Raw genomic sequence first — 72,089 nt, 5'->3', positions numbered from 1 at the left:
CTTATTCTTCCCATAATAGGAAACTCAGATCTGAAGACATATAGTTTGTACAAGAGTATGCAAGAGTATAGAAGAATTCCTTCACTTCAATAGAGGGATACTGTCCTTCTTTTAATTTGTCTCTTATAATAAGATAGTACTCTGTTAAGTGATTTCTAAAAAACTTGAAATTAGATATTATCAAATCTCTTCCCTTTATGAAAAAAAAAGTTAATTCTTCTTTAGCTTCCTTAAAATCAATGGATATTTTATTTTATTAAATGGATTTTTGATTGGATGCTTTCTAAATTTATTTATTTCACTGTTATTAAAATATGTTGATTGCTTTAAAATTATTCTTATCATTGAGCCAAGGTGCATACCAGACCATTGCCATTTATTTTGTCTTTTGTCTTCCCAATGGACTTTGTTGATTCTGGAGTAATAATTGAGGTTGAGAAATTTGTAGTTCTGCCATGTGTAGATGTGAATGAAATGATAAAATGAAAATGAGAAAAGGCAAGAGAACATCATATGTAATTATAGCAATATTTTTGTAAGAACAACTTTGAACAACTAAATTATGCTGACTATTAAAATACTCTAACTACAAAGGTCATGTATAGGATGGTGCTGTCCTTACCCAGAGTAAGAACTGGTAAATAGAATATTTCTAAAATGATTTATATAAATATTTGTTTATACATATATTGGTATGTATACATTTGTGCAAATATGCAAATACACAGACATAAATTTATAATACATGCATCTAATGATAGACATCTCTTGGTTGAAGGCAATGAGGGGAAAGGAGGGAAAGTATTAATTTACCTGTTTCATAAAAATAATTAACATTTTAATGTTATAATTTCAATAATAATAATTTAGAGTCAGAGTGAGATAACTCTTTGAATTATATTTGATAGCTAGAATTGATAGAATCTGATTCATAGAATCTTTGATTCTATAGTTATAAGGAACTACAGGTATGTAAACTATCACCATTGATAAACTTGAGACAATCTTGCAATGCTTAGCTTCAGATGATAGTTTGCTTTTCCCATTTTCAGCTAGAATGTTTCACAAGTAGAGTATAAAGACAGATTCTCCTTATTCCTAATCAACTATTTTATATTCTATATTGGGATCCTTCTCTATCATTCTTTTTCAATTCCAACATGCATGTTTCTTTTTACTTTTGCCACATATATATTCTGGTTTATCTCCCAACAATTTTCCTTCATGAAGACACAGTTGCTAGTAACTTGCTCTCCTCAATAATCTCTGAAGATAATACGTATTTCTTTCATGCTTTTGTACATACATTACCCTAAAAGGGTAGTTTTCTCTTGTTCGCTACTAAGTAAGTATAGAATTTCATTCATAGTTTGCTCAAATTAAACTTTTTCTGGAAATCCTGCCTTCCCCACCCACAGCCATTCTTTAGCCATCTCAGTTTCTGCAGACTTCATTGTAGCTGCCAATGATCATTTAACATTAGCTGCATGAAATTAATATTGATCTTTGTCTATATCTGTGTTATCTTCCCATATGTACTAAAATATTTTGGGAGGAATACAACAAACTTACTCTGATAACTCTGATTGATACCACTTAATATCAAATTCCCTACATAACTAAAAAGTGAATGATGATGATAATGATGAAGGTGATCTGAGATAATTCCACCCTTTCCCACTTTTTTGACTTTATCTTTTAAGGAACTATTGAAAGGAATATTCTAGTTTCCAATCACTAAACCAGAGGGAAACGTGAAAGTGAGGAAATAACAAGACACTTCTACTCACCAGAACATTGAATCTCCTGGATGTTTCAATTCTTAGAACAATAGGTATTGCATCATCTTTTTTTAGAGCCCCAAGTTTGGGTGATTAAAATACTGAGTCCTGCTTTCTAGGGCCCCCAAGTTGGGGGTGACAAAACATACCATTGCTTTTGAGAGCCCCCACACTGGGGTGATTAAAATATACCTTCCTAGTGGAGAAGTGATGAGCTGGGACTCTGGAGGAAGGTGGGAAAGTGGAGTCCATTTATTTCAAGGGCTTTCTCTTTTTTTAATAATGTAACAAAAACAATTCTGAGCACATGGGATCATATAAAGAACTTGCTATGTAGTGGCCACCTGGTATCACTCTTCCACCTGCTATCACTCTGCTTCAATCTCAACACAGGTTGTTGCTGCTCCTTGACTTCTCAGGAAGGCCCAGAGCCCTTACGGGAGATGGGGAGCTGAGCCAGACATTGTTAGTAGGTTCCACCTTATACTTTTTTTTTTTTTTAATTTTTTTTATTATATATATATATATTTTATAATATTATCCCTTGTATTCATTTTTCCAAATTACCCCCCCTCCCTTATTCCCTCCCCCCGACGACAGACAATACCATACATTTTACATGTGTTACAATATAGTCTAAGTACAATACATGTGTGTGAATATCATTTTCTTGTTGCACAATAAACATTAGAATCCGAAGGTACATGCAACCTGGGCAGACAGATATTAGTGCTAAAAATTTACATTCCCCTCCCAGTGTTTCTTCTCTGGGTGTATCTACCTCTGTCCATCATTGATCAACTGGAAGTGAGTTGGATCTTCTTTATGTTGAAGATTTCCACTTCCATCAGAGTACATCCTCATACAGTATTGTTGTTGAAGTATACAGTGATCTTCTGGTTCTGCTCATTTCACTCAGCATCAGTTGATTTAAGTCTCTCCAACCCTCTCTGTATTCCTCCTGCTGGTCATTTCTTACTGAGCAATAATATTCCATAACTTTCATATACCACAATTTACCCAACCATTCTCCAACTGATGGACATCCATTCATCTTCCAGTTTCTAGCTACAACAAAAGAGCTGCCACAAACATTTTGGCACATATATGTCTCTTTCCGCTCTTTAGTATTTCTTTGGGATATAAGCCCAGTAGTAGCGCTGCTGGGTCAAAGGGTATGCACAGTTTGATAACTTTTTGGGCATAATTCCAGATTGCTCTCCAGAATGGCTGGATTCTTTCGCAACTCCACCAGCAATGTATTAGTGTCCCAATTTCCCCACATCCCCTCCAACATTTGTCATTATTTGTTCCTGTCATCTTAGCCAATCTGACAGGTGTGTAGTGGTATCTCAGAGTGGTCTTAATTTGCATTTCTCTGATCAGTAGTGATTTGGAACACTCTTTCATGTGAGTGGATATAGTTTCAATTTCTTCCTCTGAGAATTGTCTGTTCATATCCTTTGACCATTTATCAATTGGAGAATGGTTTGGTTTCTTATAAATTATGGTCAGTTCTCTATATATTTTGGAAATGAGACCTTTGTCAGAACCTTTGTTTTTAAAAATATTTTCCCAATTTGTTACTTCCCTTCTAATCTTGTTTGCATTAGTATTATTTGTACAGAAACTTTTCAGTTTGATGTAATCAAAATCTTCTATTTTGTGATCAATAATGATCTCTAGTTCTCCTCTGGTCATAAATTCCTTCCTCCTCCACAAGTCTGAGAGGTAGATTATCCTCTGCTCCTCTAATCTATTTATTATCTCCCTCTTTATGCCTAAATCATGGACCCATTTTGATCTTATCTTGGTATATGGTGTTAAGTGTGGATCCATATCTAATTTCTGCCATACTAATTTCCAGTTTTCCCAACAGTTTTTTCCGAATAATGAATTTTTATCCCTAATGTTGGAATCTTTGGGTTTGTCAAAGATTAGATTGCTATAGATGTACCCTTTTTTGTCCTTTGTATCTAATCTGTTCCACTGATCTACCGGTCTATTTCTTAGCCAATACCAAATGGTTTTGGTGACTGCTGCTATATAATATAGCTTTAGATCAGGTACACTTAGACCACCTTCCTCTGAGTTTTTTTTCATTAGTTCCCTTGCAATTCTTGACCTTTTATTCTTCCATATGAATTTTGTTGTTATTTTTTCTAGGTCATTAAAATAGTTTCTTGGGAGTCTGATTGGTATAGCACTAAATAAATAGATTAGTTTGGGGAGTATTGTCATCTTTATTATATTCGCTCGGCCTATCCAAGAGCACTGAATGTCTTTCCAATTATTTAAATCTGATTTTATTTTTGTGGCAAGTGTTTTGTAATTTTTCTCATATAATTCCTGACTTTTCTTTGGTAGATGGATTCCCAAATATTTTATACTATCAACATTTGTTTGGAATGGAATTTCTCTTTGTATCTCTTGCTGTTGCATTTTGTTAGTGATATATAAAAATGCCGAGGATTTATGTGGATTTATTTTGTATCCTGCCACTTTGCTGAAATTTTGAATTATTTCTAGTAGCTTTTTAGCAGAGTCTTTGGGGTTCTCTAAGTATACCATCATGTCATCTGCAAAAAGTGATAGTTTAATTTCCTCATTTCCTACTCTAATTCCTTGAATCTCTTTCTCAGCTCTTATTGCCGAGGCTAGCGTTTCTAGTACTATATTGAATAGTAATGGTGATAGTGGGCAACCTTGTTTCACTTCTGATCTTACTGGGAAAGGTTGCAGTTTATTTCTATTGCATATTATGCTTACTGACGGTCTTAAATATATACTCCTGATTATTCTAAGGAATAATCCATTTATTCCTATACTCTCAAGAGTTTTTAGTAGGAATGGATGTTGGATTTTGTCAAATGCTTTTTCTGCATCTATTGAGATGATCATATGGTTCTTATTAATTTGATTATTAATATGGTCAATTATATTAATAGTTTTCCTAATATTAAACCAGCCCTGCATTCCTGGAATAAATCCTACTTGATCATAGTGTATTATCTTGGAGATGATTTTCTGAAGTCTTTTTGCTAATATCTTATTTAAGATTTTAGCATCAATATTCATTAAGGAGATTGGTCTATAATTTTCTTTCTCAGTTTTCGATCTACCAGGTTTAGGTATCAGTACCATGTCTGTGTCATAAAAGGAATTTGGTAGGACTCCTTCATCCCCTATTTTTTCAAATAATTTATATAACATTGGGGCTAATTGTTCTTTAAATGTTTGGTAGAATTCACATGTGAATCTATCTGGCCCTGGGGATTTTTTCCTGGGGAGTTGATTAATAGCTTGTTCTATTTCTTTTTCTGAAATGGGACTATTTAAGCAATTTATCTCCTCCTCTGTTAATCTAGGGAGCCTATATTTTTGGAGGAAGTCATCCATTTCACTTAAGTTATCAAATTTATTGGCATAAAGTTGGGCAAAGTAACTCCTTATTATTTCTCTAATTTCCTCTTCATTGGTGGAAAGATCCCCCTTTTCATTTGTAAGACTATCAATTTGATTTTCCTCTTTCTTTTTTTTGATCAAATTTACCAAAGGTTTATCTATTTTATTGGCTTTTTCATAAAACCAACTCTTGGTTTTATTTATTAATTCAATAGTTTTTTTACTTTCAATTTTATTGATTTCTCCTTTTAATTTTTGTATTTCGAGTTTAATTTTTGGTTGGGGGTTTATAATTTGGTCTTTTTCTAGCCTTTTAAGTTGTAAGCCCAATTCGTTAATCTTCTCTTTCTCAATTTTCTTCAAATAAGCCTCTAAAGATATAAAATTTCCCCTTATTACCGCTTTAGCTGCATCCCAAAGATTTTGATATGATGTCTCATCATTATCATTATCTTGGGTGAAATTGTTAATTGTTTCTATAATTTGCTCTTTCACCCAGTCATTCTTTAAGATGAGATTATTCAGTTTCTAATTACTTTTTGGTCTATTTACCCCTAACTTTTTACTGAATGTAGCTTTTATTGCATTGTGATCTGAGAAGAAGGCATTTATTATTTCTGCCTTCCTACATTTAATTTTGAGATCTTTATGTCCTAGTATATGGTCAATTTTTGTATAGGATCCATGAACTGCTGAGAAGAAAGTATATTCCTTCCTATTGCCATTCAGTTTTCTCCAAAGGTCTATCATACCTAGTTTTTCTAATGTTCTATTTACTTTTTTAATTTCTTTCTTGTTTGTTTTGTGGTTTGATTTGTCTAAATCTGAGAGTGCAAGGTTGAGATCTCCCACTATTATAGTTTTACTGTCTATTTCTTCTTGCAGTTATCTTAACTTTTCCTTTAGAAAGTTAGATGCTATACCACTTGGTGCATATATGTTTAGTATTGATATGGCTTCATTATTTATGCTACCTTTCAGCAGGATATAGTTTCCTTCCTTATCTTTTTAACGAGATCTACTTCTGCTTTTGCTTGATCTGAGATAAGGATAGCTACCCCTGCTTTTTTGGCTTTACCTGAAGCATAATAGGCTCTGTTCCAACCTTTTACCTTTACTCTGTATGTATCTCCCTGCTTTAAGTGTGTTTCCTGTAGGCAACATATTGTAGGGTTCTGCTTTTTGATCCAATCTACTATCCGTCTCCGTTTGATGGGATCGTTCATCCCATTTACATTTACAGTTAAAATTACTAATTCTGTATTTCCTGCCATCGTATTATCCCCAGATTATGCTTTTTTCCCTTGACCCCCCTGATCCCCCTCCCCGATATTTAATTTACAGACCCCCCTTGTGACGCACAACCCTCCCTCTTTTTTTTTTTTTTTTTTTTTAGGATCCCTCCCCCCTCCCTCCAAGTCCCTTCACTTATTCCCCTTTTCCTTTTCCCTTTTCCTCTCCCCCCTTTTAATAAGGTGAGAGAAAATTCTCTGAAAAACAAATATGTTAATTATTTACTCTTTGAGCCTCTTCTGATGAGAGTAAGATTCACACAATGATTCTCCCCCTCACTAAGTTCCCTCAGATATGGTGTATTTTCTATGTCTCTTCCTGGGATGTAGTTTCCCTCTTTTTATCACTTCTTCCCCTTTTTCTGAACCGACCTCCTTCCCTTTACTACACCCCCCTTTTTTTCTTTTATATCAGTAAAATCAAATTATCCTTGAGTATTTTTTATATACCCACAACAGAGTTACAGTTCTCAAGGGTTCTGTGTACCTTTTTCTGTTTCTCTTCAGTCTTGTGGATGTAGATCAAATTTTTTGTTTAAGTCTGGTTTTTTTCTTAGAAACATATAGAATTCCTCTGTTTCATTGAATGACCATCTTCTTCCGTGGAAAAAGATGCTAAACTTAGCTGGGTAGTTCATTCTTGGTTGCAGTCCTTGATCTTTTGCCTTACGGAATATCAGGTTCCAGGCCCTTCTATCTTTTAATGTGGAGGCAGCCAGATCTTGGGTGACCCTTATTGTGGCACCTTGGTATTTAAATTGTTTTTTTCTAGCTGCTTGCAGGATTTTCTCCTTTGTGTGGTAATTCTGCAGCTTAGCCAGAATATTCCGTGGTGTTCTTTTTTTAGGGTCTATTTCAGAAGGAGTTCGATGAATTCTTTCCACATCTACTTTCCCTTCTGTTTCTATTATCTCTGGACAGTTCTCTTTGGTAATTTCCTGTAAAATAGAATCTAGGCTCCGTAGATTATCTCTCCTAGATCTATTTTCCAGGTCTATAGATTTTCCCAGTAAGTATTTGACGTTGTTCTCCAGCTTCTCATTTTTTTTGTTTTGTTTGACTGATTCTTGGGTTCTCTGTGAATCATTCATTTCTATTTGTTCCATCCTGACTTTTAAGGAGTTATTTTCTTCTTTCACAGTTTTTAGTTCTTTTTGTAAATGCCCAATTTCGTTTTTAAATGAATTGTTTTGCTCTATTGAATTTTTTTCCATTTCCCTAATTTTTTTTTTTGAGAATTATTTTCTTTTTCCAATTCAGAAATTCTATTTTCTTGAGACTTTTTTATCTTTTCCAATTCAGAAATCCTACTTTCCTGTGTTTTTTTAACCTTTTCTAATTCACTAATTTTGTTTCCCTGCATCTCCTGTGAATTCTTTATTTTTTCCAACTCCAATTTCAGGACGTTGTTATTCTCTATCATAACTTCCCTTTCCTTGCCCCATTTTTCTTCGATCTCCCTCAATTTCTTAAGAGCTTCTTCTAGGAGAGAGTTATGTGATGGGGGGCAGGAATCATTCCCCTTTAGGTTGTTATCTTCTGAATCTTTGCTGTTAACTTCCTCGGGGTTGGATACCCGCTCTTTCTCTGTATAGAAGGAATCTATAGTTTTTCTAGCTTTTTTGCTCATACTTAAAAAATGTTTTGGGGTCTGTCCCTGGGGTAGGAAATTATTTACTTCTTTACCAGCTTCCTCCCAGACCGGATGGATGCAGCGGCCCCTGCGCCCGCGCTAAGAGAGAGCTCTGGGAGAGAGTTCCCCACCCCCTCCCTGGAAGTGCCTCAGAGGTGATTAGCACTGCTGTGCTTTGAGGGCGTAGAATAGTGAAGACAGCAAGAAGCTCAGCCTATGTGTCCGGGTGGGGCGTGGATGTCTGCAGCAGGTGACGTGAGAAGCCCCTGTGCTCAAACTGGAAGTGTCTGCCAGAAACCGCGGTCCGTAGTTCAAAGGTTCCGCTTCTCTGGGACTTCCTGGAGCTGAGTTCCACTCCCTCCAGCTAAGCTAGGCAGTGTGTGTTGCCTTGGGCCGTATCCACCCACTTGTCAGTCTCTTAACTATTCTCAGGAGGTAGCTGAGGCCACACCCCCTGGTGCCGAGTCACCCCCAGGGTCCGGGGAAAATTTAATCTGAGTTTTAAAATATTTTGGCTTTTTCTTCTGAACTGCTAAATAATTAGCAGAGAAGAGCTAACAGCCTGTGCCAGATTCCTTTACCTCAGTGGCTTCTCTGATCCCAGAGCCCTTCCCAGCGCAATGGGCGCAGTGTGCCCCTACCCCACCGTCTGTGCTGGTCTTTCTTATTCCTCCCCTGAGAACTGACCTTTCCTGTTGAAACTCCAGATTCTCTTCAGCTGGTAAGTCGTGCTTCCAGTCCTTGTGGTATCTATCAGTCCTGAGCTAATTTTGAGACTTAATTTATCTAATTGGTTGTGAGGGAGTGAGGACGTTCACTGAGTCGTGTGTTTCTTCTCCGCCATCTTGGCTCCGCCCCCTCTCCACCTTATACTTTACCTAGAACTTCCCCACTGACTGTGACTCTCTACAGATAGTAAACACGAGTATCTTGTGACAGTAATTTCATGAGGAGATCACTCCCTGTCTCCTTCTTATCGATCAAGCTCAGAATAAATTCATTACTATAGCAATTTTAGAAAATAATAGACAATCACAGTTTTATCCACTGACTGAGAAAGGAGTAGTTGCTTCCTTCATTTTGAAGGAAAGCAAAAATTAGAAACTAGTGTGGAATAAATTAGAGCTTGACCTATGCCTAATAATATATAACAAGATAAGATCTTCATGATTTAGAAGAAAGAGTGACATTATAAGCAAATTTGAAGAATATAGGATAGTTTACCTCTCAGATCTGTGGAGAAGGAAGGAATTTCTATCCAAATAAGAATTGGAAATCATAATTGTAGACCAGATAGATCATTTTGATTACATTAAATTAAAATGTTTTTGAACAAACAAAACTAATGCAGATAAGATCAGAAGAGAAGAAATAAATTGGGAAATCATTTTTACATTTAAGGGTTATGATAAAGGCCTCATTTCTGAAATATATAGAGAATTGACTCAAATTTATAAGAATTCAAGCCATTCTTTAACTGATAAATGGCCAAAAGATATGAATAGAAAAATTTTACATGAAAAAATTAAAATCATTTTAATCATGTAAGAAGGTGATCAAAATCAATATTGATCAGAGAAATAGAAATTAAAATAACACTGAGATACCACTATATGCCTCTCAGATTGGCTAACAAGACAGGAAAAGATAATGATGAATGGGGATGTGGGAAAAGTTGGGCACTGATACATTGTTATTGGAACTATGAACAGATCCAGCCATTCTGGAGAACAATTTGGAAGTATGCTCAAAAAGTTATCAAACTGTGCATATTCTTTGACCCAGCAGTGTTTCTATTAAACCTATATCCCAAAGAGATCTTAAAGAAAGGAAAGAGATTCACATGCGCAAAAATGTTTGTGGCAGGCCTTTGTGTAGCAGCAAGAAATTGGAAACCCATCAGTTGGAGAATGGCTGAATAAGTTATGATATACGAATGTTATGGAGTATTATTGTTCTATAAAACATGATCAGGAGGATGATTTTAGAAAGGCCTGGAGACACTTAAAGGAACTGATGCTAAGTAAAATGAGCAGAAACAGGAGATCAGTATACATGATAACATCAATATTATATGATGATCAGTTCTTACAGATGAGACTCTTTCCAGCAATGAGATGATTGATGACAGTTCCAGTGATCTTGTGAAGAGAGCCAGAGAGAGGACTGTGGGAACTGAGTGTGAATCACAGCACAATATTCTCACTCTTGTTGTTTGCTTACATTTTGTTTTCTTACTCATTTACTTTCTTTTTTTAAAAAAATTTTTTGATCTGATTTTTTTTTTCAGTCAGAAACAATTTATTTATCCATTCATGCATTAGCCTACATTCTATAAGCAACAGATGTATGGCCTCTTTGAAAACTAGTGCAATGAAAATTCCAATAACATTCCAATTCCAAAAAAATTCCAATTCCAAAAAACATTCCAATAACATTCCAATTCCAAAAAAATTCCAATAAAATTCCAATAACAAAAAGTTTCATTTTTATGAGAGTATGCAGAATAACAGTATCCAGAATTTAGAAATTTTAAAAATAATCGTCAAATATCATCTAGTCCAATATCATCATTTTACAGATGAGAAAAACTTGAATCCAGAAGGCTTAAATGATTTATCCAAAGTTACACAAGTAGAAACAAAAAAAGTTGATCTATTTTTATTCTGATTAAGCCAGGAGCAGATTCACTTTTTTATTTGAAATTTTTATTGCTATCTTTTATTTTCATATCACCTTCATTTCTGAATATATGCCTTTATTCTTCCCTCCCCAGCAAGACATCTTTTGTAACAAAATTTTTAAAATAATTTTTATTATATATTTTTATATAATATTATCCCTTGTATTCTGATCTGATTTTTCTTGTTCAACAAGAGAATTGTATAAATGTATTTACACATATGGGATGTAACATATATTTAATGTGTTTAATATATATATCGGATCACTTACCATCTAAAGGAGGGGGTGGGAGGAAGGAGGAGAAAATCTGATGCAAGACTATGCAAGAATCAATGTTGTCAAATTATCCATGCATATCGTTTGAGAATAAAAAGCTTTAAAAATAAAAAATAAAAAAAAACCTTCATAGTTAATATGGATTAAAGATGCTATTTATATCTATAGTAAGAACTATTTGGAGACAATATATACAATGTGATTTTACATAAATATATGTGTATGCATTCATAAATGCATATATACATATCCTTGTGTAAGTGTGTGTGTATGTGTAATCTAATGGCAGATATCTCAAGAATGAAGGCAGTGACAAAAAAGCAAAAAATATTGTTTATATGAAAATATTAATATATTTTTACAGGTATTACATACACACATGTATATTTGATTTAGTATATACTTAAAAGGAATGGCTTAACAAGTTGTGGTATATGATTGTAATGGTATATACAACTGTGGTATAAAAATAATGAGTTCAATGACTTTAGAAGAAATATGGAGAAAGTTACATGAAATTATGAAGAATGGAATAAGCAGAAGATAATATTTTATATAGTAACAGTAAGATTTTCTTAAATATGACATAAGCTATAAGTTAAATTATAAGCAAGTAAGTTACTTTGTCTATTTAAAAACCCAAACTATCTATAAACAACATATGAAGAAATGTATTACCTGCAATGAGAAAAAAACTCATAAACAGAGGTATTTATACAATGATTTTATTCACACACATTCATATATATGTAGATACATATATGATAATTTTGTTATGAATTTGTTTCTTTTAGTTATTTATAAATGATTTTATTTTCTAGTTTTTTTAATACAAATATATTTGTAAATCACATTGGAAGAGGAAAATTAGAACAAAAGTGAAAAATCATGAGAGAGTAAAAAAAAAAAAAAAACAGACAAAAAAAATCAACACAGCATGTGTTGATTTACATTAATTCTTTATAATTCTCTTTCTGGATGCAGTCGGTATTTTCTATCCAAAGTTAAACTACCAAGAAGAATCAAATATTTCATTTTTGATCATTGTGTAACCTTGAAGTTACTGTGTACGGGTTCTGCTTGTTTTGCTAAACACCAGTTTGCGTCGATCTTTCCAGGCCTTTCTAAAATTAGTTTATTCATCATTTTTTGTAGAACAAGAGTATTTCATTACCTTCATATATGAAAATTATTCAGCCATTTCATGATTTTCCAAGAACTATACTAATCATTTTGTCAAAAAAAAAAAAACCTCAACTTTATAAAAATTCTATTAGCCCATTGCATTGTTGCAGGATAAAGTGATTATTGTTCCCTTCCAAAATTTAATAATCTCATTCATCAAAACAGCTATTTGTGGCAGACTTCAAAAAACCACCAGCTCACTCAACTAACTCATATCTTAAATTTTTTGGACCTTTCTCATCTATAAAATAGTGGAAATAGAAAGAATGAAATAAAAAGAACCATGCTTCAAATCTTGTAGATGGATTGATTTTTATAATAAATTGACAAGGAATATTAATGAAAATTTCTGAGTTTGATGTTACATCATGGAGTAAATTGTAATGATTTAACTGCAGTCTTATTTCTCATTTCATGTATTCTTTTTTCATTTACCTAAGAATTTCAATGACTTTTCTTCAGATAATTGTAGAAAATGTAGGTATCAATACCAGAGAAATGAGTAACTGACTAGAACTCAGAGAATTCATTAAATATTACTCTAAAATTCATCAGAATTAGTTTAGCCAGTAGTCATACAATTCATGTCAATGGAGTTACTGAGAAATAATTTTGAGATGCATTAATTTCTTGAAGGTTTCCTTTACATCATTGTTCCTTAGGCTATATATTAAGGGATTTAACATAGGAATAACCACAATATAAAAAACAGATCCTACTTTGACAAAAAGCCATGAGTTTTGAGAGTTGGGAATACAGTAAAGCAAAAGAATGGTCCCATAGAAGATAGTAATAGCTGTCAGATGGGAGGCACAAGTGGAGAAAGCTTTATATCTCCCACTGGTTGATTTCATTTTGAGGATAGTGACAAAAATAAAAAGATAGGATGTAAGAATAATGATCAAGGTGGATAATGTATTGAGATTTGCAAAGATAAAAAATATTGTCTCACTGAAGTGTTTATCAGAGCAGGAAGCAGAGAGGATGACAGAGTATTCACATACAAAGTTATTAATGATTTTGGTCACACAAAATGACACTATAAGAAGTGAATAAGTGAATATAATAGAAGAAATTATGCCCCATGCATATGCAACAGTCACTAGCCCAGCACAGAACTTTGGAGACATGGAAATTGGATAGATCAAAGGATAGCATATGGCAACAAAGCGGTCATAGGCCATCACGGACAACACCACCATCTCTGTCACCACACAGGTGACACCAGTGGAAAACTGTGAGATGCAGGCCTTGATGGAAATGCTTCTATCTTCTACAACTAAAATTTCTAGTAATTTTGGTGTAACTATAGTGGAGTAACAGAAATCCACAAAAGACAAGTGCTTGAGGAAAAAGTACATGGGAGTGTGGAGTTTTGGGTTGATCTTGATGATCACAATCATGCCCAAGTTTCCCACCACAGTGACTGAATAGATGGTGAGGAACAGTAGAAAGAGGGGCACCTGGAGCTCTGGATTCTCTGAGAATCCTAAGAGGATGAACATGACTGCTGCACTCTGATTTTTGTCAGTGGTTATCATGTTCCTGTTGGAGAAAATGGAGAGAAATAGTTTAAGAGAAGTAAAACATGAGCAAAATTGTGGAACTGTAGCTAAGGGTGTGGGACATGAAATGTGAATTAGAAATTATTATTATAATTATGAAAATAGTAATAGGATTAATTTCAAAGTTAGTATCACTTTCAATCCTATACATTTATTCTGAGAGCAAATTATAGATCCTGGAAAAAAAGCCAAAAGTACAGTGAGAAAGATAATGATTTGATTATATAGATGGGTAAAAATTCACAGAATTGCTAAAATTTCTACTTCAAGAAATGTCCATTCTAAAAAGTGAAGCTCATTTAGAACTTTTAAATGTAGGAGCCCCTTAACTCATAAGGCAGTCTACCTCATTTCTTTACACATTAAAGTGAAAGGACAAAGGTCCTTAATCTCACCTTCCGTTTTGGTGTTCATTGCATCATTCTGAGTGTGACATTTCTACCCATTTGATGTAATTCACTTTTCTGGAAGACAGAAAAAGATGCCAAAACTCTATTTAACACACTATCTCTTTAAATATAAGTACACACAAACATATATGTATATCTGTATGTATATATATATACATATACGTGTGTGTATGTAATGTATATGTACATGGATGTGTATAAACTCATTAAGTCATATACATACATCACACAGTAATGTGTATATGAATGTATATATGTGTACATATGTGTGTATATAGACATACATATGTAAATGTATAAGTACCCACAGTCTCATTCATTCATATATACTATATATATATATATATATATATATATATATATATATATATATGTGTGTGTGTGTGTGTGTGTATATATATATATATATACATATATATATATATGTATATATATATATATATATATATATATATATATATATATATATATATATATATATATATATATATATATGTATATATATATATATATATATATACAGGCATGTTTTTGAGCACTAAAAATGTAAGACATTTCCTAATTTTTTCTTCAATTAATAGATGGTAAAAGAGGACAATATTTATTTTTAAGTTATGCTATGATAGTTGGAGCTATTATTTGGAGTAATTTCAGCAGGAAGAATCTGATGAGGAATTTTTACATACACCATGTTTCAGTAAATTAGTACGGCAATAAAATTCAGATAATGTTTTCTTTAACATAAAAATTTACACATAGCAATAGTTTGCTGTAGAGGTAGCTAAGTGATAGGTTTTACTGATTCCACACAGTACTCTAAGTTCGTATCTAGGCTCAGACACTTATGTGACTCTAAAAATTTCTTTAACCACTATTTACCTCAATTTCCTCATTTTTCAAATGGAGAAAATGCTTTCTTGAGTTGTTGTGAAGACTAAATGGGATGATATTTGAAAAGAACTAAAGATAATACCCAGCATATAGAGCTCTATTAATGTTAGAACAATTTCAATCTAGTTCATGAGCATTAATGATTGTGAAATTATTAATCAATCATTTCAGTTATTTTCCTAAGATTTATACCAACAATAAAAACTAACTATTCTTTGTGCCATGTATAGTGCAAAGTACATTTAATTGTTGTTAAAATGATCTTCAAAAATGTCCTGGAGATATTTTTGCTTTATTTGCTTTGTTATTTAATTATTTAATTGTTTATTTTATTATTTAATTTTTATAGATTGGGAAAACTGAGGCTGACAGAGGTTAAAAGACTAACCCAGATGTATGCTCACAGCTAGCATCTTGAGTTTGGATTTGACTTCAGGTTCTCATGCTTCAGAGGCAGATTTCTATCTACTGCGCTATAAAATATGAGGTTACACTAGACAGTATTTAAATTTTAATTACAGATATCACATTATATATTCAAGATTTTTAAATCATTTCCAAAATTTTACATTAATATCTTATGGTCCTTTTTATTCTTTATAAATAGTATGAAAAATGTCTTCAGATGGACAAGGAAGGTCCCTATTTGTTGAATCCTAAATTCAACCATCTGAAACGGTTTCTATGTAGTTGGTGGCTATAGTGGAAAACAAGTCAACATAAACTTACTAAGAAAAATTAGAGAAAGCCTAAAAGAGGGTTTTTTTAGACATCTAGTAACTTCTTTCCTTCTAGAAAGTGATCAAGTATATCCCTTTTAAAAAATAGCACAATGTAGTGATTATCTTTTGAGTAGAAAACAATTTAAAAAAAAAACAAAACAGAAAATAAAAACAAATGAATGACTAACTAGATAGCTACAGAGACAAGACACTGAGAGAAACACAAAGACAAAGACAAAGACACAAGAGAGACACAGAGACAGAGGACAAGGACATAAAGAAATTAACCAAAGATGGTGCAGGCTTAATTCAATGACAAGTAAGATACATGACGTGAGGATTATGAAATAGGGTATGAAGATGAGCTAGGAGTTAACATTTCAATTTGGACTTCTCTTTTTATAGAAGTCTAACAGAAGATTATTCGCCAACTTCCCTAGGTGTCCTTAATCAATGGACTTTTGTAAGAGAATGTGCTACCTAGTAAGTGCAGATGTGTATATTATTCCAATATCACATTTCATTCAACATTAATACTATTAAGTTTCACTCCAGTCTTTACCACTTTAACATTTTTCTACATGTAGCTTCCAAGGCTTCTATAAACCACCAATTCCTTCTTTAAATGTACAAATTCCAGGATTTTCCTTTCAATCATTCTTATCTCTTGTAAAAAAAAAAAGTTTCTCCCCTGGGATATTTTCCCCTTAACTATATTTCTGTTGTAATGCTGTGGCCAATAGTTGAAATTTCTTAAATTCTTAAATTTTAATGAGCTTTCATTTTCCCCCAAAATATTTAAATAATTCCTGAGCTTCTATGAAGGACAAGTGGAACCTATAGTCCTTGTTCCCTTTTAAATGTCTCTCCCAAATTCTCATCTATATATTTTATATAATCTATATAATTCTCATTTATATAATCTATACAATCAGTTATTACATAGTATATATGTAAAGAAATGCTGGTGAGAACTATTTATAACATGCAATTACAGAGTTACCTGAGACTTTTGTTTCTTTTTCAGTCATGTCCCATTGTTTCTGATTCTATTTGGGATTTTCCTTGTTTGCCATTTCCTTTTCCAACTCATTTTACATTTGAGGAAATTAAGGCAAAGAGGATTATTATTTGTCCTTGTCATCCAACTATGAATGTCTGATTCCAGATATGAACTCACTGACTCCAGAGCCATGCTCTATCCACTGGACCACCCAATTGCTCCTTGATCATTCATTTTCTTTTTTCTCACAGTCTCATTCCTGGGGCACAAAAGGTAGTCAAATGACTTGCTCAATGTCTTTTAATCCAGACCCTCTATACTAAATTCTTCAAAGATGGAGCTAGAATAAAGAGCTCCCTTCTTGTTCTTTCACTTTTCATATAGTTTACTAATTTTTTCTTTTATATTTGTATCACGTATGTGTGACCCTGTGTTTATCTTTGTCTGTATACATAATTATAAATATGTGTGTATTTTATATGTACATATATTCACACATAAACATACACAAGGATGCGTGTGTGTACTGCACATTGCATATGGATAAACTCAATCATCTGCAGGATAATTAAAAAGTCAACAATCAAAAATAAAATAGTAAGTTAGTAAATTTAAAAAAAAATAATTAACATACCTGTTTACCTTTCTAGATTTTTAATTACTTTTCCAATCTTGTCCATATCAGATATCTTCAATGCATGTTTTAGGCTCATGTTCCTAGCAAATATATAATTTATTATCATAGATTTAGGACTGAAAGATTTATCAGTTATCTCATCCAGTCCCTCATTTTAGTATATACTTTCGAGTTTATGATTTATTATCAGATATTGAGTCTTTAAGACTTATTAGCCATCTAGTCCAGCTACTCATTGAGGTTAAATAATTTGTTCAGGATTACATCAAACAGCAGAGCTGCGATCCTGATATGGTTCCAGTTCCACCTCTCTTACACTACCCTATGTCTCATCTTTAAAAATGGAGATACTTCTATTTCAGATTTTATTAAAAACCAAACAGTCTCCAATTCTTATCCTGACATTCAAGTCTTTCCTTAACTTTGTTGTCATGTACTTGGATTTTCCATCCCAATTATATCTGTATGGCTAGCAGTAGTTTCTATTCAAAGTATACATTTTCTATACCATCAACACAATATGTATTCTTGGTTTCATATCTTTGTTCTCACCATAGTCCTTGCCTCATTGACCCCTTTAAACTTTTCTAATTCTAGAAAATTTAAATTCTGTTTAACTTTGAAGCAAATTTCTCTATGTTCAAAGCATTCATTGACCATTTTCTGCTCACTCTCTCCTCTCAAACCTATAGGAAAATTTTATAAGGTACAATAGGCATTTGTGTGTTTTAATATTAATATCTATCTTTGTGTGCAGATATCCACCTTACTAGAAGGAATTATGAACCATTGATGTCAGGGAATGTATTTGCTACATCTTAACTATTCAGAAGATCTGCCTAACATGAAAGTTATTTTCTTTTTCTTCTTAGCTTCCATCCCACTACTTGAGGCTCTATGCTACTCTACTGAAGACTGTCATGCTTGTCCACTTTACACACAGGTCTCTTTTCAGGTTTTATTTCACATTTCATACTTGTCAGCTATGGTAGCATTATAGTTGTCAAACACATTAATTTATGGCAAATAAACTATTTTTATTGTCAAAGTTTTAAGTTGACTGCAGATTTGTCTTTGTTACAATTGTTTTTTTTTTTTCTGAACACTTTAGAAAATAATTCTAAAAATAATCTTCAGTTTATCGAGAAAATCTCAATAATAATTTAGAGTCAAAGAGTGTGATTACCGTCTGTATCTTTGCTTCCAATGTTATAAGGAGCTTCAGAAATGAAAACCGTCTCCACTGATACAGCTTAGTCATCTTGAAATGGCTAGTTTTTGATAATTATTTCGGTTTACAGACATTAATATCCCCCCCCCATTTTCACTCAGCTAGAATTTTTTACAAGCAGAATGTGAACCTAAATTCTATCTAGATTCTTAATCTACCATTAAATTAACCCTCTTGATCCTTACTGACTTAAGTCTAGTCTTTCATATATAATTTGCTTAAGTTAAGCTTTGGCTGACAGTCCTGTCTTCCTCATACATTCCTCAGTCTCTTGTCTTCTGCAACCTTGAGTGTAACTGCCAGTGGACCTTTAATGATTGCTACATGGCATTAATATTGGTCTTTATACATATCTGTATTATCTTAATACATGTACTGAAAAGATTTTGTGAAGGATACCACAAAATTACTTTGATTACACTGGCTGATCCTGCTTAATACTAAGTTGCCTAAACAACCAAAAAGTATTCCCTTATGATGATAATGATGAAGGTGAGCAGAGATAATCCATCCACTCCCACTTTTTTTTTTTTGTAGTTCCTTTCTGCTTTATCTTTATTGAAATAAATATTCCAGTTTTCAGTCAATAGACCAGGGAAAGTGCATGGTCAAAAATTACCAATGATGCTTACTCACCAAATACATTGATTCTCCAGCATGTTTCATTTCCCAGGCCCACAGTACACAAAGAGTGTCTTGTGACACAGGAGCTTCATGATTAGATCACTCTCTAACGACTTTCTATTGATCATGCTCAAAATTAATCCACTGCTATACTTTATTAATAGAAATTAATAGAAAATTACAATTTTGTAAACAGACTGGTTATCTCTATTTTATGACAAAGCTCAATGTCAAAGACACATCATTTTACTGAGTGTGTGTATTTTGTTGAAGAACTTTTATTTGCCTCCAAATCCTTTGGGACCCAGGCCCTAGAGACTCTCTAGTGACCTTATATATATATATGGTCTCAAAAGAAGTAATTTAAAGAAAAAAAATAATGTTTCTGTAGTTTCACTTGCCAAAAATGGAATCTCCTAAAAATTGAATTGATTTTCAGGTAGAATTCTTTCACAAATATTAATATAGTTTTTTCCTTAATATTATAAAGTGAATAATTAGATGGAATATATTACATAATTGCATGACTTTCCCTCAGAGGACTTAGGGAAAAACTTGGCCAACATCACATTAATAAATGCTTATTGAGAGATCTTAATAAATATTTCTTGACTTCGCCTTACCTAGGACAATTAAAGTTGAGTAAAAAGTTATCTTCAGGATGAAGGATTTCTTCATTATTCTATCTCCTATTTAGCCAGTAGATACATAGAATAACTCAAGATTGGTGATCTAAGCTCAGCAAACTCTAGAACCTCAACTCTATATTCAGTAGATGCTGCTCCTATGATCATTGGACACTAGCATTCCTGAGCTGATAATTCCATTATTACTACTAGACATGTTCTCTACATGAAATGATTTGGGTACTTCATTCTTAGAAGTTTATTTCTGTTAATGGCCCTAGTGGCTAACTACTGTTAAGATTAGAAAATATCTCCTGCCCCTTTCAAGCCACCTAGTCGATTTAATAATCAAGTTTGTGAAGTGAGAGACATTTTTAATCAATCCACAAGCTAATAAGCATTTTATAAGCATTTGGAATGATCCAAGCACTTCAGTTAATATTGACCCAAAAGAGCTTAGATTATAATGGAGAAGACAAAAAATAATCATGTACATATACAATACAATCATAGTGAATAGATTACCAGGTATCATGCAATATTTTCCTTATACTTTTATGTTTTATTTTTATTCAATTATATCATTTTTTATTTTTAATTGAAGCTTTTTATTTACAAAACATATGCATAGATGATTTTTCAACATTGACCCTTGCAAAACCTTCTGTTCCAAATTATCCCCTCCTTCCCCTCAACTTCTCCCCCAGATGGTAGGTAGTCTGATACATGTTACATTTGTTAAAATATATGTTATATCCAAATATGTATACATTTTATATAGTTATGCTGCTGTACAAGAAAAAATGGATCAAGAAGGAAATTTTCTTTTCTTTTGCATCATTTCCTTTGCAAAACAAAATGCAAATAAACAACCACAGAAAAAGTGAGAATGCTATGCTGTGGTCCACACTCAATTCCCATTGTCCTCTCTCTGGGAGCAGATGTCACTGAACAATTGGAATTGATTTGAATCATCTCATTTTTGCTGTGTATAATCTCCTGGTTCTGCTCATTTCATTTTGCATCATTTCATGTAAATCCAGGCCTCTTTGAAATCATCCTGCTGATTGATTCTTACAGAACAATAATATTCCAGCCTTCCTCCATCTGATGGTCATCCATTCAATTTCCAGTTTCTTGCCACTACAAAAAGGGCTGCCACAAACATTTTTGCACATGTGGGTCCCTTTCCCTCCTTTTAGGTCTCTTTGGGATATAAGCCCAGTAGTAGCACTGCTGGATCAAAGGGTATGCACAGTTTGATAACTTTTTGAAAATAGTTCCAAACTGCTCTCTAGAATTGTTCCATCAACAATGTGTCAGTGACCCAGTCTCTTTCTCATTAAATCTCTTATAAAAGAAAGAATCTACCTGAACCCAATCCTCACATTAAAATAAAAAAATAATAATTTAAATAGTAAATGGTACAAAAAATAAAAAATTTCAAACTAAGCAGACGTCCATTAATTAAGAAGAAGATATTAAACACATTTAGATACTTTAGCTATAGAAAAATGAAGGAGAACATTATATTTAATGTGCTTACTTTTAAAGATATCAGTAAAAAGAGTAACCCTTATCTTAATATATTTTATAATTTGTAAATGCTTTTGTAGTAACAAAATTGAAATCTGCACATGGCAACCTTGGAAATGATGGAACTGATCAAATGTTTTTTTAATTGTAACAGTAAATTTCTGTATTAAATCACATAGCCAGGAAAGGTATTGAAAATTTTCGATCAGACAATTAGAATGCAAATATACCCCTTTCTTAGTATCACTCACCAAGGAGGACCTCCACAAGAGTGAATTTACAACATATTTGAAACTTTTCCAAGTTTTTTTCTTAAATAGATATTCCAAAATGTATGATGTCTGAAAGAAATTTCTCATGCCTGTGAAGTATTAAAGCATGTGTCCAAAGACCTGAATTCCAGATGCAATTTGCAATGTGAAAAGATGAGGAAAATATTTTATTCTGTGAATATTATACAAAGTGGTAAAAGCTCCATGTACTTTCTATACTAAAAAAAAAAAAAAAAAACACAAAAAACACCACCTTTATCATTTCAATCTGTGCATTTGTGTGTGTGTGTGTGTGTGTGTGTGTGTGTGTGTGTGTTTTCCAAAACTTTTCTGCTAATAGCATGGCTGTCATTTTGTCTTATTTCTCTAGATTTACCATGTCAGTCAATATTCATCGTTTAAATGAAATTGCCCTTCTATTACCCGTATCTATTTGTCATGTAATTGTCTGGAGCAAAGATATAAAAACTGATTATATATGTTTTCTTCCATATCATTGATATTCTATTATCATTGCCTTAATTGATTATTGTTTATTAGGATCTAGATGTCTCAGAGGATAGAGTGGAGGTATGGAGTAAAAAGATTTTAATTCAAATGTGTGATCCAGGGCAAATCATTAAAAATGTTTGAATCATTTTCTTTATATCTGACATGGTCTAAAGAAGAAAAGCCCAAATGGGATCCAAATGGGAATCAGACACGGTTGAAAATATTGAACAACTCTTTAATCTAGAAGAACAGTTTAAGAGGTTCCTTTAAAAAAAAAAAAGGATTTTACCCCCAAAATCATAATCTGGAATACTACATAATATGTAGATAATTCTAATGTAAAAGAGATAAGTATGATGCAAGTCCAAGGGGAATATGCCAAAATAAAATATGTTGGAAAAAAGAGGGGGGAGAAGAATGCTGCATATAGCATTCATCCACTCACCTTTTCACCTTGATCAATAAACCAGAGATCAAGGCAATGTTGTCATAATCTAAAATGTTGTACATGGGTGGAAAGGAGTTTTGTTATTTTCTGGGGGAAAGAGAAGAGGAAGAAAGATTATTTAAGCATTGGACATTCAAATTCACACTATACATTATCATTTTAATCTTTGTTGGCTTCAAAAAGTAAATATTAAATTTAACTTACCATAACAATTAGGCAGACATTTAACTTGAAATAAAATAGATATTGCTTCACACATATACACCTTTATTTTTCACATAGATAGTAATATTTGGACTAAGAGATTTCAAATTCATTTAAAAGCAATATTGAATTCTAAGTAGCATTCTATCATCATACATTTATGTTCTCAGTCAGAGTATATTGGTGTTATATGCATTAAATTGAGGTTTGGAAATGAAGCAACTCTTAAACTCAAGATGAATTTTCCCCAAGACTTACTGTTTGGGAAATCTACCTTTTGGGAGAAAGGAATATTTCTATCTAATAGTTACAGAGTTACAATATACAGAGTGGATATTGAATTAGACCAAGGATTTTTCCCTTTTTAATTTCCTTAACCATAAATCAACCTACATGGGAACTCTTTCCTAGAGATTAATTTTTTAGGATATAATCAGCCAGCAAAAGAAATCAAAAGTTTAAATTAATGAGTGTATTTCTGCTCATTGCTTTTGCTCAGGCATCTTAGAGGAAAATATTGACTCTACAAATCATCAAGCCAGGCAATATGGAAACTGATATGTCTTTGACCAAGATTTGAGAGATCTAAATCATATGCCCCAAAATAGCCCTCCTCTCATTATATTAAATGATGGAAATTAGGAACATTTCCTCTTTGAGGGAATATAAACTGTGACTCCACCACCATAAGGGATCTTTAGCCTGAGAGAAAATCAAATAATCACCCTTTATTTATTATCTGCTAGTCTTATTAATTATATGATTAAATTACCCAGAAATTATGACTGTTGTACTTATTAATTGCCACACTTGCCACAATACAATGATCACCATGAAGGTCATTTGGTCTTGTTTTATGCCTTGCAGCTATCATTAGAAACATTAATTGTTAGGTTCTTACTAAGTGTTAATGAGATAATGAGAATTAGGTTCTTACTAAGTGCTAAGTCAGTACTTAACAATTCTCTAATTCAGGCCTTTAGGGGAGTTTTACCCCTGTGAACTCCTGAGGAGGAGCTTACATGTTTAGAAGGAGCAAGTTCATTGGTTGAAGTATTTTTTTTCCCAGAAGCCCCTTAGTTATTCCATTCCCATTCTCTGGGAGGATAAAAAAAGCAACATTGAGCAAGGGCAGAAGTCTACTCTAGGTCATACTTGGTGGCTTGCTACAAGAAGAAGAATCTGGCTGAGAGATTGAGTTGAGACAGCAGATCTCCTCCCAGAGAGTGATTGGCAGTCTCTGGAGATGACAGAACATTACATATTTGCACCCAACATGGGGCTTGAACACACAACCCTGAGATTAAGCGTCTCATGCTCTATTGACTGAGCTAGCCAGGCTCAGTAAATAAATATTTTGGTCGTCTGTCTTTTATCCATGTGGTAGTAGATACCTTTTCAGTATTCACTTTTGCAGTGCCAATGTCAAAAGAGACAGCCTGGGTGGTCTCTGAATTCCTTATCCAAGCATTTGCAATTATGGGTGTGCCACAAGAAATAAAAACAGATAATGGACCTGCATATAGTTCTAAACATTTTCTGCATGTTTGTGCACAGTATAAGATTTTACACACCAATGGAATACCTTTTAATCCACAAGGCCAGGCAATAGTAGAGAAAAGAAACAGAGACATAAGACAATCTTCCAAAAACAAAAGAAAGGGGAAGCCACAGGTAACCCTAGAGAACGTCTAAATTTAGTTCTCTATACCATTAATTTTCTAATTTTTGACAAAGATGCACTGGCTCCAGCAGACAGGTTTTATAACCCACCAGAAGGGCAGTGTCCAGTGTGAGCAGCTCCACTGTCCTTAGATAATCTCCAGGTGATGTCGAGAGACCCAGAAAGTGGTGAATGGAAGGGACCAGATAGGTTAACTGCTTGGGGGAGAGGGTTTGCTTGTATTTCTTCAGAAGGAGAAGGAATCAGATGGGTGCCAATGAGCTGTATTTGCCTTGTCCATCAGAGAGAGACAGAAAAAGAGAAAGACCTCAAAACAAAGGAGAAAATCTAAGAAACTCTGACACTGAAAGAGCATGGCTAATAAGAAGACTGTTAAAGAATTTTAAAACCAGCAGGAATCATTGGATTTCCTAACACAAGATGAGACTAATGGACAATGGACTTATGGACATTTATAAATTCTCAATTTATGATTATTTGATTATGTTATTTGTTATATACTTCTAGCATGTATAATGTTACTATGTTACTATGTGTTTATTTAATTTATGTAATTATGTGTAATGCCTCCCATATTGATGGATTTATGTTTCAAGGTCATGACCACCATATGTTCTAAAACAAAAGAAAGGGGGAGATGTTAGGTTCTTACTAATTGCTAATGAGATAATGAGATATTAGTTTCTTACTAAGTGCTAAGTCTGTACTTAAAAATTTTCTAGTTCCAGCCTTAAAGGGAGTTTTACCCCTTTGAACTTCTGGGGAGGAGCTTGCATGTTTAAGAGTAGCAAGTTCATTGGTTGAAATATTTTTTCCAAGAAGCCCCTGAGTTATTCCATGCCCATTCTCTGGGAAGATAAAAGAAACAACATTGAGCAAGGGCAGAAGTCTCTACTCTACGTCAGAGTTGGCAGCTTGCTACAGGAAGAAAAATCTGGCTGAGAGATTGAGTTGAGACAGCAGATCTGCTCCCAGAGAGTGATTGGCAGTCTCAGGAGACAACAGAACATTACAATTAATCAATTCCATTAATCACTAACTACAACAACAATGAGATTTCTGAATATAAGTATAGATTCATGTAAATGATTAGATATATATGTATATATATATATATGCATATATATATATATATATATATATATACATATGTTTATGTAAATATGGACATATTTGCAAACACAAACCTATATACAATCTGTTTGAGGATAATGAATACATACCATTAGAAAATATCTCAGCTTTAGAAGTTGGTGCTTCAGTTGATCTTTAAAGAAAACTAGAGGTACTAAATACAGAGATTATGAATTTAAATTTAAATTTAAGAAGAGAGGGACATACCTATTATTTTCAGAAAATAATGCATTTCTATAAGGTAGTTTACCATTGCATTGAATTACATCAACCTGATAATATTTCTGAGTGTTTGATGATCCCCACTCTCTTCTTGGATCAACAAGTCACATCTGTCAGTATCTTATTTTTTAGCACAATTTCTCCCAAGTCCATCATGTTAATTCACCTCCTAGAGATAGATTAGGAACATCTAAAAACAACTAGAGAAGACCAGAATAAAACAAAACGTCTGGTTTAAAAAAAAAAATGATTGCATTCTGCTTGTTATATTAAGGGAAAAAATATTTAAGATAATGTGATGAAGACCAATGCAAGGTCAAGGGGATTTGGGAAGCTACTTTTTTTCAAGTTCTCACATTCTTATTTCTTGTAGCCTTAGATTAAAAACAGTGGAGCAGTCTTGAAAATAAAGGAGCAAATAAAGCTACACACCAGATGCGTATAAGAACGAGTGAATATATTTATTTTTTATTTAGTGAAAATCAGTTCAAGCTAATTCTTTAAACAACAAAGGTTGATATTGTTTAGTGTTTGCTGTTAATTTAGATGCTGTTATTTTTTCATCGTGCTGGTGGGGATAGTGATGTTGAAGATGATGGTGGTAATTTATTGAGAAATCATACTTTGACCACTAACTTCTTGAGTGCTTCCTTCACTTCATTGTTCCTCAGACTGTATATAAGAGGGTTCAGCATGGGGATGACCACTGCATAGAAAACAGTTCCCAATTTGGCAGTAAACCAGGAGTTTTTAGTATTGGGTATACAGTAGAGGAAAATGACTGTTCCATAAAAGAGTCCAACAGCTGTCAAGTGAGAAGCACAAGTAGAGAAAGCCTTGTGCCTTGCCCTAACTGAATGCATCTTCATGACAGTTACAAAAATAAAAATATAAGAAGAAATTATGGCCATGAGTGTGCTCAGCATATTTATATTAGCTACTATAAAAAGAATCAGCTCACTGAAATGTTTGTCAGAGCAAGAGGCATAGAGTATGCCAGAATATTCACAAACAAAATTGTCAATTATGTTAGTCCCACAAAAAGATAATGTAAGGAGAGAGTAGGTGAAGGTCAGAGTGAAGAGTGTGCCCCAGATGTATGCTGCAGCCATCAACAGGACACAACGTTTCTGGGACATGATGACCAGGTACAAAAGGGGTTTACAAATGGCCACAAAGCGGTCATATGCCATCACTGCCAACATGAAGTTGTCAGTCAAAGCACAGGTAACAAAAAAGAAGAATTGTGTGATACAAGCAGAAAAAGACACTGTCCTATCTTCGGCCATTAAATTTTCCAGCAGCTTTGGTACAACTGCAGTGGAGTAACAGAAATCCACAAAGGACAGATGTTTTAGGAAAAAATACATTGGAGTGTGCAATTTGGGATTCATAATAATGATTGCAATCATACCAACATTTCCTATCACAGTGATCACATAGATGGTCAAAAATATCAGAAAGAGAAGAATCTGAAATTCTGGAGAGTCAGAGAATCCCAAGAGAATGAGAATAACTGGAGCAGCACTGTGATTTCTACCAGAGATCAGCATGGCTAAAGGTGAAAGGAATTTTAAAATATATCCTGAAAAGAAGAATAGTGCAATGAGAAGTACATAGACGAGTGGTATATCTCAATAAATGAAGACAGAGGACATTTAAAAAATTATATGTTTCTGATATAAATGAAGATTCCCTAGTTGATTAAACATCAATCTTTAACTCAGAAAGGTTTTTATATTCTCTGACTAATACTAACCTGTGATTCTACTACAAAACTAACCTGTGCTTCTGGCAGAAATACTTAACTTCTCAGTAGTCCAGACAACTCACTGATACCCCAAGAGACAGGTCAGATTTCAGTCTAATTAGGAAAGGTTGAATTCATAAAGAAATCTATTCATATCAATGACATTATAGATTTAAAAATTAAATTAATTTGTAAATTAATTAATACTAATTCACTTTTGAAATTAGTATTTACTAAAAACCCAAATCAAATTTGGTTTTGTTAAAAATCCATAAAGGATAGATGAGAAAAGGATGAGAATAAGATGTACTCATAATTTAGAGGACACCAAATAAGAAAACTAGAATTTAGAGGAGATATTATGCTTGCATCTGAAGAGTGGGTAGAATTAGGGGTAATAGGATATGTCATGGTTCTGAGAATGATGGCCAAAAATACAAAGTCATCAATAAGAAATGAAGCTAATCAAAGCAATGTCCAAATGCTGAAAATTCTGAATGGACATAATCCAAATCTATAGTGAATGGAGAACACAGCATGCTCTTACCTATTGAAACTATGCTCGTTAATTTTGAATTTATTCTCCAAATGCACATGAATCTGAGAACTCACTAATTATCTAATCTGAAAAGAGAAATAGTTTAAGAATTTTTTTAAAAAGTAAAACACAATCGAAATTATGTCCATTATCATTTAGTGTAATTTATTTAAAATCTTCCAAACATTAGTTGCCATTCTTATTTCTTTACAATTGTGATTTATAATCTTATAGGAAAAAACTTAATATTCAAAAACCTTCCTCTGTCTGTAGTATTAGACAGGGTATTTCCAGAGATATAGAAGGTAAAATGTTAACTACCTTCAAAAATCCATTATTCTTGCTTTTTAAATGTGACATATACAGTAATAGATTTAATATTTATTTTCATTCCATGAGGACAAACAAGTGATTCAGGTCATTCCTTGTCTGTATAATAATAGAGCAGAGATAAATATAAATAAAAATGAGCAGAGATTGGGGTAAATGCTTATTTGGAACAGCAGAAGTTTCTGAATAGAAAGCTGACTCCTGGTGTTTTTATCTTATACTTGATGGAAGAAAAGTCTTTGTAATCATCTGGATCATTCTTGGTACAGAGCATCTAGAAAGCTAAAGAAAATCCTCAAGTCCATTGCTTGAAAATTCTAGTCTTGTTTTAAAGTGGGAAATACCCAATTGTACAGCCTAATTTCCATAATGTTCTAATTAATAGCGACATTTTTTCAGTCAAAGTATACTGATCATAAATCCCTGATTCTTCCTGATTTTACTTGTACAATTGACCCTACCTGAAAGACCCTCCATTTTCATATTCCATTTCTTTCAGAATTTGTTCCTTTTTGACCTTTAAGAAATGTTTTCTCAGTAACTAGCCTTAATGACTACACTTTTCTTAAATTTAATTACACAAGTTATCTACAAGAATCAATAGACATTTAGTTTGTGGTCTCCAATAGTTGAATTGATGGGTTGTGTGTGTGTGTGTGTGTGTGTGTGTGTGTGTGTGGTATTGAATTGAGAGGCTAATACTTCTTAGCATCATTGGAGCTTAGCAGAGAGCTCTCAAAACAGTAGCTATCCATGTACAACAATGATAAGGAAAAGGATGATGTAAGAATAGTACCCACCTTCTTTACCTGGCAGTTGTTTTCAAATCAACAGATTTGCAGAAATTTTGTATTATCAGTCTTTGGGAGCAGGAAATAGAAGGGATTTTCGAGGTATATCTACAATAATTTCTAGAGATGGTTGATTCCTAAGTCCATGTAAATAGTAGCAAACAGTGTCCATTAGTAGAAAATACTATCTTCCCTCAAATTTTATCAGAATCAGAATTAAAACAGTAATGGGCTTTTGGATAATCTATGAAAATGGAAAATTAAACTCGTTTTTGAACTGACTGCTATAAGGCAAAGTCTATTTATGCAGCAAAATTCAGAGTGAGAAACACATATTCCTATTGTAGAAATCACCTGATTCTGCATGGATGCTGCTAGCTTTACATATATCTCAACACACAATATGAAAGAGATGCCAGGAACTAATGACTTTGCTTGGCTAGTGTCCAAATAAATAATAAGTGGAAATTCTGCCTTTAGAGAATAGTAATTCCTTGAAATCAAGGGGATAGTTAATATCAGAGGTTTATTTTCCATTCCATTTCCATTATTTTCCATAGTATTTGGAATCAACTAAACTCTCTTTTTACTGTCATTAGTGAAGATGCGTCCCATGAAGAAGTAAAAGAAAGAAACTATGATTCAAAATATTATGTGTAAACATCCAACTTATTAATTGTCCCATAATGGAGTTTGATGGTGAGTGTCCAGTATAAGAAGATTGTACCAAACAGGATAACAGTCTAGGCTTAAGATATAGAATTACTTCCACAATTATTTTAAAATATTTTTTACTCTCTTGGTTTATTTCCAGTCTCAATTAAAATCCTGTCTACTACAAAAGTATTTTTGACCCTTCCTTTTAATCTTAGTCCTTTTCCACTTTAATTTTCTTCAATTAATTATTTATGAGAGGTATGTATATATATATATATATATATATATATATATATAAATGCATATATGTTTATATAAACAGAGAGACATACATTATCTCCTTTAAACCAGGGACTGTTATCTTTGCTTTTTAATCTTTGGCATACCTATTGACACATTGAAGGGAATTAATAATAGGGAAAATTTGTATAGAATTTGCTAAGTGTCACATTCTGTAATAACCAATTTATAAATCATTTGATTATTATAACAACCTTGTAAAATAGGTTCTATTTTTTTTTATCCTCATTTTGCTGATGAAGAAATAGGGGTAACACTTTGCTTTCATCCGCAGTCAGTCTCTATAAATCTGTCTAGATGTGGATGGCTCTTTTCATCCCAAGTCCAAAGGAATTGACGTGAATCATATCATTGTTGAAAAAAGTCAAGTCCATCAGAATTGATCGTCCTATAATCTTAGTATCTCTAGTTCCTGGGCTTTGTTACTAAGATAAATACATGCTGATTTGTGTGGGCTTATTTTAAATCCTGAAAGATTGGGTAAGCATTTAATTGTTTCAAGTAGGTTTTTGGGTGATTCTCTAGTATTCTCTAAGTGAAGTAACATATCTTCAAAATATTAACATAGTTTTTCCTTAAAAATGTACAACTGGATACATATTTTCATATAATTGAATGACTTATCCTCAAAGGATTTGGGTAAAGATTTGTCTAGCATTTCCCATAAATGCATATTAAGGAAACTTAAACAAATATTTATTGACTTCACCTTGCCCAACACCATTAAAATACTGTAAAAAATTAGCTTCAGCATGAAACATTTCTTCCTTTTACTATGTAGATAAATAGAATGACTCTATATAGTAATCTGAGCTCAGTCTGCCGTAAGTCAAGAATTTGTGAGGATTGTAGATATTGCTACTATGACCACTCAATACTAGGTTTCCTGAACTAATAATATTGTCACCAGTAGTAGATATTTTTTCTATATGTAATGGTATGGATACTTCATATTCTAGGCATTTAAGGCTGTTGATGAAGCCAGAGACCTACTACTATTATAATTAGAAATATCTCCAGTAAACAATAATATATATTAATAATATAAGTATTGGAAATATATTTCCAAGTATAATTCAACTTCTTTCTTATTCCTCTGTGCTTTATTTTTAATCAATTACATGTTAAAAATTATATTGATTTATATTGTGAGGAGGTGGAGCAAAGATGACAGAATAAAAGCAAAAACTCCCCATGTTCTCCCCCAAACAGCTCCAAATTTTTTTTAAAATAATGACTCTAACACTCTGAATTCTTCTCCCAAGCTCACTGTCAGTATCTGCAGCTTTGGCAACATCACTGAAATGAGATGTTGAAAGTTGGAGTCAAAAGATTTAGCTGTATTCAACACAAACAAAGTACACATTGTGGCCATCGATGACTTCTTCATGACATCAAATCAATGGTTTATATCTTTCAATATGATTTCATGCATGGCGAGTTCAAGGGTACAGTCAAGGCTGAGAATGGAAAGATGATGATCAATGGAAAAGCCATTGTCTTCTTCCAAGAGCATGATCCCACCAATATTAAATGTAGAGATTTTGTCACTGAGTATGTCATAGAATCCACTGGTATCTTTACCTGCAAGGAAAAATTTAGGTCTCACTTGAAGGGTGAAACTAAATGGTTCATGATCTCTACTCCTTCTACTGATGCCTCAATGTTCATGATTGGAGTGAAATGTAAGAAATATGATAATTTCCTTTTTTATTAAAGCATTTTATTTTCAAAACATATCCATGGATCATTTTTAACAATGACCCTTGCAAAACTGTGTTCCAATCCCCCCTTCCCCATTCCCCATCCCTTTAACTAGATGATAAGTAATTCAATATATGTCACACATAGTACAAATATATGTTAAATCCAATATATGCAGACATATTTATAAAATTATCTTGCTGCACAAGAAAAAATCAGATCAAAAAGGAAAAACAATGAGAAAGAGAATAAAATGCAAGTGAATAATAACAAAAAGAGTAAAAATGGTATGTTTTGTTACACACCCATTTCCCATGCTACTCTCTCTGGTTGTAGATGGCTATCTTCATCATAAGATCATTGGAACTGGACTGAATAATTTCATTGTTGAAAAGAGCCATGCTCACCAGAATTGATCTTTGTATAATTTTGTTGTTGTTGTGTAAAAACATGGTTCTGCTCACTTCATTTAGCATCAATAAATGAAAGTCCACCCAGGCCTCTCTAATACTGTTCACTATTTCCTATAAAAAATAATATTCCCTAACAATCATATGCCATAAGTTATTCATCCATTCTCCAACTGATGGGCATCCACTCAATTTACAGTTTCTTGCTACTGCAAAAAGGGCTGCCACAAACATTTTTTGCACATGTGGGTCCCTTTCCTTCTTTTAAGATCTATTTGCAATATAAGTCCAATAGAAACACTGCCAGATCCCATACGTTTTGATAGCCCATTGATCATAATACCAAATTGTTTTCCATAAGGGTTGGTCAGTTCACAATTCCATCAATTAGTGTCCCAGTTTTCCCATATTCCCCTCCAACACTAATCATTATCTCTTCCTATTCATGTTCACCAATCTGAGAGATGTGTAGTGATAACTCAGAATTGTCTTAATTTGCATTTCTCTGATCAATAGTAATTTAAAGCACTGCTTCATATGAATAAAAATAGTTTTAATCTCTTCATCTAAAAATGTTCTGTTCATATCCTTTGACCATTTATCAAATAGAGAATGGCTTAAATTGTTATAAATTTGAGTCAATTTTGTATATATTTTGGAAATCAGGACTTTATCAGAACCCTTGAATATAAAAAGGTTTTCTGAGTTAATTGCTTTCCTTCTAATCTTGTCTGAATTAGTTTGCTTTTTACAAATAAACAAAACCTTTTTTAAAAAATAGTTTTAGCTTTTTTCCAAAATTTAATTTATTATTATTATTATTTATTATTTTTGCTGAAGCAATTGAGGTTAAATGACTTGCCCAAAGTAACACAGCTAGGAAGTATTAATTGTCTGAGGCTGAATTTGATCTCCTGACTTCAGGGCCAGTGCTCTAGACACTGTGCCATCTAGCGGCCTCCTTTACAAAAATTTTGTAACTTGATGATCAAAATTATCTATTTTGTGTGCAATAATGAACTCCAGTTCTTTAGACGCAAATTCCTTCTCTACAGCTATAAGAGGTACACTATCCTTTCTTCTTCTAATTTGCTTATAATAACATTGTTTATATTACATCATGAACCCATTTTGATTTTATCTTGGCATAGGGTATTAAGTGAGGGTCAATGCCTAGTTTCTGCCATACTAGTTTCCAATTTTCCCAGTTTTTGTCAAATAATAAGTTCCTATCACAAAAGCTGGGGTATCTGGGTTTGTCAAAAAACAAACAAACAAAAAAAAACAAACAAAACAAACAAACAAAAAAACTAGATTACTATAGTCATTGACTATTTTGTCCTTTGAAACTAACCTATTCCAATGATCAACTACTCTATTTTTTTAGCCAGTACCAAATGGTTTTGATAACTGCTGATTTATAATATAGTTTTGGGTCTGGCACAGCTAGGTCACCTTCATTAGCATTTTTTCCATTATTTCTCTTGAAATTCTTGACCTTTTGAAAAACTTTATTATTGTTTTTCCAGATGTTTAAATAATTTCTTGGGAATTTGATTGGTATGACATTGAATAAGTAGATTAATTTAATAATTGTCACTGTAATTATATTTTTTTTCTCAGTCTATCCATGAGCACTTGATATTTCCCCAAACTATTAGATCTGTATTTATTTGTGTGGTAGGTGTCTTATAGTTGTTTCACATGGTTCCTGACTTTGCCTTGGCAGACAGAATCCAAAATATTTTATATTATTGACAGTTATTTTAAATGTAATTCTTTAAATGGAATGTATATCTTGCTATTAGACTTTTTTTGGTAATATATAAAAATCCTGATGATTTCTGTGGATTTATTTTGTATTCTTAAACTCTGCTAAAGTTGTGAATTGCTTCTAGTAGTTTTAAAATTAATTCTCTAGGATTCTCTAAGTATAACATCATATTATCTGCAAAGAATAATAATTTGGTTTCCTCATTATCTATTCTAATTCTTTAAATCTCTTTTTCTTCTCTTATTGCCAAAACTAGCATTTCTAATAGAATATTGAATAATAATGATGACAGTGGACAACCTTCTTTCACCCCTAATATTATTGGGAATGGTTCTTTTTAGTTTCCATTGATGATGGTTTTAATAGATACTACTGATAATTTTTAAGGAAAATTCCTTTTATTCCTATAGTCTCCAGTATTTTTAATAGGAATGAGTGTTGGATGTTTTGTTAAGGACCATACCCAAGTGCAAAACCCAGAAAGCTTGTTTAGGGTTAAAAGGTACTGTACCATTAAGGGCCAGGGCAGTGAATCAAAACACACTTGAAGGAATTGCAGATCAGCTTTTACTGATGCAGATGGTCTTATGAATTGGAAATGAAATAAATCAGAGGCAAGAGAGTAGAGGAGAGAGGTCAGAGAATGCAATTACCTCTCTGTCTCCTTGTGTCATGATCATATTCTCATGTAAAGAGTTCCATTCTGCTGGTCAGAATTAGATCCCCAGCAATCACTAGCAGGTAGCTCTTGTAACAGATTTTATCAAATGCTTTTTCTACATCTATTGAGACAATCATATGATTTTGTTAGTTTGTTAATTGATATAGTCAATTATACTAATCGTTTTCTTAATATTGAACAAGTCCTACTTTCCTAGTATGAATTCTACTTGGATATGTTGTATTTCCCTGGTGATGGCTTTTGTAATACTTTTGCTAATATTCTATTTAAGATTTCTGGATCAATATTCATTAGGGAAATTTGTTTATAATTTTCTTTTTTTGCTTTAACCCTATCTGGTTTAGGTATCAGTACCCTATCTCTGTCATAAAAGGAAATTGGTAGGACTCCTTTTTTCCTTATTTTTTCCAAATAGTTTGCATAGTATTGAAGCTAATTATTCTTTAAATGTTTGGTAGAATTCACTTGTAAATCCATCTGGCCCTAGAGATGTTTTCTTGGAAAGCTGAACAATAGCTTTTTCTATTTCTTTTTCTAAAATGGGACTATTTAAGTAATGTTTTCCTCTTTTATTCATCTGGGCAATCTAAATTTTTGTAGGTATTCATCCATTTCACTTAGTTTATCAAATTCATTAACATAAAGTTGGTTAAAATAACTTCTAATTATTGCTTTAATTTCCTCATTATTGGTGGAAAGTTCTCCCTTTTCATTTTTTAGACTAATGATTTGATTTTCTTCTTTAATTTTTTAAGTTAAATTAACTAAAGATTCATCTATTTTTTTCATAAAACTCAGTTTTATTTATTAATTCAACAGTTTTCTTATTTTAAATTTTATTAATCTCCCCTTTTATTTTCAGAATTTCAAATTTGATATTTAATTGAAGGTTTTGAATTTGTTTTTTTCCTAGGTTTTGTAGTTGCAAGACCAATTCATTGAGCTTTCTCTTCTCTATTTTATGTGCATGTAAGCATCTAGAGATATAAAACATCCCTAAAGAACTGCTTTTGGAATGTGGTCCCATTATTATCATTCTCTTGGATGAAATTATTGATTCTGTCTATGATTCATTCTTTCACTCATTCATTCTTTGGGATTAGATTTGTTTTTATTTACAAGATACATGGGTAATTTTTCAGCATTGACAGTTGCAAAACCTTTTGTTCCAACTTTTCCCCTCCTTACCCTTAACCCTTCCCCCAGATGGCAGGTTAACCAATACATGTTAAATATGTTAAAGTATAAGTTAAATAGAATATATGTGTACATGTCCCTGCAGTTATTTTGCTGTACAAAAAGAATCAGACTTTGAAATTATGTACAATTAGCCTGTGAAGGAAATTAAAAATGCAGGTGGACAAAAATAGAGGGATTGGGAATTCTATGTAGTGGTTCATAACCATCTCCCAGAGTTCTTTCACTGGGTGTGGTTGGTTCTATTCATTACTGCTCTATTGGAACTGATTTGGTTCATCTCATTGTTGAAGAGGGCCACGTCCATCAGAATTGATCATCATATAGTATTGTTGTTGAAGTATATAATGATCTCCTGGTCCTGCTCATTTCACTCAGCATCAGTTCATGTAAGTCCCTCCAGGCTTTTCTGAAACAATCCTGCTGATTATTTCTTACAGAACAAAAGTATTTCATAATATTCATATCCATTCATTCTTTAGGATAAGATTATTAGTTTCAAATTAATTTTGATCTAATTTCCCCTGGAATTTTATTGCATGTAAGAAGGATCAGCTGAAGGAAAGAAGGAAGGAAGGGAGGGAGGGAAAGAAGAAGGGAGGGGGAAAGGAAGGAAAAAAAGGAAGGGAGGGAGGGAGGGAGGAAAGAGGGAAGGAAAAAGGGAGGGAATGAAGAAGGAAGGAAGAGACACACAGAGAAAGAAACAGAAAGACACAGAAACACAGTGAGAAAGAGACACAGAGAGACAGAGAGATAGAAACAAAGAGAGGGGAGCAAATGGAGAGAACAAAGAAAGAGGGAGGGAGGGATGGAGAGAGGAAGGGAAGGGAGGAAAAGAAAGAAGAAAAGAAAGAGGAAAAAAGGAAAAATAGCAAGCTTTATTCTGTATTAGACAACATCAGTGTTTTGGGGGGTTTTGTTGCCTTTTTTTCCCCTTTGTAGGGATCATGCTTTCTCAAGACACCTTTTGGATTCTCCTTTTTCACTATACTACTGAAGAGTAGCTAAATAATTATACAAGACTATTTTCATTGTGCATAATGTTCTCCTGATTCTACTCACTTTGGGATTTGGGATCAGTTCTTATAACCAGGTCCTCACTCCAAATAGTCCTGCTTACAATTTCTTACAGCACACTAATATTTCATTACAATCATTTACTACAGTTTGTTCAGCCATTCACAATTTGATGAGAATCCCCTCAATTTCTGATTCTTAGCCACCACTAAAAGAAGTGCTTTAAATATGTTTTTTTTTTTTCCTAATAGGTCATTTTCCCATTTAAAACGTCTCTTGGATAAAGATCTATCAGTGATATGACTGAATTAAAGGGTACACACAGTTTTGTAGCTCTTTTTCACATAGCTCCAAATAGATTTCTGCAATGGATGGATCAGTTCAAAATGTTAGCAGCAATGTGTCATTGTCATTTTCATTTTCTCTTATTTGGGCCAATATGATATGTGTTAGGTTGTATCTCAAATTTACTTGAATTAGCATTTCTATAATCAGTAGTAATTTAGAACATTTTTATATGCCTAGACATAGCTTTAATTTCTTTGTCTGAAAATTGTCATATGCTTTAACCATGTGTGCATAGATCTTTCTAATTAAACTCTTTCATGCTCTCCTAATTTATTTGTAATATCAGATATTATTTATAATATATATGCATTAGGACCTTATCCTCATATATGATGCAATATGTTGATCAAAACTAGTTTCTCTGATAAAATTTTCCAGTTTTCCTAGTAGCTTTTCTTGAATAATTCATTTCTTTTGTAATAGCTTACATATTATGTTTATATTATCAAGTGTAATTCATTATATTTCATAGCTAAAGTACTCCAACAATACAACCCTCTATTTCTTAGATAATGAAATTATTTTGATAATTGCCACCTTTGAATAAAATATCTTTCTTATTAAAGAAGTATTCTACTTGAGACCAATCTTCAAATTAAAATTTAAAAAATATCAGAACTTATATAGTATATGTCAGGACAAACAAAGTTCAACCAAACTAAAAGGACATCCATCAATTAAGGAAAATATATTAAGCACCTTTAGGTGCTTTAGATATAGAAAAAATGAAGAAGAAACTATATTTAACATGTGTACTTTCTAACATGGTAGTAATAAAAGCAATTCTATATATATATATATATATATATTAAACTTATAAACACTTTTGTAATAACCAAATTGAAATCTGCCCATGATAACCTTAGAAATTATGGAATTGATCAAATGTTTTGTAATTGCATTAAGAGAAACATTAAATTTCTGAATTAAATCACATAGCCAGGAAACATTGAAATTTTTAGATCAGACAATTAGAATGCAAATATACCACTTTCTTTGGGTTACTCACCACGAAGAACCTCTGCAAGAGGAAATTTACAAAATATTTGAAACTTGCCCAATTTTTTTCTTAAATAGATGTTCCAAAATGTAGGATTTCTGAAAGAAAATTCTCATCTCTGTGGAGTATTAAACCATGTGTTCAAAGAATCCAAAATGCAATTTGCAATGTGAAAAAAGGGGAAAATATTTTATTCTGTGAATATTATACAAAGTGGTAAAAACTCCATGTTCTTTCCACATTAAAAAGAAACCAACCACCTTTAACTATTCAATCGTGTATGTGTGCATTTTCCCAGACTCCTTTACTAATATCATGGCTGTTGTTTTGCCTTATTACTCTAGTTTGCACACCCAGTGTTATATCTGTCAGTCACTATTCATCTTTTAAATGAAATTGCTTTAGAAATCACAAAGCCCAAAAGTAAGTTCCAAAAAAATCTCAAATGGGGTGACTAAGAATCACACACAATTGAAAACACTGGACAGTAACTATTTAATCTAGAAGGTTCTTTTTCAAAAAGGGCATTTTTACCCCATTCTTCAGAATCTGAAATGCTATATAATATGTAAATAATGCTGATGTAAACAAAATGTGTGATGTTAAAATTTTTTTTGGGGGGGTGAAAAAATAAAATAAGTTGGAAAAAAAAGGAGAGGGAGGTAGAATAATGTCACATATTATACTCATTCTCCTTTTCACCTCCATCAATAAACTAGAGATCAAGGCAATATTCCCAGAGTCTGAAATATTGGATGTGAGAGCAAAATAATTTTGTGAAAGGATTTTGGGGAGAGAGGAGAGGAGGGAAGATTGTTTTAAATCATATGAACAGGGACAGCTAGGTGGCCCAGTGGATAGAGCAACAGCCCTGAATTCAGGAGGATCTGAGTTCAAATCTGGTCTCAGACACTTACCACTTCCTAGCTGTGTGACCCTGGGCAAGCCTCAGGAAAAAAAAATAAAAATCATATGAACATTCAAATTCACATTATTATCTTATCATTTTAACACTAGTTTGCTTCAAAAATAAAAATCAAATTTAATTCACCTTAACAATTATGCTGACATCTAACTTGAAATACTATAAATATTGTTTCACACACATTTTTTATTTTTCAAATGAGATAGAAATGTGGATTAAGAGATAGTAAAATCATGTAAAAAGCAGTATAGTCATACCTTTTTGTTCTTAATTATAACATATTTGTGGTGTACACATTAAATTGAGGTTGGGAAATTATGCAACTGTTAAACTAAAGATGAAATTTCCCCACAAATTACTGTTTGGGAAATCTTCCTTTTGTGAAAAATGTATATTTCTATCATATAATTAGTGAATTGATGTTGGATTAGATCAAGGATTTTCCCTTTATAATTTTCTTATGCATAAATAAACCTATGTGAGAACTCTTTCCTAGAAATTAATTTCAGACAGCTAAAGAAATCCAAAATTTAAGTTATAAGTATATTCTGGGTCATTGTGTTTGCCTAGACAGATTAGGGGAAAATGTTGACTCTACCTGTTATCAGGACAGGTAATATGGAAATTCATATTTCTTTGACCAAGATTTGAGAAACCTAAATCATATGCCCCAAGATAGCCTGTCTCTCATTGTGTTAAACAATGAAAGTTAGGAAGACCTCCTCTTTAAGGGAATATAAACTGTGACTCTGTTTTAGGGTAATGAATACATACCATAAGAGAGAAAAGGATTAGAAAATATCTCAGCTTTAGAAGGTGGTGCTTTAAGTGATCCTTAAAGAAAATTAGAGGTACTAAATGCAGAGATTATGAACTAGCAAATTTAAGAAGAGAGGGATACACCTATTGTTTTCAGAAAATAATGCATTTCTATAACATAGTTTACCATTTCATTGAATTACATCAACTTGATAATACTACTGAGTGTTTAGTTATTCCCATTCTCCTCTTAGATTAACAAATCACATCAGTCAGTATCTTATTTTCTAGCACAATTTCTCCTGAATTCAAGACATTAATTCACTAGCTACTAGACATAGATTAGGAAGATCTAAAAAGAACCAAGGAAGTCCAGGATAAAATAAAACATCTAGTCTTAAAAAATGATTGCATTTTGCTTGTTATATTAAGGAAAAGTTATTTAAGGTAAAGTGTGAAGACCAATCCAACCTACATGGTAAAGTTCAAAGGGATTTGGGCAGCTACTTTTTTTTTCTGTTTTCACATTCTTGCTTCTCTTAGATGTGGATAAACAATAGTGGGACACACTAAATCTAAAAGCTACCGATCAGATGAGTATGAGAACCCATGAATATATTCATTTTTCAGTTAAAGGGAATCAATTACAGCAGAATATTAAAACAACACATATTAATATTATGAATATTGTTGATACTGTTTAGTTGTTGAGCTGTGGGTTTAGTTGTAGTTACTGTTCATTGTGCAGCTGGTGATAGTGATGATAGTAGTAATTTACTCAGAAATCATATTTTGCCCATTAACTTCCTGAGTATTTCCTTCACTTCATTGTTCCTCAGACTGTATATAAGGGGGTTCAGCATGGGGATGACCACTGCATAGAAAACAGATCCCAATTTAGCAGTAAACCAGGAGCTTTTAGTATTGGGTATACAGTACAAGAATAAGATTGTTCCATAAAAGACTCCAACAGCTGTCAGGTGAGAGGCGCAAGTAGAGAACGCCTTGTGCCTTGCTCTAGCTGAATGCATCTTCATGACAGTTACAAAAATAAAAACATAAGAAGAAATAATGACCATGAGTGTGCTCAGCATATTAAAATTAGTAACTATAAAAAGAATCAGCTCACTAAAGTGTTTATCAGAGCAGGCAGCATAGAGTATGCCAGAATAGTCACAGACAAAATTATCAATGATGTTAGTCCCACAAAAAGATAATGTAAGGAGAGAATAGGTGAAAACCAGAGAGAAGAGTGTGCCCCAGGAGTATGCTGCCACCACCAGCAGGACACAACGTTTCTGGGACATGATGGTCATGTATAAAAGGGGATTACAAATGGCCACAAAGCGATCATATGCCATCACTGCCAACATGAAAGTGTCAGTCAAAGCATAAGTAGCAAAAAAGAAGAATTGTGTGATGCAAATAGAGATGGACACTGTCCTATCTTTTGCAACTAAGTTTTCCAGCAGCTTTGGTGCAACAACAGTGGAGGAACAGAAATCCACAAAAGATAAGTGCTTGAGGAAAAAATACATTGGAGTATGTAATTTGGGGTTCATGATAATGATTGCAATCATTCCAAGATTCCCCATCACAGTGATTATATAGATGGTCAAAAATATCAGGAAGAATGGAATCTGAAATTCTGGGTAGTCAGAAAATCCCAAGAGAATGAAAATGACTGGAACACCACTATGGTTTTTTTCAGTGATCATCATGGGTAAAGTTGAAAGAAATTTTAAAATATTTCCTGAAAAGAAGAATAGTAAAATGAGAGACAAAAACAATTGATATATCTCAATAAATAAAGACAATTAGAACACATTTATAAGAATCACACATTTCCACCATGTCTAGTAGATAAAAGATGAATCTTGAATTGAGAAAGTCTTAGTTTCTTAACTTCTTCAGATACATATTAACCTGGGATTCTACAAAACAAATCCACAGCTTCTAAGTAGTTCAGGCAATTCACAAGTACCCCATATTACAGATCAGATGCAAATCTAAAGTGGATGTTTATTTTATAATGAAATCTATTTGTGATAAATTATAGGTCTACAAAATTAATACTAATTGACTTGTGAAATTAGTATTTATTGAAAACTCAATTCAAATTGCATTTTGTGAAAAATCATAAAGAAAAGATGAGGAAAGTTGGAGGAGAAGAAAGGAGAGAACTAGAGAGGGGGGAAATGTTATGGTTGCAAGCAAAGAATATGATGGTGGAATTAGGAGTGAGTGACATGATCTATCATGGATCTGAGTGCAATAGTCATAAAACAGAGGAAATGATGCAAATAGAAGTAATTTCTAAATGCTGACAATTCTGAATAGAGAAAAGCCAAAGAACAAAGCTTCTTTTTTTGCTGTATTTCCAGGATCAGTTTTCACACATGAATAAAACAAAATAATCCTACATTATAAACTTTCTTTCTTTGCAGTTTTTTTTTCTACCCAGCTTCTAGAAATTCTATCCAAAAATTTCTGTGTAACAAAAATCGCATCATTTAGTTTAGTTTTCCTTAACACCATATGTTCCTTTTTATACTTTAATTTCTTTTCCAAGTCTATAAATACACATGATGAGAAGTATAGGAAACAAGTCCTAAACTTCATAACTTGTATTTCTGATTTTTATAAATATTCTGTTATCACAAGCTATTCAAAATTAAGAAAATAGCCTTTTCTGACCCATTGAAATATGTTCCCTGATTTTTAGTATATTCTCCAAATGTACATGCATCTGAGAACTCATTAATTATCTATTTTATAAATAAAAAAGTTGAAAAATTAAAATACATACATATATGGGTATATATATATAATATATAGGAAATCACATTCTAGAAATAAAGTCTATCTTTGAGTATGATCAATCATTTAAATAATTTGCAATCCTTACTTGCCATTATTATTTTGCTAAAATTTATAATTTCTAATAATATAGAAAAATATCTTCGTAGTCAAAACTCTTTCTCTAAACAAGCTATTAGACAACGGTATTGTCAAGGAGGTAAAAATGAGGTGGTCACTATCTAGAAAAACCTTTTGCCTACACTTGCTTTTCAAAGCTGACACATGTAAGAATAGATTTAATGCATATAATTATTTGTGTGTGTGGGGGGGGTAAATAAGAGATCCTGACCTTTCCTTGACTTTATAATAGTTTGAGCAGAGATAGGGAGAAATGCTCATTTGGAACAACAGAAGATTCTTAACCAGAAAACTTTTCTCCTGGTATCTTCACCTGAGATTTGATAGAAGAAAAGGCTTTGGTATCATCTGGGTCAGTCTCTGCACTGCAGTATCTGCAGTATCTGCTAAGCTAAAGAAAATCATCAAGTATATTACTTGATATTCAAGTATGGTTTTAAAGTGAGAAATACCCAGTTCCATAGCCTTATCTCCAAAATGTTCTCCTAAATGAAGGCACTGTTTCAGACATAATATACTAATCATAATTACCTGAAATATTTTACTCAAACAATTGTTCCTAAAATGCCCTCACTCTTCAGGGTTTCCCATTTCCTTCAGGTTTTGTTCCATTGTGCTTTTTCACAAGTATTTTCTCAGGAAATATACTTATTGATTGCACTTTCTCTTAAAATCAATTACAGAAATTATAAGAATCAGTAGGCATTTAGTTTGTGGTCCTAATATCTGCATTTGGTTTTGATTTGTAGGTATCTCTTACCACATGAACTGTGAGATCTCGAATTCAGAGGCTGATACTTCCTGGTATCCTTGGGGCTTATCACATTGATCTAAAAATAATAACCATCCACTAAATGTGAAATTATGATAGTGAAAAATATAAAATGAGAGGACCTACCTCCTTTACTTGGCAGTTCCTTTCAAATCAAAACATTTGATGAAATTTTCTGAAAAGAAAATAAAAGGTATTTTCTAGGTTCAAGTACAGTTATCATCAAATTAAGGCTAGTTGATTCCTAGATCCATGGTTCAATGTATATTGAGCTTGTAAATAATAGAAAACAATGGTCATAGTAGAAAATACCACATCATTAAAATTTGACCAGAATCAGAAGTCAGTAAAGGACATTTTAATAGCCTATGCAAATGGAAACTTAAACCATTTTTGTATTGTACAAAAAAATCTCTACATTTGGCAGAAAAACTCAGAGTGAAAGACACGTGTTCCTATTGTGCCATGTTCCTATTGTGCTCTTCACTTGACTCTGCATGGATGCTGCCACTTTTACTTGTATCTTAACACACCTTGGGAAAGTGATGCTACAAACTAATGACCTTTCCTGGCTAGGGCCCAAACAAGCAAGAAGTGAAAATTCTGGCTTTAGGGAATAGGATTTCCTTGAAATCAGAGGGGATAGTTACTATGAGAGATTTATTTTCCATTCATGTTATTTGGAATTGACAAAAATTTCTTTTACTATTATCAATGAAGTACTTTCCCAAGATCAAGTCACAAGAGAAAACTATAATTCAAAATGTTGTAATATTATAATTATATTCATTCTTTGTATTTTTAATGTTTGCCATAATTATTGACACATTGCAGACATTTAATAATAGCTAACATTTATATAGGATTTACTGAGGGTTACACACTGTGCTAAATACTTTATGGATCTTATATAATTTGATTTTTATAATAACCCTGGAAAAAAGTTTTATTCTTTTTCAATCATGAAACAGATGAAGTAACTGAGGCAAATTAAGTGACTTGACTATGCTAATATAGCTATAAGAGGCGATATTTGGATTCAGATCTTTCTGACTATAAGGTCAGTGTTTTATCCACAAACACCACTTATTTCCATAGTTATTGACTCTTTAGTGTCACTGGCCTGAGTTACAAATGACATTCAAATGATAGATTTTAGAGCAAGTAAAAAGTAATCTCAAAGGGGACATATTGATACTGAAAGAGCATGAAAGAATTTTCTTATACACAGTTGATAGGGTGATATGTGTATATGTGTTGTGCGTGCATGTGTGTGTGTGTGTGTGTGTGTGTGTGTGTGTGTAGAAACAAAGGGACAGAGACAAAAAAAGAGAGATTTACAATAAAGCTCTCTCTCTTTCAGTGGTTACCCTTTTCTCTTTTTATATATCTATTTTTCTGTTTCAATGACTCTATCTCTTTATCTCTATCTCTCTTCTTGATTGTCTTTGTCTCTGTCCTAGTGCATTTCTGTGTATCTCTCTTTGAGATACAGAATTTTTTTAATCTTATAGAATACAACACTTATTGATTATACTCCTTTTTCCAATCCAAAATAGCCACTGAAATTTTGAGAGATTTTGCAAACACAAGGAAATTAATCTTAGAACCTCCCCCCAAGCCAACAAATAATTTTGAGAACCTATTTTGGTGTTTACTGATAGTTTCTTTCACATCTTTGTTCTTAAGACTGTGCATTAGGAAGCCTCGCCCCCAAACTGCTCTAAATTCTTTTAAATAATGACTCTAAACTAATTTTAGAGCATCAGAAAGTTGCTGAAGTCAACTTAGAAATGATTTGTGACTATAGGGTGTGAGCCCAGTGTGAAATCCCTGGCCCCAACTGTTAGTATACTAGGTCTTACATCTACAGGGGGAGGAAGACACTCTTAACTGGTACAGGGTAGAAAAGAATGTTTGTGGCCAGATTCCTGGAAGGGGAATTCAAATATTAGGGAGTTCAAAAAGAAATGAACACTCTATTAAAAAAATAAGAAAATAAGGAAATCAAGTAATTTTGTCTATAAGCCATTAATTTTTAGAACTGGGGACACGATAGACAAAGACAAAAGTCCCATAAATGAAGGAGATGACTTGTAGCTGGGAGGCATAGAAGGCACAGAGAAGAAGGCTTTATGCCTAACCTGGCTGACTATATTTTTGTGATAGGCATGAAAACTAAAATAAAGGAGGTAAGAATAGGTATGACTGTTTATAAGACATTAAAATCAGCAAGGCTAAAATGTTTCATTTCACTAAAATCTGTATTTGCACATGAGGCTGAGAGGATGACAAAATCCTCTTATAGAAAAAAAAAAATTACAAAAAACTACTTAGCCACAGAAAAAATATTAATGATGTTAATCCCACAGAAAAGACAATCTAATAAGAGAAGAGATAAGCATGAAGGAAGAAATTATTGCTCTAACATATGTTTCAGTCACCAGCAGCATGCATAGGTTCTGGGTCATGGTAATCATGTACAAAAGAAGATCACAAATGGGCACCAAAGAGTCATAGGACATAATTTCCAAAAAGAAAGTGTTTGTCAACACACTTAAAAATAGTACTGTGTGAAATCTTTCTGTATTCAACAGCTAAGTTTGGTGAGTGCTTCGGTGTAACTCCAGTGGAGTAAGAGAAATGCGCAAAGACAAATGACTTTAAAAAGATGTGGGCTATGGAATTCAGTATTGATTCTTGTTAGGATTACTAGGTGAGAATTCAGGTTGTCTGGACAATTACAAGGTGAGAACTCAGGTTGACTTGACAGTTCTCTGGCTCAGACCTGTAAAGGGAGTTTACACCTTAGGAATCCTAGAAGGAACAAGCTCATTGGTTGAAGTGGTTCTTCCCAGAAGCCCTTGCACTATCCCACGCCCATTCTCTGGGAGGATAAAAGAGGCAACATTGGGCCTGGACAAGCATTCTGGACTGGGGAAGGACAAGGGCTGGAGGACAGCACTCCAGGAAGAGGAGAAGTCTCTGCATTACATCAGGCCTGACGGGGCTCTCTGGGAAGAGATCTGCTGTGTCTACTCAAATCTCTCGGACAGATTCTTCTTCCTGTAGTGAACTGTTGTCTCCAGGCAGTTGCTGCTAACTCTTGTCCAGAGAAGTGACTTCCCTTCCTGCAGTACTATTACTGGGCTTATATCCCAAAGAAATACTAAAGAGCGGAAAGAGACATATATGTGCCAAAATGTTTGTGGCAGCTCTTTTTGTTGTAGCTAGAAACTGGAAGTTGAATGGGTGTCCATCAGTTGGAGAATGGTTGGGTAAATTATGGTATATGAAGTTTATGGAATATTATTGCTCTGTAAGAAATGACCAGCAGGAGGAATACAGAGAGGCCTGGAGAGACTTACATCAACTGATGCTGAATGAAATGAGCAGAACCAGAAGATCACTGTACACTTCAACAACCATAATGTATGAGGATGTATTCTGATGGAAGTGGAAATCTTCAACATAAAGAAGAGCCAACTCACTTCCAGTTGATCAATGATGGACAGAGGTAGCTACACCCAGAGATGGAACACTGGGAAGTGAATGTAAATTGTTAGCACTAATATCTGTCTGCCCAGGTTACATGTACCTTCGGAATCTAATGCTTATTGTGCAACAAGAAAATGGTATTTACACACATGTATTGTATCTAGGTTATATTGTAACACATGTAAAATGTATGGGATTGTCTGTCATCGGGGGGAGGGAGTAGAGGAAGGGGGGATAATTTGGAAAAATGAATACAAGGGATAATATTATAAAAAAGTATATAATAAAAATTATTTTAAAAAAAAGTTCAGAGTTCTGGCCCATAACAAGCATAACAAAATAACTCCTTTATTTCATTTCCATTAAAGTTTGCTTAAAATGAAAAAAAAAATGTTGAAAATTAACTTTACATGTAAAAGGAAAAAAATAAAATGCTATTTGCTAAAAATTAAAAAAAAATAAAAAAAAATAAAAAAGAAAAGTAATATCATTTAACTCCCAGGGTTGTTGTGAGATTCAAATGAGCCAGGCCCATAGTAGGTACTAATAAATGCTTATTCCCATACCCTTAAAAAAATTATTTAGTATATGATAAACTAATGAGTGATGTCTAAAAAAAAACCTTGAAATTAGATATCCTCACATGACTTCTCTTGTTTAATAAAAAAAAGTTAATTGTTCTATAGTTATCTCCAAATATTATGTTTCAATACATAGATTTTTGTTTGGGTGCTCTAAATTTATTCATTTTCTTATCATGAAAGTTAATTCTCACTTGTATTTAAAAGAGAATGATTGTTTAAAGTTATTCTTATCATTAAAGGAAGTTCCTCTATTGCACCCTAGGCCATTGTCAGGCATTTTGACTTTTCTCTTGGCATTGGTCAATGTTTACTCTGTACTGGAACATCAAGTTGAACAAATTTACTTTTTTTCTATGTATAGATTTACAAGAAATGATGAAAATCAAAACTAGCAGATGCAAAAGAATACTATATGTAGTAATAGCAATATTGTTTTAACAATTAAATCATTTATAATATTATAAATGCCAAAATTAACTAGAAAGAACATATGAAAAAGACACTATTTTACCCGGAATAAGATCTGACAAATATATTTATTGAATGATTTACATAAATATGTACTTCTACATATATAAAGATATTTTTGTCTAATGGGAGACATCTCTAGGGAGGGGAAATAGGAAAAAAAGGGGGGAAAGAAATTTACATGATAATTTTAGCATATATTTAAAAGGAATAGCACATATTTAAATCTTTATATTTTGTCTAAAAGGAATATCTGAAGAAAAAGTGTGATACATTATTATGATGGAGTACGAGTATGGTGTAGGAAATGATGAGCTCAATAATGTTAGAGGAATAATGGAAATAATTACACACAACAATGAAGATTGACATGAGCATAACCAAGAGTACATTCTGTTCAGTAACAGAAATAGTTTTCAGAACTGAGTAAATAGTTGTTTTGTCTACTGGAAATAGCAAAATTAACTCTAAAGAATGTATGAAGAAAGATACTGAATCAAAGAACAGATAAATAGAGCTATGTATCACGCGCATGCACGCACACACGCACACACACCCATTTGTGTCTAATAATAGTCATTTTTAGAGCAGGGGGATGGGTGGAAAGGAAAGAAAAAAAGGAGAAAAAAGAAATATATAATACTTTTATTATATAATTTAATAGAAGTTGTAAGTTGTACATATTAATTATTTCATATGCAATCTTTTTTTTTAAATTGTACCCTGTTGTGGAAAGGCTTGTTTTATTCCATAAATTAAAAAAATAAAAATAAAAAAAATAAATGAAATGTTTTTCTTAAAAGGAATAGAAGGCTGTATATAATAGACCTATACTTTTAGGTTGATTCATCTTTTGTTATTTTATACCATCTTATGGGAATATTTATTTTATTTCATTAATTGAAAAAATAAATTGCAAGCAAAATTTTAAGCTATTGATAGAGTGCAAGGCTAGTAATTGTCTCCATATTGTCATTAAATCCATCCACCAACACGTATTTAACCTTTTATTATATTAAAAACATATCATCATGTACTAAGTACATCATAAGAATTGTCTCAGGCCATTGAATTTCTCTGACAATCATTATCTTTCAATACTGAATATAATCACAAATCAAAGTGTTTGTCGCTTGTGGGGTTCCAAAAACCACCTGCTCACCTCACTAGTTAATACCTTAGATTATTATTCCTTGTTTTTCTATGAAATAGAATTAATGTAAAAATTGAAAAAAGAAAACAGACATTTAATCTTGTAGAATGAACAGATTTATTTTTGCAATAATTTGTTAAAAAACTTTAATGAAAGGTTCTGAGGGTGTTGTTATATCGTGGAGTAGATAGTAATGATTTCCTGAAATGATTTTTCTCACTTTTTACATCCTTTCTTCATTTGCTTAAGATTTTAGAACTGTTCTTCAAATGGTTGCAGAAACTGTAGGTGTATATCCCAGAGAAAGGAATAATTGAATAGGAGTTAGAGAATTAATTATCATTATAAATTCAATCAGAATTATTTAGTCAGAAGTATAAAATCCATATAAATGATCTTATTGAGAAATTATTTTGAGATGCATTAATTTCCTGATGGTTTCCTTCACAACATTATTCCTTAGACTATATATTAAGGGATTTATCATAGGAATTACCACAATATAAAGAACAGATCCTACTTTGACTAAAAGCCATGAGTTTTGGGAACTGGGAATACAATAAAGAAAGAGGATGGTCCCATAAAAGATGGAAACGGCTGTCAAGTGGGAGGCACAGGTGGAGAAAGCTTTATATCTTCCACTGGATGAATTCATTTTGAAGATAGTGACAAAAATAAGAAAATAAGATGTAAGGATAGTGATCAAGGTGCACAATGCATTGAGATTTGCAAAGATAAAAAATATTATCTCGCTGAAGTGTTTATCAGAGCAGGAAGCAGAGAGGATGACAGAGTATTCACATACAAAGTTATTAATGATTTTCGTTTCACAAAATGATAATACAAGAAGAGAATAAGTGAATATAATAGAAGAAATTACTCCCCATGAATATGTAACAGACACTAGTAGGATACAGCGTTTTGGTGACATGAAAACTGTATAAAGTAAAGGATAGCATATTGCAACAAAGCGGTCATAGGCCATCACAGCCAACATCACTGACTCTGTCACCACACAGGTGACACCAATGGAAAACTGTGAGATGCAGCCCTTGATAGAGATGCTCCTGTCTTCTACAACTAAATTTTCTAATAATTTTGGTGTGGCAATAGTTGAGTAACAAAAATCCACAAAGGACAAGTGCTGGAGAAAAAAGTACATGGGGGTGTGGAGTTTGGGGTTGATCCTGATGATCACAATCATACCCAAGTTTCCCACCACAGTGACTGCATAGATGGTGAGAAACAGTAGAAAGAGGGGCACCTGGAGCTTTGGATACTCAGAAAATCCCAAGAGGATGAATATGACTGCCACACTCTGATTTTTCCCAGTGCTCACCATGATTCCTGTTGGAGAGAATTAAAAATGGATTAGGAAAAGTGAAATACAAGTGAAATTGATGTCCATTCATTCTACACTCTTATATGTAGGAGAAGGAGAATCCATTAACTCCTAGGAAAAGTCTATCTTACTTCTTTTTTTCTCCTTTTTTTTTTCTGTTTCTGAGGCTGGGGTTAAGTGACTTGCCCATGGTCACACAGCTAGAAAGTATTAAGTGTCTGAGATCAGATTTGAACTCTGATCCTCCTGAATTCAGGGCTGGTGCTCTATCCATTGCGCCACCTAGCTGCCCCTATCTTATTTCTTTAAGCATTAAAATGAAATAACAAAGATGATTACTCTCACCTTTCCATTTGGTCTTCATTGTGTAATATTCAGTCTGTTACTTCTACCCATTTGATCTAGTTCACTTTTCTGGAACGCAGAAAAAGAAGTCTAAGCTTTATTTCTCCTAGTAATCTTTTAAAAATTTGAACATACATACATACACACATATACAGATGCATGTCTCCATGTGTCTCTGTATGTGTCCATATACCCTCAATAACATTCATGCATATGTGTATATGTATCCCATTATGTTTTATTATCCCCCTAAGAATTTTCTACTCTTTTCTTTGAATAGCATATGTTAGAAGAGAAGCTGACATTTAAGAAATGCTTTTCTACCAGAACAACATTTGGACTTATTCTTTTGAGTTACTTTCAGTAGGAAAAATGAAGTGAGCAATTTTTAGATACACCAAATTTCAGTAGTCTAATATGGCAACAAAAATATCATATCCTTTGATAAAAACAATTACATTTAACATATGTATATGATAGAAACAACTAAGTGATAGAGTGCTAAGTGTGTAATCAGAACCACCTAAATTCACCACAAGACTCAGACTAGCTATATAACTGAAAAAAAATTTAATTATTATTGACCTCAGTTTCTTCATTTTTAAAATGAAAATACTTCCTTAGATTGGTGTGAAGAACAAATGGGATAATAATTGCAAACACAATACCTGGCACATAGTCAGTACTCTGTTAATAAGTTATTATTTGTTTAAATAGCTTCAATCTTGTCTGTGTACTTTAATGACTATATAATCATGAATCTCCTCACCTATTTTTCCTAAGATTTATAACAACTATAATAGATAACTTTTATATAGCACTTTCATGTGTCATGCATTGTGCTAAGTGCTTTATAATGATTATAAAAATGATAAGCAAAATAACCTGAAAAAGTAGATCCTATTATTATTTCATTTTTATTGTTTGGGAAACTGATGCTAACAAAGGTTAAATGAATGGCTGAGATGTACCTTGACATTGAATTTGAATTCTCTGCTCCAGGCCTAAATTTCTATCTACTGCATTATAAAATATGAGTTTAGACTAGAAAATATTTAAATTTGAGTTCCAGCTCTAACATTATATATTTGATGTTTTAAAATCATTTTCATGTTTTCATATTGCATTTTATAGTGCTTTCCATTCTTCATAAATAATATGAAAAGATTGTCCAGATAAACAAGGAAGGTTCCTATTAATTGAATCTTATAGTCAGTGTCCTGAAACTGTTTTCTTAAATCTAATGGCAATACTGTAAAACTGAAAAGGGAATCCTTAAATGGTGTCATCATAAAGTTAGAGAAAAAAGTAGAAAAAGCCTGAAGTAGGTTGCCTTAGGAATCTTAAAAGTTCTCTATCCTTCAGAGAATGACCAAATTGATCCCTTTAAAGAACATCTCAATGTAATAATTTTCTTCAAACCATAAAATAACAATTTAAAAAGGCAATACAAAAAATATATGCAAATAGAGACAGAAACAGAAAGAGACAGAGACAGAGAAACAGAAAGAGACAGAGACAGAGAGACAGAAAGGCAGAGACAAAACAGAAATAGGACAAAGATAAAGAGAGGGATAGAGACAGAACCTAAGGTGGTGAAGGCCTAGGTCATTGAGACATGACTGAGGTGTGGTGATTAGGAAATAGATTGGGTAAAATGAGATGGAAGTTAGCATTTTAATTTGAATTTATTTTTTATAGAAGCCTAACAGAAGAACATTCTCCAATTCTCTAAGTGTCCATGAACAACAACAGACTTTTGTGAGAAAATGCACCGCCAGTAAATTTAAAATTTCAGTGTAGTAAACCCATATGTCCAGATTATTCCAATGTCACTTTTCATCCAAGGAATGAAACTATTAAATTTTTCACTTCAGTCTTTCCCTCTTCAAAATTTTTCCCCACATAGGTTCCAACCTTTCAATAATTTCCCCCTTTTCTTTCTTCAGAATGAACAAATTCCAGCTTGGTCCACTCATTCATTCTCATCTCCCCTGAACAAAAGCTTATTTCCTGAGCATATGCCTCCTTAATTTTCATCTTTCTGTTACATTATGACCAAACGTTGGCTTTTCATGAATTCTAATGAATTGTTATCTCCCCCAATATTTATAGGATTTCTTGTGCTTCCCTAAAGGACAACAAATGTTTCTTTTAACTATTGAAACATGTCAATTCTTGTTCCCTTTTCAACGTGTCTATCAAATTCTCATCTATATGAACTGATAACCCCTCCCTTTTCCCTTTTTAACCAGTTCTTTTCAGTTTTAGGGAAGTATTAAAATAATATTCTAGTTTCCAGTTAATAGTCTGGGGGTAAAATGTATATTAAAATGTATATTAACATATATCTACTCACCAGAACAAAGAATCTACTGGATGTTTCATTTCCAAGATTCGTCATATAGACATCATAAAAAGCTATCTTGTAACATGGTAATTTTGTCAAAAGATTTCTCCCTGACCCCTTCCAAATAATCAGGCTCAAAATTAATCTATTTGTGTACATTATTAACAGAGAATCACAATCTCTTTCATTGACTGGATAAGGAGGATGTGGTTCTTTCCATTGTACAGCAAAATTCAAGAATCACAGACATGTCATTTTACTTTATCAGAAACCTGAGTGTGGCATTTTGCTGAGGATCTTACATTTGCCTCTAAGTGCTTTGGGACCTAAGCCCCAGAGATTCTTTACTGGCTCTACATGTGTGATTTCAAAAGAAGTAATTAAAGGAAAAAATGATTGTCACTTTCAAAGAATGTATTTACTAACAATTATATTGATCTTGCACTTTGAATTCCTTCACAAATATTAAAATGGTTTTCCCTTAAGATTATATAATGCATAATTAGAAGCAAATTTGCAAAGAATTGTAAGATTTATTCTTAGAGGACTTGAAATAAGACTTAGCCAGCTTCACCTTAATAGATGCTTATTGAGAGAACAATATATTGTGGCATTTTGGTTATTAATTCAATTGGCTATCTGATTCTGTTTTATGGGAGAGTTCATCCTATTCCCATTTGTAGTTTAAATGACTCTGTATTTCTTGCCATCTTCTTTTCTTCAAGTTATATATATTTTTATTTTTACTCTTTACTTTTATTTCTACTCAGGTTTCAAGGTTTATTTTACTCTTTCTTCTTAAAATCTATCTATGATCAGAGTTATTTTTCTTTTTCTGGTTATTTTTCTGAAGGTTGAGGTCTGCTCTTAGGGCAAAGTAAAGATTATTCCTATCTTCCATTACAGGTGACAAAGGCTATAGTCTACTGTGGCCGGGTGCAGCAGTTCATCCCAATGCTGGGTAGGCATGGCCTTGTCCTGCATATAACTCCACACTACCCATGTTCCCTAAGCTCTGCTTGCACTTGGCTGCCTCTCTCCCATCCTTGCCTGATTGAAACAGAACTTTTCTGAAATTCCTCCAAAATATTTTCTGATGGAAATTTGCTACACTCTAAATATTGATGGGTTCTGTCACTCCAAAAACAGGACAGAAGCTTTATTTGGTGTTGATCTGAGGGTTGCCAGGGAAGGTCTGATAAAAATTTGCCTACTCTCTGCCATCTTGGCTCCACCCCTGGTTCTTTTATTTTCCCCATAGAAATGATTGAACATCTCTTACTTCATTGAAGCTTCATCTTCCCCCTTAAAAAATGATGCTCAGTCTCCTTGAATAGTTAATTTTTGATTATAACCCTAGCTCCTTTACCTTCTACTATATGGTCAGCCCCAATCTTTAATTGTAGAAGCTGTATGATCCTGGGTAATCCTAAATGTTGCTCCTTACACTTGAATTGTTTTTGTCTGGCAACTTGCAGTATTTTTTTCCTTAAGATTGTAGTTCTGGGTTTTTGCAACAATGTTCCTTGGGGTTTTCCTTTTGGGTTCACTGTAAAAAGGTGATTGATGGATTCTTTCAATGAGCATTTCTCCCTCTGTTTTTAGAATATCATGACAGTTTTCCTTAATGATTTCTTAAAGAAGGCTATCTAGGCTCATATTTTGGTCATGACCTTCAGTTAAGCCAATAGTTTTACATCGTCTCTTCTGCATCTATTTTCTAGGTCACCTTTTTTCCAATGAGGTCTTTCACATTTTCTTTCATTTTTTAAATTTTTTTTTAATTTGTTTGACATATTCTTGCTGTCTCACAGAGTCATTAGCTTGCATTTGCCCCAGTCTCATGATTTTCTTCAGTTAGCTATTGTATTCTTTTTTATTTTATTTTTTTTGCATTTGGCCATTTTTTTCAATCATTTTTTCCCTTCCTTTTTCACTTTGTTGACTCTTTCATACATACCTCTCATTTCCTTTCTCTTTTATTCTTTTATATCTCTTATATGCCTTTTAATGTTTTGTTTTTTTTCAGTACTTCCAAGAAGGCTCTTTGGACTTGAGACCAATACATATCACTCTTTGAAATTCCTTCTATGCATATGCTGTCCTTGTCTGAGTTGCTGTTTTGATACTATGATACTAACATTTCCAATTTTAGTAATTTTTCTTTTCCATTTAGTGCTCTTTTTCCTTTTCTTTATTTTTGGTATTTCCTCTTTTAGTACTTTTATGATTGAGTTCTATACCTGGGGTAAAGGAGTACTATGCCAAACTTCCTATGACACTTTGAGCCTTGACTTTGTGGACGGGGGTTATCTTCTTTTTGTAGGGAATAGCTTTGCCTGCTGTTTTCAGGAAAGACTTGGTTTCCCAAAATTTGCCTTTTGAGCTGGGACTGGAAGCTTCCCCACTGATTTAACCTCTAGTGGACCAGGAATTGAGGTTTTAGTTAATGATTTGCTGTGATCAAAGCCCTCTTACCAGCTTTCACAAAGTCTGTTTGAGATGTGCTCAACATCCTCTTCACTCCAATGAGACTCTCCTTTTTTTGAAAATTTTCGAGTGTTTCTTCTGTTGGAGTGGTTTCATTCCATCAAATTGTGTTCAGATGTTCAGCTACAAATGGTTTTCAGGAGAAAATGGGAATGTTTGAATAGCTTCCTGACTTTTCTCCACCATCTTGATCCCACCCCTGAAGAATCCTGTTTCATTTTTCTAGATCCATAGTACATACAAAGAATGTTGTGACATGATAGTTTCCAGATCAGATCATACTCTTACCATTTCTTAGAGAGCAAGCTCAGAATTAATCCATTGCTGCATATTATTAACAGAAAATCAGAAACTTGTCCCCTAACTGGAAAAGGAGGAGGTGATTCATTCCATTTTCCAACCTCAAAAATATATTATTTTACTTTATTCAAAAACTGAGCATGATGCTTCTCTGAAACTCTTACATTTGTCTTTAAGACCCGTGGGACCCAGGCCCTAGAGATTCTCTACTGACCCTATACGTGAGATCTCAAAAAAAGTAATGCAAGAAAAAAAAAAAGATGCCTTGTTATTTCCCTTGCAGTTAGCATTCCTTCACATGTATTAACATCATTTTTTTTCTTAAGATTATAAAGTACATAATTAAATGCAAGTCATTGCATAATTGAATGATCATTTCTCAGAGGATTTAGAGAAAGGCTTGGCCAACATTATCTTAATAAATGCTTATTGAGATAATGTAAACAATATTTCTTGACTTCACCATGATCATGACAATTAAGGCTTTGCAAAAAGTTGGTTTCAGGATAAAGAATTTATTCTTTCATCTATTTTCTTTTGAACCAGAAGATACATAGAATGACTCTACTTGATGATTTGAGTTCAGCCAATTCTACGTCAAGAATCTCTAATCTGGGATACTGCTACTATGATTGCTGGACACCAGCATTCCTCAGCTCATAATATCATCATGAATGTTAGACATGTTTTCTACATTGAATTATTTGGGTACTTTATTTCCTAGATGTTTAAGGCTTTTGATGACTCTAGTGACCAAATATTGATAAAGTTAGACAATATCTACTGCTCCATTCAAGACTCCTAGCCCATGCAAGACATTTCTAATAAGTCCAGTAGAAAATAAAGTTTTAATAAATAGTTGGAATGATCCAAGTGCTTCACTTAATATTGGAGATACACAGAGGATCTTAAATTTTAATGGAACAAATAAGAAATAAACAATAATGTTCATTGTAATGTCCAGGCAAGCTCTCAGGTGGGCCTCAGGGATCAGCCCAAGGCTTTGGGCTTAGTGGAGGAGTGAAGTGAAGGAGGCAGGAGAACAGCCACCATATGACTGGTCAAAATCTGGACTCTGAAGTCTGGAGCCTGAAATTTTCTCTGTGGCTGAGATTGCCATGGCTGAAAGAGCCCTCTGTCTTTGAGACTCCTGTAAATACCTCAGCACAACTACATTACACACTGGGCATGTGCAGCTGTAGAACATCACATCACCACATTACCCTAAGTATACCCCAGCTAAATTGACCACATCATTACATTACATCAGGTATGTGCTTAGAGAATGACCATCTCACACCTAGTGGGTACTTAACTACAAGCACCCTGCTGTCTTAGATTCAAATACACCCTTTCAGATTTCTACCCTCTGCATCTCATGCTTTCTTTTGTATTGGAACAAAAGTGATCATGCCCTCCCTGACTTTTCAGGAAGGGAGGTAAAAACACCAAAAAGAAATGGAGAGTCAAACCAGATACTAGGCAGTTTCCTCTGTGCTGTAGGGTATTTCAAACAACTATATATAACTCCATTAGCATGGGAGGTATTACACAAGCACATATTAGTGTTACTCAGGCTAGTAGTGATGACTCTCCCCATAGCCGGTGCAGGCTCAATATAGTATAGCCAATTTTGACTTATACATGCAAGTAATGATATAGCAAAGAAAATGAATCAACATGGTGTTGTAAAAGATTTCCAGAAGTCTTAGAAGGAGGGTATGTAAATAACAATCACACATATACCTCCTTCAGCAGCCAAGAGATAGTCCAAAACCAATCTATTGTCCATTGCTTCACGTGTCAGGGAATCCAATGATCCCTGAAAGTTTTTGAAGTCCTTCAACAGTTTTTTTAATGTGTTAGGGAATCCAATGATTTCTAAAAATCTTCAAGTCTTGCAACAGTCTCATCATGTCTTGGGAATCCAATGATTCCTGAAGATTTTAAAGTTCTGCAACAGTCTTATGAACAATTTTTGATGTTCATGAGTCGATTGCCATAACTGCCATGCTCTTTCAGTGGTGGACACAATTAGCAATGGAACCCTCAAAACCCTCAGGAATCATTGTATTCCCTGAGATATGATAAGATTGTTGCAAGACTTGAAAACTCTCAGGAATCATTGGATTCCCTGAGACATGATGAGACTGTTGCAGGAAGCTAAAAAGTGCCTATAAGAAAGCTTTTCTTTGAATTCTCCCCAATCTCTGTAGCATTCATACAATCTCAACCACTTCCAAGAACTCCCCCAAATTCAGAATACCTGCTCTGATGGAAAGTCTAATAGAAAGAGAAGAAAACTTTACTGAAAAATCTCATACAATATTTTCTAGAATAAAAAGCAGCACAAAGACTATGAAAAGGATAACTTTTGGAATATGCATCCAATGAATGAAACATTGCATGCAATCGACAGCATCAAGCAACTAAAATGACACTATTAAGCAATTTTAAGAACTACACTTTTAGGGGATATTCAGAAAGAAGTAAAGTAAATGATTAAGGTTAAACTCAGATTCCTTTGAAAATCATGTTTGTAAGAAAACTAAAAATTTGATTAAAGGCATAAAAGATAACCCTGGAAATGAGGAAAATGATCATACACTTTATAATTATTTAAAAACAAACAGTAAATTTCTGAATTAAATAACATAGCTAGGAAATTTGTTGACATTTTCAAATGAGACAATTAGGATGCTAATATCCCACTTTTCTTGGGTTACTCTCCAAGCAAGACTTTCACAAGAATGAATTTGCTAAATATTTCAAACTTGTCCAAGGTATTTTTAAAGTACTTTAAGTAAGGAGATATTTCAAAATATATGATGTAGGAAAAAAATGGTCATCCCTGTAGAGTATTAAGCTATATGTTCAAAAGCATGAATCTAAGATGCAAGTGTGAAAAGAGTAGAAAAATCTTTTACTCTATTATAACGAGCTGTCGTCTCTAGAAGCTGCTGGATCGCTCTCTGGGAAGAGATCTGCTGTGTCTACTCAAATCTTTCAGACAGATTCTTCTTCCTGTAGTGAACCGTTGTCTCCAGGCAGTTGCTGTTAACTCTTGTCCTTAGAAGTGACTTCCCTTCCTGCAGAGAGCCCCGTCAGGCCTGATGTAATGCAGAGAGTTTTTCTTCTTGAAACCTGGCTCTGAATCTCCTCCAGCTCTTATCCTTCTCCAGGCCGATCTGCTCTCTGCGCCCAGTGCTGTCTCTTTTTATCCTCCCAGAGAATGGGCGTGGGATAATGCAAGGGCTTCTGGGAAGAACCACCCCAGCCAATGAGCTTGCCCCCTCTATCAAGTCAACCTGAGTTCTCACCTTGTAATTGTCCAGAAAACCTGAATTCTCACCTAGTAATCCCAACATCTCCCCCTTTCTTTTGATTTAGAACATAGGACAGTCATGACCTTGAAACATAAATCCATCAATATGGGAAGTATTGCAGATAATTACATAAATTACATAAGCACATAGTAACATAGTAACATAACACATGCTAGAAGTATATAACATAATCATAATCATAAATTGAAAATTTATAAATGTCCATAAGTCCATTGTCCATTATTCTCATCTTGTGTGAGGAAGTCCAATGATTCCTGCTGGTTTTTAAGTTCTTTAACAGTCTTCTTATTATCCATGCTCTTTCAGTGTCAGATGTTTCTTAGATCTTCTCCTTTATTTTGAGGTCTTTCTCTTTTTCTGTCTCTCTCTGATGGACAAGGCGAATATGACTTGTTGGCACCCATCTGATTCCTTCTCCTGCTGAAGAAATACAAGCAAACCCTCTCTCCCAGGCAGTTAACCTATCTAATTACATTCTATTTACCACTTTCTAAATCTCTTCTCATCATCTGGCAATTACATTGGAGTTGTTTGCACTGGACACAGCCCTGTTGGTTTAAAAGGCCTGTATTCTCCCCAAGTGTAATCCATTTTTGCAATCTGATTGCCTTTTGACTGACTTATCAGGTAATCCCTTTCTGCCATGTGATTGCTTCTCTGCTGATTGATTAAATCAGAGTCCTGGCCTTCTAAAGGCTCTTTAGGTGTAACATCAGCTGCCATCATGCCCCAAGTCTTTTTTGCCTGGGGCCCTGGACCTGGGCCCCTCATCCCATTTCCCTGAATTATTCTACACTCTGATGCCCAATGGAATCCTCTGTTGCATTTTGGACATGGGGTTTTAGGTCTTCTCTCACCCTGTCTTTTCACTGTATCTCCAAATCTACACTGAGCTCTTAGATGTCCAATTTTTCCACATTGAAAACATCTCCGAGTTTCTCTAGAAGGCCCTTGCCAGGAGGGACCCTGTCTCTCCACATTCATCATTGTCTGGGTATAAAAAGCATTTGTTCCCACTGTAGCACAGCGTCTTATGATCTCCTCTAAAGGAGCATCTTTGTCTAATCCCCATATAATTCTTTTGCAAATCTCATTGGCATTTTCCTTAGCCAGATGTCTGGTCATTATTTCTGTAGCTGAATTTTCTCCAATAGTTCTTTTGACAGCAGTTTGCAAACGTCCCACAAAATCTGCAAAAGGTTCATTGGGACCTTGCTGTATTTTAGTGAAAGCCTCTCCCCGATCTTTCTGTCCAGGGAGGACACCCCAAGCTTTTATTGCAGCCTTAGCAATTTGTTCATATATTGTCATGGTATAATGAATCTGTTCTGAATTCTCTCCATACTGACCTTCACCAGCTAAGTGCTCAAAAGTGAATTGTGTGTTAACTCCTATTTCCAAATTGCATCTGACTTGAATTTTACATAATTCATGAAATTCCGCAAGCCATAATAAATTTTCTCCAGGTTCCAGACATGTCCTTGCTATGGATTTCCAATCATTCGGGGTTAGGACTTCATAAGACAAACCATCTAGTAACATTTTGACATAAGCTGATGTAGCCCCATAAAGGGTACAACCTTTTTTCAAATCCTTAATTTTATTCAAATCTAAAGGTGCATATCTTCTCCTTTTTTTACCTACAGAGTCAGTATTTTCAATCACAGGATATGCATGTATAAAATCACTTATATCCTGTCCTTCTCTTTTAGCTTTAACCAATGCTTTTTCTAATCTTGTCATAGGCTTAGGCTTCTTCACAGGCAATTCTGTTTGTGTTTCTGCCTCTTCCCCTCTTTCTTCCTCCATCTCTGAAGGTGGGGTTGATGTGGGCCTGTCAATAATCTGTTCTCTAGGCAGGGTTGAAGCTTCTTCAAGAGAATCATACCATAATTCCTCATTTAAATCCTCTTGCTCTAGGGAAAGATCTTGATCGTTCCTTTTTTCCTCACACTTCCTCCTCTGTTCATTTTTAGAACTTTTCCTTCTCCTACAACTTGCTTGATAGTTTAAGGCTAATTGAACTATGTTGTAGATATAAAATACTTCTGCAGAAATTGAACGAGGCCCATTTTTTGCTTGAAATTCTTTCATTTCATATCCCACTAGCTTCCATTTATCTACATCTATCTTTTCTTCCTCTAAGAACCAAGGAGATGTGCGTCTTAATGCAGCCAAGAGTTTAGCAATCTGTACCCAGGTTACAAGTAAACTCTGCTCCTCAATTATGTTGATTATACTCTCTATAGTACCACTCCTGAATGGGGGTGGGGCTGAGGTTGCTTCTGGGGCTGGGGTTGAGTCGGCTGAGGTCCAGGGATTGAATTTAGCTAACATGTGCCCCATTTCAGCTATAAGAGATTCCTGGTTTAGCCCTTAACAAGTTAAGTTCCTTATTTATCTATTAGCACGCTCACTTAATCTTTAACAAAGTTTCCTCCTTACTCACGGTTCTGGGTCAGAGAGACTGAGATCTAGATCGGAAGCTTTTCCACTGGAATCAGGACTGTGTCTGTCCCTGTTCGGGCACCAAATTGCGAAGGTCTGGTCTAGCTCTTCTTGTCAGGATAAGCAAAAGTCCTTGCCCCACGTTGGGCGCCAAATATAACGAGCTGTCGTCTCTAGAAGCTGCTGGATCGCTCTCTGGGAAGAGATCTGCTGTGTCTACTCAAATCTTTCAGACAGATTCTTCTTCCTGTAGTGAACCGTTGTCTCCAGGCAGTTGCTGTTAACTCTTGTCCTTAGAAGTGACTTCCCTTCCTGCAGAGAGCCCCGTCAGGCCTGATGTAATGCAGAGAGTTTTTCTTCTTGAAACCTGGCTCTGAATCTCCTCCAGCTCTTATCCTTCTCCAGGCCGATCTGCTCTCTGCGCCCAGTGCTGTCTCTTTTTATCCTCCCAGAGAATGGGCGTGGGATAATGCAAGGGCTTCTGGGAAGAACCACCCCAGCCAATGAGCTTGCCCCCTCTATCAAGTCAACCTGAGTTCTCACCTTGTAATTGTCCAGAAAACCTGAATTCTCACCTAGTAATCCCAACACTCTATGAATATTATATGAAGTGGTAAAAAAATCCCTCTATTTTCCATACAAAAAAGGAATTAATACCCTTTATCCATTCAATTGTGTGTGTTTTCCCAGACTCCTCTTACCCAGCACATTGCCATGAACAGTCAATATTCATTTTAAAATTAAATTGCTGTTTTATTCCCCTTTTCTTTTTGTCATATAATTGTCTGGAACAAAGATATAATAATAATGATTAAGTATATATTGTTCCATAACACTGATATTCTGTTATTCTTGCAATTGTTTAATCACTCTTTATTGGGGATCTGGGTAATTCAGAAAAGGGTAGCATTGGGCAGTCAGAAAGATTTAAGTTTTGTGTCATCCTGGATAGATCACTTAATTCTGTTTCCCTTATTTCTTTATACATGAAATGTTCTGGAGAACTAAAAGGCTGAGTTCTGCAATATCTTCCAAGAAAAATTCACATAGAGTCACAGACTCAGACACATATGAAAACATTGAACAACAGCAACTTTTTTTAATATAAAAATAGACTACATATTTCATTAGGTTCCTTTTTTGTAAAGACAATTTCATTCCAGATTTGAACATATGAAATGCCATAAAATATGCAGATATTTATACCAGAAAAATTAGATAACTGTGATGTTAAGTTCAGGGGAAACAATTGACAAAATATATTGTGTCAGAACAAAATTACCAAATAAAAAGGAAGGGGAGAAAGTGACAGATGACTTTCATTTAGCCTCCTTTTCAACTGCATCAACCAAGCAGAAAACAAGATAGCATTCTTAGAATCTAAAATGTGGAAAGTATCTGGAATAAAATAGTTGGTTTTTCGTTTTGTTTTGTGTTTTTTTTTTTTTTTTTGGTGGGTAGAGGGTAGGAGAAGAGAATTCAGATTCAGACGATACATTATCATTTTTATCTTTGTTTGCTTCAAGAAAAGGATCAACTTTAATTTACCCTAACAAATAAAGACATATCTCATTTGAGATAGAATAAATATTTGTTGACACCTATATATTCTCACTTTTAATTTGGATTAAGAGATTGCAAATCCATTTAAAAATAGTTTTAATTTCAAAGTAGCATTGAATCACCATACATGTTTGTTCTCAATAAGGACATATTGGTGGAGTAAGTATAAAATTGGGGTTTACAAACTAATTGACTTTTTCTCAAAATGAATTTTTCATAAGAATTACTTCTTGGAAAATCTTCCTTTTGGGGGAAATTAATATTTTCCCTATATTTAATGATGAGGTATTGTATTAGACCAGGCTTTTTTTTTTCTTTTTCTATTTCTTCATCCAGAAATCATCCAGTGTTGGGAATTCTCTAAGCTTACCTGAAATCAAGATATATAATGAGATAGTAAAAGAAATCAAATGTTTAAATTGATTGAATGTTTTCCTGCTCATTGTGCTTACTTATACAGATTAGGAGAAAATGTTGACTACACCTATTATCAAGACATGTTTAATGGAAACTGATATCTCTATGACCAAAATTTGAGTGACCTAAGTCATATACCCCAAAATATGTTGGCAATAACTGATCTTTGTGATCCCACTACCATGAAAACTCTGATCTAAGAGATGTAACCTAATGATCTCTCTCTTATTAATAATCTGCTGGAATTATTAATAAAATGATTAAATTACTAAAAATTATGAGTTATAATTTTTAATTTTCTACTTGCCTCAACAAAATTATACATTAAGGACTATGAGTGAGTGTGAAAGGATAAGTCAGTTCTCCAGATAGCCCCACAGCTGTGGATCATAACACACTTGAAGGAATTTCAAATCAGCCTTTACTGACACAGATGTTGCTTGTGAATTGGGAATGAAATAAATTGGAGGAAAGAGGCAAGAAGAAGGAAGCCAGAGAATACAACTACCTCTTAGTCTCCTTGTATCATTATTATCCTCTCACATGAAAGAATCTATTCTGCTGGTCAGAATTATATCCTCAGCAGCCACTAGTAAGTGACTCCCATAATAATTGTATCAAAATTATTTGATCTTGTTTAATGCTTTGCAATTATTATTAGAAATATCCATCAAATTGTATACAATTACTTATACCTACAACAATGTTATTTCTGGACATATATGTACATCAATGTAAGTGGATGGATTGCATATGCATATACATGTTTATGTAAATATGTACATAAATTTGTGCATAAACCCACATAATATGAGTATAATTAATGCATGTCATTGGGGAAAGGGGGATTAGAAAATACTTCAGCTCTAGAAAGCAGTGCTACTTCTAATCAGTATAGAAAACTAGAGGTACAAAAAGATAGTAAAGTAGTACATTTCAGAATAGTGGGATACATCCACTATTTTCAGAAAATATTGCATTCCTGTTGGGTAGTTTACAATTGTATTGAATTACATGAACCTGATACTATTTCTGAGTGTTTGGTGATATTCTTTTTTCCTCATTATAATCAACAATAATTTCTCAGTATCTTATTTTCTGGCATGACCTCTCCTGTATCCAAAATATTCAGTCACAAGCTCCTACATATAGATTAGGATTTATAGATTAGATCTACATCTAAAAACCAAACCTGGAAGACCATATTTTACTAAATATCTGGTCTTAATAATGTAATTGTATTTTGTTTGGCATTTTAATGAAATAATATTTAGGGTGATGTGTGGGTGCCCAATCCATCCTACACAGTAAAGATCAAGGTTATTTGGATATCTTTTTTTTCCAGTGTTCATATTCTTCCTTCTCTTATGCAAGGATTCACAACAGTGGAACATAGTTGAAGTAGCTAAAACCCTGTACAACAGATGAGGACAAGAGGTACTGAATGTATTATTTTTTTTTTCATTTAGGGGAATAGGAGCATCAATTCAAGTAGCATATTTAAATAACAGGTGTTTCTATTGTTTTCCACTGTTTGCTATTGGTTTAGTTGCTATCATCTTTGGTAGAACTGGTGATGAAGGTGATGATGATGATGATAATTTAGTGAAAATCATTTTTTGTTCATTAACTTCCTGATTGTTTCCTTCACTTCATTGTTTCTTAGACTGTATATAAGGGGGTTCAGCATAGGGATGACAACTGTATAGAAAACAGAGCCCAATTTAGTGGTAAACCAGGAGCTTTTAGTGTTGGGTATACAGTAGAGGAATAAGACTGTTCCATAGAAGACTGCAACAGCTGTCAGATGAGAAGCACAAGTGGAGAAGGCTTTATGCCTTGCCCTAACTGAATGCATTTTCATCACAGTTACAAAAATAAAAATATAAGAAGAGGTTATAACCATGAGTGTACTCAGCATATTAAAATTGGCAAATATAAAAAGTATCAGCTCACTGAAGTGTTTATCAGAGCAGGAGGCAGAGAGTATGCCAGAATACTCACAGACAAAATTATTAATAATATTAGTCCCACAAAAAGATAATACAAGGAGAGAGTAGGTGAAAAGCAGAGAGAAGAGTATGCCCCAGGAGTATGCTGCAACCATCATTAGAACACAACGTTTCTGGGACATGATGACCATGTATAAAAGGGGATTACAAATGGCCACAAAACGATCATATGCCATCACTGCCAACATGAAGGTGTCAGTCAAAGCACAGTTAGCAGCAAAGAAGAATTGTGTGATGCAAGCAGAAAAAGATATTGCCCTATCTTCTGCAACTAAGTTTTCCAGCAGTTTTGGTGCAACAACAGTAGAGTAACAGAAATCCACAAAGGATAAGTGTTTAAGAAAAAAATACATTGGCGTATGTAATTTGGTGTTCATAATAATGACTGTAATCATTCCAAGATTACCCATCACAGTGATTGCATAAATAGTCAAAAATATCAAAAAGAGAGGAATCTGAAATTCTGGGTAATCAGAAAATCCCACCAGAATGAAAATGACTGGAGCAACACTGTGATTTTTGCTAGATGTCATCATGGCTGAAGTTGAAAGGAATTTTAAAATATATCCTGAAAAGAAGAATAGTGAAATGAGAGGGTGATACGGTCAACAAATAAAGACAATTAGAGGACATTTAATGAAATCACGTTTCCATCATGAAAGCCAAGATTTCCTAGTCGATAAAAGATCGATCTTGAATTCAGAAAGTCTTAGATTCTTCTTTCCTTTGACACATACTTAACTGTGATTCTCCCACCAATACTTAACCTTTCAATATTCAAGGCAACTCACTAATATTTCAAAGTTACAGGTCAAATTCCAGTCTAATTGGGAGTTTTAAGTCCATAATGAAATCAATTTATGTCAAAGAAATAATAGGTCTACAAAATTAGTACTAATTCATTTGTGAAATTAGATTTTACTGAAAACTCGAATTTGTGTTTTGTGAAAATTTTCATAAAGGATACATGAAGACAGGAGGGAATAAGAGGCACTCATAACTTAGAGGAGAGCAAAGGACCAAGTAAAGAGAGATATATTATGTTTGAACAGGGGTGTAGAATTAGGGGTGACTGATAGGATCTCTCATGTTTTTGAACACAACAGCCATAAAACATTTAATAGTCAGTATGAAATGATGCAATTGAAAACAATGTCCAAATGCTGAAAATTCTGAATGGAGAAAATCCAAAAAATACATTTCTTTCCTTGTTAATTTTCCTAACATTTATTTCCAGACAGGAATAAAACAAATAATCATTCATTTTTATCTTTATTTCTTTTCAATTTTTCCCTACTCAATTTTTGACACTCTTTCTGGAATGTCATCATTTAACTTAGTTATCAAAATTCCTATATGTTTTTATCTATAATTTCATCTCTCTTTCAAGTCTATTTTCTAACAAATTTGTGTGCATTTGTGTATGTGTGTATGTATAGATGTATATCTATCAATATGCATATATGTATATATAAATATCTATGAATAGAGATATCTCTTTGTCTATTTTTCTATCTATTTAGTTTGTTTATCCTCTTGCTGAATTATTATGTGATTTCTAAGCAGGGGCTGGGAATTAGAGGAAACACTTCATATAAATTTCAGAATTTATATTTGACACAAATAGTGTACATTTTTCCAAGCTATACGGAATGGAAAAATTAGCCTGCTATTGTTTGTTAACAATAGTGTTTGTTAATTTTGAATATATTCTCTAAATACACTTGAATCTCAAAACTTGTTATCTACTCTATAAATTTTGAAGAAATTTTTAAGAAGGAAAGCACACTACAATTGGGGTTAAGTAATTTGCTTATGATCACACAGCTAGTGTTAAGTGTCTGAGGCCAGATTTAAACTCAAGTCCTCCTCACTTCAGGGCTAGTGCTCTATCCACTGTGCTACCTAGCTACCCCAAGTCCATTTTCTTTTACTATGATCCTTTATTTAAAACTTTACCAAACTTTTACTATAATTCTTACTGCTCTCAAATATAATTTCTAACATTAGAAGAAATATCTTCATAGTCAAAAATATTCAGCCATTTATGCTGTTAAAAATAGTGTTGACGGGAAATAGAAGGTTAGATAGTCACTACCTAAAACAAAACAAAACAAAACACAACAACCAAAAACCATCATTTCCTACTATTATGATTCTTACTTTTCAAATGTGACATATGCAGTAATAGATTTAATACAATTATCATTTGATGGGGTCAAAGAAGAGATTCTGCCCTTTGATTAACTCTAAAATATAGTTTGAGCAGAAATAGGGGAAAATTCATTTTGAACAACAAAATATTCTGATTCAGAAAGCTGAGCTCCTGGTGTATTCACCTGAGACTTGATGGAAGAAGTCTTTGGTATTATCTGAAAGAGCCTCTGTACTAGAGTATCTGAAAAGCTAAAAGTCAATCATCAAGTGCATTACCTGACATTCAATTTTTTACATTGTTTTATGCTGAAAAAAATACCTTCTTCCACAACACTATCTCCATAATGTTTTCTTAAATGAAGGCACTTTTTTTCAGCTAAACTATACTAATCATAATTCCTTGAAATCTCCATTTGGTATTGGCTAAGAAATAGACCGGTAGATCAGTGGAACAGATTAGATACAAAGGACAAAAAAGGGTACATCTATAGCAATCTAATCTTTGACACACCCAAAGATACCAACATTAGGGATAAAAATTCATTATTTGGAAAAAAACTGTTGGGAAAACTGGAAATTAATATGGCAGAAATTAGATATGGATCCACACTTAACACCATATACCAAGATAAGATCAAAATGGGTCCATGATTTAGGCATAAAGAGGGAGATAATAAATAGATTAGAGGAACAGAGAATAGTCTACCTCTCAGACTTGTGGAGGAGGAAGGAATTTATGACCAGAGGAGAACTAGAGATCATTATTGATCACAAAATAGAAGATTTTGATTACATCAAACTAAAAAGTTTCTGTACAAACAATACTAATGCAAACAAGATTAGAAGGGAAGTAACAAATTGGGAAAATATTTTTAAAAGCAAAGGTTCTGACAAAGGTCTCATTTCCAAAATATATAGAGAACTGACCCTAATTTATAAGAAACCGAACCATTCTCCAATTGATAAATGGTCAAAGGATATGAACAGACAATTCTCAGATGATGAAATTGAAACTATTTCCACTCATATGAAAGAGTGTTCCAAATCACTACTGATCAGAGAAATGCAAATTAAGACAACTCTGAGATACCACTACACACCTGTCAGATTGGCTAAGATGACAGGAACAAATAATGATGAATGTTGGAGGGGATGTGGGGAAACTGGGACACTAATACATTGCTGGTGGAGTTGTGAAAGAATCCAGCCATTCTGGAGAGCAATCTGGAATTATGCCCAAAAAGCTATCGAACTGTGCATACCCTTTGACCCAGCAGTGCTACTACTGGGCTTATATCCCAAAGAAATACTAAAGAGCGGAAAGAGACATATATGTGCCAAAATGTTTGTGGCAGCTCTTTTTGTTGTAGCTAGAAACTGGAAGATGAATGGATGTCCATCAGTTGGAAAATGGTTGGGTAAATTATGGTATATGAAGGTTATGGAATATTATTGCTCTGTAAGAAATGACCAACAGGAGGAATACAGAGAGGCCTGGAGAGACTTACATCAATTGATGCTGAGTGAAATGAGCAGAACCAGAAGATCACTATACACTTCAACAACAATACTGTATGAGGATGTATTCTGATGGAAGTGGAAATCTTCAACATAAAGAAGAGCCAACTCACTTCCAGTTGATCAATGATGGACAGAGGTAGCTACACCCAGAGAAGAAACACACGGAAGTGAATGTAAATTGTTAGCACTAATATCTGTCTGCCCAGGTTACACGTACCTTCGGAATCTAATGCTTATTGTGCAACAAGAAAATGGTATTTACACACATGTATTGTATCTAGGTTATATTGTAACACATGTAAAATGTATGGGATTGCCTGCCATTGGGGGGAGGGAATAGAGGGAAGGGGGGCATAATTTGGAAAAATGAATACAAGGGATAATATTATAAAAATATATATATATATATAATAAAATTATTAATAAAAAAAGAAATCTAACATTAATTCTTTCTGATTTTATTCATACAACTGCCCCTGCCTTTAATGTCCTTGATCCTCATGCTACATTTCCTTCAGGATTTCTTCCAGTTTGATCTTTAATAAGAATTTTCTCAGTAGCTAGCCTTATTGACTGCACTTTATCTTAAAATCAGTTATACCAATTATCTATAATAGTCAATAGGTATTTAGTTTGCGGTCTCTGATATCTGCCTTTGTGTATTTTGTTTGTGTGTGTGTTTGTGTGTGCATGTGTGTGTATGTATATCTTCCTACATGGACTATGTGATCTTGAATTGAGAGGCTAATACTTCTTAGCATCCTTGTGACTTACCACACAGCTCACAAAACAATAACTATCTCTTTAATACACAAAGATGATAGTGAAAAGGATAATATGAGAACAGTACCTACCTTCTTTGTCTGGCAGTTCCTTTCAAATCAAAGGATTTGCAGAAGTTTTCTAGTAGCAATCTTTGTTTTTAAATAGGATTTTAAATAGGAAATAGAAGAGGTTTTCTATATATAACTACAGTAATCAACAAGTTAGAGAAGGTAATTCCTAAATCCATAGATCAATGAATATTGAGCTTGTAAATGGTAGCAAAAATGACCATTAATAGAAAATATCTTGTTCCCCAATATTTTATCAAAATCAGAATTAAGCTAGTAATGAATATTTGAATCATCTATGAAAATGGAAAATTAAATCACATTTTGAACTGACTGTAGCAAAGCAATAAATGTCTCTTCATGGACAGCAAAACTCAGAGTGAAAGACATGTGTTCTTACTGTGCAAATCACCTGCTTCCACATGGATGCTGCCAGTTTTATTTGTATCTAAACAAAGTGTGAAAGAAATGCCAGAAACTAATGAATTGGCCTGGCTTAGGCCCAAACAAATAATAAGTGGAAATGATGCCTTTAGAGAATTGTATGTTCTTGAAATCAGAAGGGATGGTTACTATCCGAGGTTTATTTTCCATTCATACTATTTGGAATTGACTAAAATCTCTTTTGCTATTATTAATCAAGAAGTCTCCTAAGATGAAGCAATAGGAGAAAAGTATAATCCAAAATATTATAAATATAATTGTCTTTCTTAGTAATTGACCTATAGTGGGGTTGAATTTGGACTGCCCAATATAAGAACATTATAAACAGGTGCACCCCAATAGGATAAAAGGTAGGATAACAGAATTACTTCCACCTTTGTTTTAAAAGATTTATTACTGCCCTACTTTGCTTCAAGTCTGAGTTAAAACCCTACCTCTTACAGAAACATGTTCCAATATCCTTTTAATCTTAGTCTTTTTATGCATTTTAATTTTCTCTAATTTTTTCTAATTAACATATTAATTAATAATATTCATATTCATATAAAATAACATATATATACATATATATAAATATCAAATCATTTTAAAATAAAATATATATATAAAATCATATAAAATATATTTATGGAGAGAGAGACATAAATATGAATATTTTTGTGTTTTCTTCTTTACATTACACAATCTTCTTTAATTAAGAAACTCTTATGTTTCTTTGTATTTTTAATGCTTGGCATGGCTTTGACACATTGAAGTCAGTTAGTCATAGAGGATATTTACATATAGAAATTGCTTAGGATGTGCTAAATAATTTATAAATCTTATGTGCTCTGACTAGTAACAACCTTGGAAAATAGGTTCTATTTTTCATTTCCATTTTGCAGATGAGGAAACTGAGTCAATACTATACTTTCATCCATAATCATTCTCCATAGTTCCCTCTCTAGATGTGGATGACTGTTTTC

The 72,089-nt window shown here is 33.4% G+C and overlaps 5 protein-coding genes across 5 annotated transcripts; all 5 read right to left on the bottom strand.

Moving 5' to 3' along the window:
- Positions 1–12,853: 12,853 nt before the first annotated feature.
- On the bottom strand, positions 12,854–13,798 carry LOC141546474 (olfactory receptor 1165-like). Its single transcript, XM_074274315.1, has one exon. It carries the CDS (start codon positions 13,796–13,798, stop codon positions 12,854–12,856), a length of 945 nt encoding a protein of 314 aa, XP_074130416.1.
- Positions 13,799–26,575: 12,777 nt separating this feature from the next.
- LOC141547158 (olfactory receptor 5D18-like) lies at positions 26,576–27,511 on the bottom strand. The gene has a single exon (XM_074275575.1). It carries the CDS (start codon positions 27,509–27,511, stop codon positions 26,576–26,578), a length of 936 nt encoding a protein of 311 aa, XP_074131676.1.
- A 13,414-nt stretch (positions 27,512–40,925) lies between these two features.
- On the bottom strand, positions 40,926–41,861 carry LOC141546726 (olfactory receptor 5D18-like). Its single transcript, XM_074274724.1, has one exon. It carries the CDS (start codon positions 41,859–41,861, stop codon positions 40,926–40,928), a length of 936 nt encoding a protein of 311 aa, XP_074130825.1.
- An 8,091-nt stretch (positions 41,862–49,952) lies between these two features.
- On the bottom strand, positions 49,953–50,897 carry LOC141546485 (olfactory receptor 1165-like). Its single transcript, XM_074274331.1, has one exon. The coding sequence runs from the start codon at positions 50,895–50,897 to the stop codon at positions 49,953–49,955; it is 945 nt and encodes a 314-aa protein (XP_074130432.1).
- A 14,872-nt stretch (positions 50,898–65,769) lies between these two features.
- Positions 65,770–66,705, bottom strand: LOC141546550 (olfactory receptor 5D18-like). The gene has a single exon (XM_074274482.1). It carries the CDS (start codon positions 66,703–66,705, stop codon positions 65,770–65,772), a length of 936 nt encoding a protein of 311 aa, XP_074130583.1.
- Positions 66,706–72,089: the final 5,384 nt, after the last annotated feature.

The sequence above is a fragment of the Sminthopsis crassicaudata genome, chromosome 6 (genome assembly GCF_048593235.1).
Source record: "Sminthopsis crassicaudata isolate SCR6 chromosome 6, ASM4859323v1, whole genome shotgun sequence".
Classification (NCBI taxonomy): domain Eukaryota; kingdom Metazoa; phylum Chordata; class Mammalia; order Dasyuromorphia; family Dasyuridae; genus Sminthopsis; species Sminthopsis crassicaudata.
Note: the sequence above shows the minus strand (reverse complement) of the source record. Positions and strands in the feature narration are given on the sequence as shown.

Bases quoted from the DNA above. Each gene is read 5' to 3' on its own strand.
- LOC141546726 (XM_074274724.1), bottom strand. From the start codon at position 41,861: ATGATGATCACTGAAAAAAACCATAGTGGTGTTCCAGTCATTTTCATT.
- LOC141547158 (XM_074275575.1), bottom strand. From the start codon at position 27,511: ATGCTGATCTCTGGTAGAAATCACAGTGCTGCTCCAGTTATTCTCATT.
- LOC141546474 (XM_074274315.1), bottom strand. From the start codon at position 13,798: ATGATAACCACTGACAAAAATCAGAGTGCAGCAGTCATGTTCATCCTC.
- LOC141546550 (XM_074274482.1), bottom strand. From the start codon at position 66,705: ATGATGACATCTAGCAAAAATCACAGTGTTGCTCCAGTCATTTTCATT.
- LOC141546485 (XM_074274331.1), bottom strand. From the start codon at position 50,897: ATGGTGAGCACTGGGAAAAATCAGAGTGTGGCAGTCATATTCATCCTC.